At 39.1% G+C, this 72089-nt stretch overlaps 4 protein-coding genes across 4 annotated transcripts; all 4 read right to left on the bottom strand.

Moving 5' to 3' along the window:
* LOC109218960 (putative F-box protein At3g10240) lies at positions 1826–3013 on the bottom strand. The gene has a single exon (XM_019383361.1). The coding sequence runs from the start codon at positions 3011–3013 to the stop codon at positions 1826–1828; it is 1188 nt and encodes a 395-aa protein (XP_019238906.1).
* Positions 43295–46435, bottom strand: LOC109208400 (F-box/kelch-repeat protein At3g23880-like). Its single transcript, XM_019371515.1, has 2 exons — positions 45078–46435; positions 43295–43596 (listed from the first exon to the last, which is right to left on the bottom strand). Exons 1-2 carry the CDS (start codon positions 46424–46426, stop codon positions 43572–43574), a joined length of 1374 nt encoding a protein of 457 aa, XP_019227060.1. The 5' UTR covers positions 46427–46435; the 3' UTR covers positions 43295–43571.
* Positions 52207–55221, bottom strand: LOC109222956 (putative F-box protein At3g10240). Its single transcript, XM_019387236.1, has 2 exons — positions 53939–55221; positions 52207–52529 (listed from the first exon to the last, which is right to left on the bottom strand). The coding sequence occupies exons 1-2, from the start codon at positions 55147–55149 to the stop codon at positions 52493–52495; spliced, it is 1248 nt and encodes a 415-aa protein (XP_019242781.1). The 5' UTR covers positions 55150–55221; the 3' UTR covers positions 52207–52492.
* LOC109222955 (GDSL esterase/lipase At4g10955-like) lies at positions 56497–57880 on the bottom strand. Its single transcript, XM_019387235.1, has 2 exons — positions 57720–57880; positions 56497–57631 (listed from the first exon to the last, which is right to left on the bottom strand). Exons 1-2 carry the CDS (start codon positions 57854–57856, stop codon positions 56881–56883), a joined length of 888 nt encoding a protein of 295 aa, XP_019242780.1. The 5' UTR covers positions 57857–57880; the 3' UTR covers positions 56497–56880.

The following is a 72089-nucleotide window of genomic DNA, read 5'->3' as shown; positions in this document are numbered from 1 at the left end:
CACCTTTCATTTCGTTTTCGAATCATCAGATTCCGAGTCTCAAAGCTTGAGATACGCTGTTTCTTGAAACAGGCCCACAAACCACGTTTTCGTTTCAAGATTTTGATCCTGGTCGGTTGGTTCTTTGTTAACTCGAAAAATCACATCAATGTGAACTTATTGACAACTCGTATGAGTGTAAGGACTAAAACTGCACTTCACACTGTAAACTTGGCTATTTTAAAGACAACATGCATTTTGGTCATAGTCAGACCAGAGAATTCACATATGCAAAGAATCATTTACCAAAAAGAACTACCTATAGAAATGTAAGTTTCTCATAATCTCTTTTTATGAGTTAAATTTAATTGATTTAGTGGGAAAATCCAACATAGAAGATGTATGCAAAAGGTAGAAATCCTACAACAAAGCATGTTTCTTTACTGATAGCATCAACGTTAACTGGAATATTAGAAGCACTCCATGAATATCTGACGAACAAAAGTATTTACTAAAAATCCTACAAGAAAGCATGTTTCTTTACCAATATTAGAAGTACTCCAAGAATATCGAAAGAACAAAAATGTTCCACTAATCTATACAAACAAATTTTGTACTGCATCAAACATCTCTCTCTCTTTCCATATTGTCACATAGTACTGAACGAGCTACTTCCGTCCTCCCCTTCTCTTACTTCTGATTAGGAGTGGCAAACGGGCGGGTCGGGTATGGGTCGGATCGAAAACGGGTAATGAAAAAACGGATCAATTACGACCCATATTTAATACGGATAAAAAACGGGTTAACCGGCGGATAATATGGGTTACCCATATTATCCATGTCTTCTTGTATATGATCACTTTTAGAAGAATTCTTAGTCTCCCTAACTTGAGGAACCCCCAATTTGAGGCTTTACAAATGTAAAAGTTAGACCCATTGGTTACTCATGGGTTATCCATTTTCTAAATGGATAATATGGTTCTTATCCATATTTGACCCGTTTTTAAAAAGTTTATTATCCAACTCATTTTTTACTGGATAATATGGGTGGTTAACTGTTTTCTTTTAACCATTTTGCCACCCCTACTTTTAATCATTTTCATCCTAGAAGCACCTTTCGTACAGTCCCTGGCATCACTTAATATACTCCACACTATACATGACAAGTCAATTCATTGATCAAATATTGCTAGAGAAATTAACTAAGGAGGAAACCAAGAATTGTATAATTACAATGAAACTTCTAATAGTTTCATCAGTAAAGAGGGAGGGAAAAAAGGAGCATTCAAGGAGAGTAGCTATTCCAGATAGTCTTGATGTCTTCGAATGAATAACTGCAAGTATCTTGCTATTGTATAACTGGAAAAACAATTGTCTCGTCTTACTACTCACTCTGTCAAGGAACAAAAACTGGTGAACACTTCCAAAAACAAAAAGACTAAGCAAACACAGTTCAGGTATCAAAGATTAGAGATTTTCTAAGTTTCCCTAGCTAAAAATATAAAAGGTATCATAGCTCTACAGTTGCTGGAGATCGATATGATATCACCTAATTTTCTGTGACAACAAAACAAGAAGCTAGAAACAGCTGTGACGCACAAGCATATCAACCAATTGCAGAGAAGTAATCAATAGAGTTAGTTCACATAGTAAATTAACACATCAGAGTCAATGTATCAAGTGAATGTATACCACATACATGCACATAACATAAGAAAACTTCTGAAGCAATGACAACATCTAAAAGTGGGAGTTGATGATCAACACAAAGCAAGAATATAGTAACATAAATTATAGTATAATTATAACGCTATCACCGAACCTTATGAGGTTTTGGCGTGCCAATTTATTCTTTAGCTTGCTTATTAACTGGTAGCATCCATTCGATCAGAAGTAGGCTCTCCGAATAGTTGAAAATCTCATATGAACCCTTCTTAGCATTATCAACACTCAGTTTTACCATAACTGAACTAGTCACTGGATCAAAGAACAACAGTCCACTTTCATTCTCAACAACAATGTCACCATTCCTCAAACAGCCCACAATTCCGTCAAACCCGAGTAACGGTCCTGCCTTGCATTTCTTACTCCGACCATCTTCTTCATCCATTACCCAAACACTAATATAGCATTCGTCTCTTTCCTCCCGAGTTAACAAACCAATAGAATCCTCTATGGTGACAATACATTGATCAGCCACCTCTCCGATTCCTGGCATAGGTAACTTCTCTAATACTTTGTTGCCCACATCAAAGCGCACCAACACTGTACGCAACCCAAATTCATCAGTTACAAAAGCCAACCAATAAGGAACCCCTTTAACGATCGCAAGACAAGTATTGCAAAATATACTAAAAACCAGGTCACATTTCAGTTTCTTCCATCCGAAACTCTTGGTTGAATACATTTCCACATGGTTCGGGACTGTAGATCCTGGCACAACACAAAAGATTCTCAAGAGCAACAAATCATTCTCTTGGGGATCAAACGCCAACCCGATGGATGCCCAACAGTGCACTCCCTCATCGGGTTTGTTCCGCGAAAGCGGCACCATCCCATACTTCCTCATAGCTGGGTTCCAAAGGGTAAAAGTATCACCTGAAGCTTTCTGAAAAAGGCACACAATGCCATTGACAGGACCCGCAACGAACATATTGGGAAAGAAGCAAGGATAAGGGTTGTCCAGCTCGACAATTGATTCATCATGCGGGTTGTACAGTGAGAGTGCATGGTCGGAGGTCTCGTAATGGCGGGTGTGTATAACAATGGATGAACCACTGCGCTGCAAAGCAGAGGAGTGGCAGAAATGAGCGGCGATGAAGTTGGGTTTAAAAATGAGGTTTCGCCATTGCTTGCATACGCACCTGAACCGTAAAAGGATCTTAATAGGGAGACGGGAAAGAATGTTAGAGATGATTTCTCTTGGGAAATACAAGTCAGACGTCGTTGAGTCAGCTGGAGCTCTGCTCTTTGTAGTTTTGGAGCTCCCTTTCTCTTTCTGCTTCCCATTTCTTTTGCCATTAGATGGCACCATCTTAACTTGGAAGTGGCCGGAGTTTGAAGACGTTAAATGGTTTTGTGAAATCCACAGCTAACAGCTTAGTCTTGACAAAGAAGAAGAGTGGAAAAGGGCTTAGGATTTAAGGGTTTTAACTTTAAAAAGGTGAATAAAGTTTTTTTTGGATTAAATAGGACATTCCAATTAAAATTTAACCATGTAATAGTCAGTCCTTGTGTTTTTTCGACATTACATTTGTTATTACTAGTACAACATTATTCACTGCTTTCATCTCGTCTTGAAATGTTTGTTGCTTTTCATTTGTTGATGACTAGTTTAACAGATACTATAATAAGTTACCTTCTGCATTTTTCTTGGTGGTAGTCAGAGCACCATCAGTGACAAATGTCCCATAGCTCGTAGTCTTCTTCGATGATGTAATCTCTCATTCTGTTTTTCTACCAAGAGTAGTACTGGCCATTAAAGAGTGGTTGCCTAGCAGTGGATTGCCCTTCCCAGTTTCCAGGTGGTGCGCTCATCTTGATCAGTTCCTAAGGTGTTAGTCTTTTCAAGAATAACCTGGCTCTGATACCAATCAATGTTTTAACTTCAATTCCACACAAGAGGGTTTGTGTGGTGTCCAATTTTTTCGCTTAAACTGATTATGGAAGGAACCGGTTCTTCTAAGTGTTCCTTAACCTACTATTGCTGAAATAGTAAAGGCGAAAAGTAAAGAACACAAGTATTTTACGTGGAAAACACCTGGCTCAAAAGGTGAAAAAACCACGACCTACTTCTCAATACGATTTTCCCAAACTCTCCACTAAATCACTGAGCCAAAAACTGCATTTATAAAACACTTTTGTAAACCTAGGATTAACTCTAATCCCGTTGTGGCAAACAACCTCTAACTTTTGCGACAACTTCAAGTTAACTCTAACTTGAATACTCTGAGTACCTATTCAATTGCCTCTAGATAAAGCTGAAAGGTACAATGAAAATACCTACTACAATTGAACTAGAATAAAAGACAGACACTTAGAACTGGTTCTTCTATCTGGTTCATGTAGCTTCGGGTTTGCACACTTGAATCACACACGAACTGCTTGCAAAAAGTCTTGCTATTTGCTCTCAATTCAGGTTTAACTTTTGCGTTTGTGCATTACCTGTAAAGTGAGAACATCCTGCAATTTATAGAGTTAGTAGATGAAGAAATAACTAGAGTTCTAATGCTACTCTTCCTTGGTGGAAGAGTTCTAGTTGATCTCAACTTCTAACTCCTTCCCTATCTTGGATAATGTTCTTTTTGATTAAGGAGTCCTTCTCCTTATCAATTATGCAACCTTTTCGATCACGAGATATCAATTATACCAAGTTAAGCTTATCTTCTTCACGTGCATCCTATATGCTCAAATCTGCCCGTTTCTATGCACACAGGGGATGGACCTGGTTCATGCCTGAACTTCCTTTGTCAATCTTCAAAACAAACCTTCCCTTAGGCCAACAAATTCCCCCTTTTTGATGATGACAAATTTTGTGCTTTTTCATAAGCTTAGGCCCTGTTTCAACTTAGCTCAACATCAACACAATGTTAGATTTTTTTTCCTTTTTATCACTTATCATCAAGGGGTTATAAACATCACTGTTCAAAGTGTAAAGCACAACCTTTTTTCCCCTTTTGGCATCATCGAAAAGTTGCATAAAAATGTGAGATAACCACATTTTAAAACTTACTCATGGCCACTAGGGCTACTTCAAATGCAATCATGGATTAATAATCATAGGTCAAGCTAAGAATATTAACCATCAAAGAAATATAAACAAACAGTTAGAATAAAAATAGTAAATTTCATTGATGATTGATAAGATCTACCATAAAGCATAAGAAGAAATAAAAATACTGGAAACATGATCAAAAGAAACAAAACGTCCCGAGCTGGGTCACTGGTTGATCTACACTAGGCTAGGAGGCTTAAGGCTGGGAAGGACCAGGTGCTTGGTTTTTGGCTTGGAGGAGTTTCATCATATCCTGAAGAATGCCATCATTATTCTCCTTTTCTCTTGACAACTCAGTTCTGAGAGCATCTCTCTCAGTCTACACCTCTGCCAACCTCTTCTTCAGCCTATCAATCTCAGCATCCTTAGCCCTACTTTCTTGCACCAAGGCTCTGACTTTGCTATTCACTAGTACTTTCTTGGATGAACCAGGTTTTTTAGGAGTGGCATGGACTTCATAGTCACAAGCAAGCAGTGTATTTGCCCCAAAATGATCCTTGCTTGTACTAACCTCCCACTTCCTCATAGGTACCTTGAAATGTGCAAGCACAGTTGTGAGAATGAAGCCATAGGGAATGGCATGAGTTTTGGTGCCATTGATAACCCTATCAAGAAGCTGGATTATTAATCCAGGCCAATTAATCTGCTTCCCACTATCCAAATACTCCATCAGGACCAAGTACAAGAAGTTTGCAATGTGCCTCCTTTCCTGCCTTGGCAGAACGCATTTGATGACAAATTCAAACAACACTTTGTGGGGTGACTTCATCTCACTCTTGTACACAGCCTTGGGCTCAAGTTCCTCCTCATTTTCACTGAATTTTCTAGTAATGGCAAGGGTAGTAAGAAGATTTTCTAGGCTTGGCCACTTGAGCTTTATAGTCATTGTACCCCTCAGCAGGTACACCCAGAATTTCTCCCAAATCCTTCGTATCGAAGGAGACTTGCACTTCTTTCATCATACTGGTAACCCTTCCATTTTTCACTGCAGCATTGCCATATCCTCAACAATTTCATTCCTGGCTAACCTACCATCCATCTGAAGGACCATGTCCTTCCAGCCTTGTAACTCCAATTTTTCCAAAAGCAGCACCATTCCTTCCTCCTCCAAATCCATGAGGAGTCAGCCCTTCAGAATTGTTCTCTTGCCAAACTTGGCCATCTTGTCCTTCTCAGTGTCTGAATCTTCTTCTTCCTCTCCACTCCATTCTTCTTCTTCAACAAGTTTCACTTGTTTTGATTTCACAACAGACCTGGTCCTTTTTGCCAGGGTGGATGGTTCAACAGACTTTGATTTTGTAATAGACTTCTTAGTGGAAGTCTTTGCTTTTTGGGTTTAGGAGTCAGAACCTCCACTTCTTCAGTCTCTTTTTCATCTCGAAGGACCAGGTCCATCTCATCAACTTCAACAATCTCAACAGGCTTATCCATCTTTTTCTTTCCATTAGCAACCGCTTTTCTTTTACTTTCCTCTAAGGCTTTCTGTAGTTCTTCTTTAGCTAGCTTGTTGTGGCTCTTCCTCTTGTAGGAGGAGTTTCAACAATAACAGAGGGGGAAACCTTCCTTTTCTTGTTTGACCTAGGTGTGCCAGGGGTTTTTGAACTCCCTCTCCTTTTTGGATTATAGCTTTCAGTCACTTTCTTCAGCAGGTCTGCGAGAGTTTCCTCTATTGATGAACCAGGTTCATCTTCATTTTTCCCAAGTTGAACAAGCCCTTTAGCAGCTTCACCAGATCCACTTTCCCCTGTTTTCTTGATACTCTCCTCTACTCTACCAGATTCCTCTCCCCAAACAACCATTGTGCCTGTGTCTTTGGTTAAACTCATAGGAGTGGGTGAAGAATCAACCACTCCTTTACCCTTTCCCCTCACAGCACTCCGAGCACCCTCACTCTCTTTTTCTTTTTCTTTTTCATTTTTACCACCAACTTCTCTAGATTTTGTAGTCTCAACACCTACTATAGACCCTACCAGTACAAATCTATTCTCCAAATTTGCAGCAACTTCAAAAATTATCTCAGGAGTAACTTTAGGATCAGAAGATACCTGTTCAGTTTTGGAAGAACCATTTTCTTCCTCCTCAGTAGCAGAATTTAATGAATCTTCAGATTTCTGGATTCCTCCTCCCTACTTGCCTTCAGTTGTTTGTTAATTTTCTTAATCTGCTCTCCACCAACAACAATCTTGCGAGCCATCTGTTTTACTCTTTTCTTAGAGGTTGGGGTTTTGGAAGGAGTGATTGTGGGCGAGGAAGTGGTTTCTTGTGGTGGTGATGAAGGGTTTGCATAAGTGTTAGGCATTTCTGGGTTTGGTTCTGGAAGAGAAGAGAGTTGGATTGTGTTTGGAAGATGAGAAAAGAAGAAGAGTAATTGACGGCTTGAAAAAGATGGAGTGAAGAAACTAATAATGCTGATCAATTTAAAGGTGAGGTAATTAATAGGTAAAGGCAGGCTTTCAGACTTTTAGAAGTCTAATCAAACTGAATGTCACTTTTGAAAAGACATTGGAGTCTATCCCTAATATATAGGTAGTTTAATTCGGTTAGGAGTCTTTGAACGGAGCTGGTTCACATGTAATGGATAAGTTCAAAAGAACTTTGGAATTTGGTAGGGCTCTGCTCAATCCAAATATTGTTATTTCAAATTATGCAGAGTGTAGAAAATATACCTATTTATCTTGATGAACCAGGTTCTTCACTGAAAATTCTCTCGTGTAAGTCTAAATTTGTCAAAACAGAGAAAATATCATTAGAGATTAATGAATCATTTTAATACATGGCACAAGAGTATACTATTGAAAGTATGAGATTGAGCAAGATCTAATATACTTATGTACAAGATTTTACAGATTTTCTAACCAAATATTATTTTTATTTTTTTTAATTTTTTTTCGTCTAACCTTGAACTGGTCCTTTGAGGTGATCTTAATCATCCCTAATTCCAACCTGTTCCTCTCTACTTAAGGCTTTTGTGAAGATGTCAGCAATTTGCTTGTCAGTAGCACAAAACTCCACAGTAATCAAGCCTTTCTCATAGTTGTCCCTCAAAAAATGGTGCCTAACCTCTATGTGCTTAGTTCTCTTATGATGAACCGGGTTCTTTGTCATACTAATGGCACCAGTGTTATCACAAAATATAGGTATACAACCAACATCAATTCCAAAGTCCAATAATTGTTGTTTGATCCACAGCAATTGAGCACAACATGAAGCAACAACAACATACTCAGCTTCAACAGTAGATAGGGTCACTGGATTTTGCTTTTTTGTAGCCCATGACACAAGACATAAACCAAAAAAGTGTGCCATACCTGAGGTGATCTTCCTATCCACAAGGAAACCTGCATAATCAGTGTCAACATATCCCACTAGGTTAAAATTACTACCTTTGGGATACCAAAGACAAAGGTCAGTGGTGCCTTTCAAGTATCTCAATATTCTTTTTCCAGCAGTCAAGTGGGACTCCTTTGGATTTTCTTGAAATCGAGCACAAAGACCTACACTAAACACAATGTCAGGTCTGCAGTGAGATATAAAAGAGAACCAATCATTCTGCTATACAACTTCTGATCAACAGATGAACCAGGTTCATCTATATCCAATTTTATGGTTGTAGCTATAGGAGTATCGATTTCTTTTGATTCTTCCATTTTAAACCTTTTAAGCAACACTTTCACATATTTTTGTTGATAGATCATAGTTCCATTTGAATTTTGCTTATTTTGTAAGACTAAAAAGAAATTAAGCTCACCCATCGTACTCATTTCAAATTCACTCCCCATTAGTTTAGCAAATTCTTTACTTAGCTTATCAGTAGTTGCTCCATAGATTATATCATCAACGTATATCTGCACTACTAAGGGGTCTTTACCTTTTTCCTTCAAGAATAAAGTGCTATCGATTTTACCTCTCTTGTAGCCATGCTCAAGCAGGAATTTTCATAATCTTTCATACCATTCTCTGGGAGCCTGCTTGAGCCCATAGAGTGCATTGTCAAGTTTGTACACATGATCAAGACACTCCTTGCTTTCAAACCCCGGAGGTTGCTTGACAAACACTTGTTCCTTGAGATAGCCATTGAGGAAGGCACTCTTAACATCCATCTGATGGAGAGTGAATTCCATGTAAGCAGCAAAAGCTATAAGGAGACTAACGGCTTCCAATCTTGCAACTGGAGCAAAAGTCTCATCAGAGTCTATGCCCTCCTTTTGACTATACCCTCGAACCACCAATCTTGCCTTGTTCCTTGTGATTGTTCCATCTTCATCAAGTTTGTCTTTGAAGACACATTTAGTGCCAATCACTGATCTGTCCCTAGGTCTTAGTACCAGATGCCAAACTTGACTTCTCTCAAATTGGTTGAGTTCATCCTGCATAGTATTCACCCAGTCTGTATCCTGCAAAGCCTCAACAATATTTTTAGGTTCAATAAGAGATAGAAAAGCATCAAAAGCATAAAGATTCTTCAAGGAAGATCTGGTTTTGATTCCAGAGGTGGGATCAGTAATTATGTTCTCAATGGGATGAGAACTTTGGTACTTGTAAGGTTTCACAACCATCTGGTTTCCACTAGATGTTCCTCCAATGTTTTGTTGCTAAGGAATAGGTTTATGGACAGGTTCCATCGAGGTTTGAGATTCAGTTCTCCCTATCAAGTTGCCCTGAGTAGAAGAACCTGTTCCTTCTTCTAGTGCAGCTTCAGCCTGAGTTGTGATTTCATTTAAATTTCTTACCAGCCCAATTGCTTCATCTTCATGTTCCTGTCTCTCAGAAAGAATGTTAGTTTCATCAAAACCACATGTACACTTTCTTCTACACACATAGTTCTTTTGTTGTAGATTTTATAAGCTATACTATGTTAAGAATATACTAAGAATACTCCCTCATCACTTCTGGGATAAAACTTACGTAGGGAGTTTTTACCATTGTTGTGCACAAAGCACCTGCATCCAAATGCCTAAGATGAGATATATTTGGTTTTGTCCCTTTAAGTAACCCATAGGGAGTCTTCTCTACAAGAGGTCTAGTCATGTACTTATTTATGATATAGCATGCAGTATTTACAGCTTCTGCCCAGAAGCTATAGGGTAGTTTACTAGAAAGAAGCATAGTCCTAGCCATATCTTCAAGTGTCCTATTCTTTCTTTCAACTACTCCATTTTGTTATGGAGTCCTAGGAGAACAAAAATTATGATCTATGCCATGCTCATCACAAAGTTCAGCAAATTAGCATTTTTAAATCCAATTCCATGATCAGACCTAATTGATGCAAGTTGATTACCTAGTTGTTTATGAGTTTTTCTAACAAAAGAAGCAAACATGTCAAATGCTTCATCTTTAGATGTTAAAAACAATGTCCAAGTAAACCTAGAGTAATCATCAACAAGCACCATCACATATCTTTTACCACCTCTGTTTAATGTTCTCATTGGACCACAAAGATCCATATGGACCAGTTCCATCGTTCTGGTGGTGCTTACCACTTTCTTGTATTTAAAAGAGGATCTTACATGTTTCCCCTTTGCACAAGCCTCACAAACTTTGTCTTCCTTGAACTTGATGTTAGGCAGACCTATCACCAGGTCCTTGGAGACTAATTTGTTGAGTTGACTTAGACTTTCATGTCCAAGTCTCTTGTGCCAAAGGAAGGGATCATTGTCCAACACACTTAAGCAAGTGATTTTATTTTCTGAAAGATATATATATATATATATATATATATATATTGTTTACTCTTTTTCCCTGCAAAACAATCTTGTCAGTGGTAGGATTAATCACAAAACATTTGGTAGAGGTGAATGCTACCAAGTTACCTCTATCACACAATTGTGATACACTGATTAGATTGTATTTTAGGCCATCTATCAAGCAAACATTCTCAATAGAGTGAGAATCAGTCTTACCTACCTTTCCAAACCCAATGATCTCACTTTTGTTCCCATTTCCAAAGGAGACATTACCTCCTTTGAGGTCCTCAAGTGAAAGGAACTGGTTCTTGCTTCCTGTCATATGCTTTGAGCAGCCACTATCCATGTACCATATTTGGCTGCTCCCTTTCACTTGGACCTGCAAAAAGAAATCAGGGGTTAGTCTTAGGAACCCAAACTAGTTTGGGTCCCTTTCTATAAAAAAAAAGGGTGAATCAGATTCTTTTTAGCCCAACTTGGCAGCCTATTTTTCCCTCGAACAAATTTCTTATTCTTTTGACTAGCCTTTTCTTTTGTAGTGCATTCACTTTTATAGTGACCAGTTTTACCACAGTGTGTGCAAATTTAATTCTCAGGAAGTGTGAGGTACTTGCTTTTGGGATCCCACTTAGGTGCAGGAGTCCCGTAGTCAAGTCCTCTCTTGTTGCTACTATGGTGTTCATGTAGCCATGAAAGTGCATAGGAGAACCTGTTCCATTTACAGGTTCTGTCTAGATCGTGCTTGACCTTGCTTAGATCCTCCTTTAGGACTCTTATCTGCTCATCTCTTTTGTACAACTCATCTTTTATTTTTCCTAAGTTTTCTTCTAAAGTGAGTTGTGTGTGATCAGCTTTCTTTTTACCTGTTCCTAATTTCAATTTTTAGATTTTTAGATCTAAGCTCTAGGACAGTGGTGTTAAGTTCATGAACCGGGTTCTTTGACACATCATAATTACTTTTACTTTCACTAGCCCTAAGTTCTAGATTTTTGCACTTAGCTTTCAAAATCACACACTCCGCAGACATCTATTCCTTTTCATTGTTTAGATTCTCAGATTCATCAATGAAATCTAGAAGTAACTCAGATAGCCTTTCTTTAGACAAAAATTTAATCTTATCATTAAGATGAATTACACTTACCTCAGATTCTCCAATGTCCATAAGTGCTTGTTCATCTCTATCTTTATCATCCGAGCTTTCATCTGAGCTTTCTGCCCATGCAGCAACCATAGCCTTTGTTGATCCTTTGTTCTTCTTGGGTCGAACCTATTCCTTCTTCCTGTTTCTTCATTCATCTCTTTCCTTCTTCCATTCAATTTCCCATTGAGGGCAGTTTTTGATGTGGTGATCAGTCTTCACCCCTCATTGGTTTGCTTTTCAGGAACCCTTGGTTTGTTGTGGCTTCCACTTCTTGAAAGACCCTTTCCTCTCATTAGGTACTTCTTGAAGTCCTTTGTGATCATGGCCATTTCATCATCTTCTAAATCAGAACCTTCAGTGATTCTAAGTGCCAGGCTCCTTTCCTTCTTCGGTACATCCATCTTCATGGTTTGCCTTCTAAGTTCATAAGTAGTGAGATTTCCAATTAGCTTATCCAACTTAAGAGTTGCAATGTTCTTTGATTCCTGAATGGCAGTGATTTTGCTCTCCCAAGTGACTGGCAGAACCCTTGTCAAAATCTTCTCAACTCTGTCTTCTTAAAGAATAATCTTTCCAAGAGACTTAAGTTCATTTGTTAGTGTGGTGAACCTTGTATGCATCTCCTAGATGGTTTCCCCTTCCTTCATGGTGAAATTCTCATATTGAGAATACACTAGTGTTCCTCTGGACCTTTTCACTTGAGGTGTTCCTTCATGAGCCACTTGCAAAGTGTCCCAAATTTCCTTACCAGTGGTACAACTTTGAATTCTTCTGTAGTCGTTTGGACCAAGTCCACACACAAGCCATTTCTTGGCCTTAGCATTCTTCTCCCATTTTCTGAAGTCCTCCACAGTGCAGTCAGCTCTTATTTTTGGCACATCTTATCCTTCATCATTCTTCTTCATGGTAGCTAGGGGACCATCGGTGACAATGTCCCATAGCTATAGTCTTCTTCGATGATGTGATCTCTCATCCTGTTTTTCCACCAAGAGTAGTACTGGCCATTAAAGAGTGGTGGCCTAGCAGTGGATTGCCCTTCCCAGTTTCCAGGTGGTGCGCTCATCTTGATCTGTTCCTAAGGTGTTAGTCTCTTCAAGGATAACCTGGCTCTAATACCAATTGATGTTTTAACTTCAATTCCACACAAGGGGGTTTGTGTGGTGTCCAATTTTTTGCTTAAACTGATTATGGAAGGAACCGGTTCTTCTAAGTGTTCCTTAACCTACTATTGCTGAAATAGTAAATGCGGAAACTAAAGAACACAAGTATTTTACGTGGAAAACACCTGGCTCAAAAGGTGAATAAACCACGACCTACTTCTCAATACGATTTTCCCAAACTCTCCACTAAATCACTGAGCCAAAAACTGCATTTATAAAATACTTTTGTAAACCTAGGATTAACTCTAATCCCGTTGTGGCAAACAACCTCTAACTGTTGCGACAACTTCAAGTTAACTCTAACTTGAATACTCTGAGTACCTATTCAATTGCCTCTAGATAAAGCTGAAAGGTACAATATGAAAACACCTACTACAATTGAACTAGAATAAAAGACAGACACTTGGAACTGGTTCTTCTATCTGGTTCATGTATCTTCAGGTTTGCACACTTGAATCACACACGAACTGCTTGCAAAAAGTCTTGCTATTTTGCTCTCAATTCATGCTTAACTTCTGCATTTGTGCATTACTTTTAAAGTGAGAACATCCTGCAATTAATAGAGTTAGTAGATGAAGAAATAACTAGAGTTCTAATGCTACTCTTCCTTGGTGAAAGAGCTCTAGTTGATCTCAGCTTCTAACTCCTTCCCTATCTTGGATAGTGTTCTCTTTGATTAAGGAGTCCTTCTCCTTATCAATTATGCAACCTTTTCGATCGGGAGATATACCAAGTTAATCTTATCTCCTTCACGTGCATCCCATATGCTCGAATCTACCCGTTTCTATGCACACAGGGGATGGACCTGGTTCATGCCCGAGCTTTTTTTGTCAATCTTCAAAACAAACCTTCACTTGGGCCAACAGTGAATGATCAATATCATTTATAACAACCATTGCTGGTGCAGTTTCAGACCTATGAAGATTACTCTTTGTCCAAGAAAAGAGTAATTTGGGTCAGGCAACCAAGAATTTAATTATCAGTTACAAGATTGAGTATTTGGGTTGAGATCAATTGAACTCCTTGGACCACTGTTTTCATAATATATGTGGTATTCGTCCAAGCTTGTGTGCATCTTGACTAGTTCAAGGAGTAGTTTTCATACAACCCACAAGTAGATGTGCGGGGGCTTACCAATGCTATTGAAAGAAGCTAAAATCAATAGCATTGCACAAGCGTCTCAACCAATTGCACAAAATTAACTAAAGTAATCAATAGAGTTGTTTATATAGTAAATTAAGACATCATAATCAGAGTGCTTAGTCCACCAACTGCCTGTACAACACATACATGTGCACATAGGATATGAAAACTTCTGAAGCAACGACAATGCGACAACATCTAAAAATGGGGAGTTGACAATCAACACAAAGCAAGAACACAGTAACTTAAACTATAGTAGAATGATGCCTTAACTACCATCCTTAAGAGGTTTTTGCGTGCCAATTTATCTTTAGGATCCCTCCTATCAGAACTAGCTCTCCGAATAGTCAAAAATCACATACGAACCTGTCTTAGCATTATCAATACTGAATTTTTCTTTAACTAAACTAGTCATTGGATCAAACAACAGCACCCCATATTCATTCTCAGCAACTATGTCACCATTCCTCAAACAACCCACAATTCTGTCAAACCCGAACAACGGTCCTACTTTGGACTTCTTACTCCAACCATCTTCTTCATCAAGTACCCAAACATCAATATAGGATTTTCCTTTTTCCTCCCAGGTTAACATACCAATAGAATTTTCCACAACCACAACATCTAGCTTAGTCCTTTTTCTAGTTTCTAGATATGGTTTAATTAGGAAAACTTTTCTACCCACATCAAAGCGCACCAACACTGTCCGTATCCCAAATTCATCAGTTATAAAAGCCAACCAATAAGGAACCCCTTTAACGATTGCAAGGGAAGTATAGCTAACAATACCAAAATCAACTCATTTTTAAGCTTCTTCCATCAGAAACTCTTGGTTGAACATATTTTGACATGGTTTGGCCTAGTAAATCCGACCCTCTCACAAAAGATTCTCAAGATCAAGAAATCATATTCCTATAATAGATACCCAGCAGTGCACTCTCTTATCGGGTTGGTTCCCCGAAAGAGGCACCATCCTAGACTGTCTCATTGTTGGGTTCCAAAGAGTAATGACATCACCCCAAGGTGGCTGAGAAAGGCACACAATGCCATTGACAGGACCCGCAATGAACATATTAAGAAAGAAGAAAGGATAAGGGTTGTCCAGCTCGACAACTATTTCATCACGCTGGTTGTACAGTGCGAGTCATGATCAGAGGTCTCGGAATGGCAGGTGTGTATAAGAATGGATGAACCGCTGCGCTGCAAAGTAGAAGAGTGGCGTAAATGGGTGGCGATGAAGCTGTGCTTAGAAATGAGGTTTCGCCATTGCTTGCATACGCACCTGAACTGTAAGAGGATCTTAATAGGGAGACGAGAAAGGATGTTAGAGATGATTTCTCTTGGGAAATAGAAGTTAGACTTCATTGGGTCAACTGGAGCTCTGTTCTTTGTAGTTTTGGAGCTCCCTTTCCCTTGCTTCTTCCCTTTGCCTTTAGCTGGCGGCATCTTAGGTCGGAAGTGGCTGTAGGTAGAAGACGATATCTTGTGAACTCTAGTTAGTTATAGTTGGTTATAGTTAGTTAGAGCATTTAGTCGGTTAATGACAGCTAGTTATAGTTAGTTAGAGCAGTTAGTCGGTTAATGACAGCTCATATCCAGCTCATAAGTTAATGGTTAGTGTTAGTTAGGCTTGTTTAAATACTCCCATGTATCTTCAGAAAAAGAATAGAGAATTATTTTCCAATGCCTGCTTCTTCTTCATTTCTGTGCTCTAGAAGCTTCTGCCATTAGAGTAGTGTAGAGCTATTGTGGATATGCTCGGTGTGAGAGTAGATTTTAGCATGGTATCAGAGCGGGTACAAGCTAATTAGATTATCAATCATTGATCGATCTTTAGGCATCAATTTCAATTCCTCTGGAGATTGCTAAAGTGTGAGAATCAGTTATGGCGGAACTAGCAATTTCATACACACATCCATTGTATCTAGGTCCAACAGATACTCCAGGCGTAGTTCTAATTCCTGTGAAGCTTTCAGGATCTGAAAATTACGGGCTATGGAGTAGGACGATGAAGATCGCACTACCTGGGAAGAGAAAACTAGGGTTCGTGAATGAAACTTGTACAAAGGAATCATGTAATGCTGGGCTACAAGAGCAATGGGGGACTTGTAATGCCATTGTCCTCTCATGGCTCATGAACACAGTATCCACAGAGTTCTTTTGTGGAATCACATCTGTTTCAAATGCTCATCTCGTGTGGGAAGACTTGAGGGAGAGATTCGATAAGGTGAATCACATGAGAATTTTTCAGCTACATCAAGCCATTGCCACTCTCTCACAAGGTACAGATTCTGTTTCATGTTACTTCACAAAATTGAAGGATTTATAGATTGAGTGTGATGCTATGGTACCTAAGGCCAATTCAAGGGATTATGTTGATCATTTAGAGCAGCAGAGATTGCTGCAATTCCTTAGTGGATTAAACTATTCTTATGATCAAGCTAGAAGACAGATCCTTATGAAATCGAATGTGCCTTCCATCAATCAAGCTTATGCAATGGTGATTGAAGATAAATCTAGACAGTGTTCAGGTATGGGTGCAGTAATTGATAAGAATGAACCAGTAGCTATGCAGGTAGGTCGTATCCAAAGCTATAAGGGAAAGAAAACCTTTGTGCAATGTGAACACTGCGGATACAAAGGTCATAGCAAGGAAAACTACTATAAGCTCATTGGATATCCTGAAGACTTTAAAGGAAAAAAGAGGTTCAATCAGCCCAATACTAGACAGAATCAGCTCAATACTGGACAGTTTGGTTGTGGAAATAGTGGTGCAAATGGACAATTTGGTCGAGGAACTCCACAATTTAATGTTGTTAACAATGTTTCTAGAAATGCAGGTGTTCAATGCTCTTCTAGCTGTGACTTGTAAGATGTTTTTGCTGGAAAAGGACCATTCTTCATAGAGGAACAGTACAAGCAGATTCTAGCATTGTTGAACAATGAACCAGCTGACACTCAAAACAACATGGAAAGTCAAAGCAATATGGCAGGTATTACAGCTTGTTTCATGTCCAAAGACATTAATAATGAATGGATTGTGGACTCAGGTGCCACACATCATATAGCTGCATCTATAGATTTATTAACAAATGGTAATACTAAGAAAGAATCTAAGGACACAATACACTTGCCTACCGGAGATAAGATCCTTAGTTCACATACATGCCATGCATATATATTTGGTATTGAGGTTATAAAAGGTGTTTTATTCGTACTAGACTTCAAATTTAATCTCTTATCAGTCTCCAAACTCACAAGAGAACTGAGGTGTTCGGTGAATTTTTTCCCTGACTTTGTCCTCTTACATGATCTTTACAGCGGCAAGTTGAAGAGGATTGGTAAGGAGACAGGTGGTTTGTACATTGTCAAAGGTAGCAGTAATAATAATAGTAGAAGCTGTAATGTAGCAACATCAATTAATGTAAGTGAGGACTGCAGGTTGTGGCATCAAAGGCTTGGCCATCCTTCAGCTTCTGCTATGAAGAGTATGAACTGGTTAGGAAGCATTGTAAATAATGATCTCATGAATAATTATCCTGTATGTCCCTTAGCTAAACAAACTAGATTTTTGTTTCCTACTAGTACTTCTAGGGCAATATCACCTTTTGATCTTGTTCACATGGATTTATGGGGCCCTTATAAAACACCTACCTATGACAAGAAGTATTATTTCTTTACTGCTATGGATGACTTTAGTAGGTTTACTTGGATCCATTTACTACAACTCAAATATGAAACAATTGTTGCAATCAAAAACTTCTTGCTAATGGTAAAAAACCAGTTTGGAGTAATGGTGAAAGTGTTAAGATCGGATAATGGCACGGAGTTCTTTAACTCACAGTACAATGATCTATTACAAGATTTTGGAATATTGCATCAAAGCAGCTGTGTTCACACTCCACAACAAAATGGAGTTGTGGAGAGAAAACACAGGCACATCTTAGATGTAGCAAGGGCACTGAGATTTCAAATATAAATGCCAATTAGATATTGGGGAATCTGTGTAACTACTGTAGTATACCTGATGAACAGGTTACCCTCATAAGCTATTAGAGGAAAAAGTCCTTATGAGATGCTATACACAATGCCTCCATCCTTAACTCACCTGAGAGCGATAGGGTGCTTGTGCTTAGCTTCAGTTGTTCCCAAAGGAGATAAATTTGCTGCAAGAGCTAAGGCATCAGTCTTGGTGGGATATTCAGAAAGACAGAAGGGTTACATCTTGTTAGAACTTGCTACCAATCGAATATTTGTAAGTAGAGATGTGGTATTCAAGGAATCCGTGTTTCCTTTCGCAAAATAGCAAGAATCTCCCATCTGTCACAATCCTCATGTTGATCACCTAGATTCTGACATACTGGAAGCTGGAATGCCATCTGCAGAAGTTACAATAATTCATAAAGCTTAGGCCAAGATCCAGATATGGATCAAGGCTCAGTTGAGCACAAAACTAAAAATGCAGAGGAAGACAGTGAGTTGCAAGATAACTCATCATCTGAAGGCATCACTCCAGTCATACAGGAAGATGAACCTCATGCTCCTCACCAAAACATGGCATTTGATGCTGCACTAAGGAAATCCTCTAAGACCTCTATACAACCTATTTGGTTGAGAGATTATGTCACAACACAAAAAGGAACCGGTAAATATCCCATCACTAACTACATATCCTGTGACAAAGTCACACCAAAATACCAAAGCTATTTGACAAAGTTTTCTACATTGGTTGAGCCCAGATCTTTCAAGCAAGCTGCAAAAGATGCTAGGTGGATTGAAGCAATGAAGCAAGAAATCAAGGCTTTAGAGGATAATAAAACTTGGAAAGTTGTAGATTTACCATCAGGAAAACATACTATGGGATCGAAATGGGTCTACAAGATCAAATACCGAGCAAATGGAGACATTGAAAGGTTCAAGGCTAGACTAGTTGCAAAAGGATATAACCAACAAGAGAGTCTGGATTACCATGATACTTTTTCTTCTGTAGTAAAGATGGTAACAGTGAGGTCAGTCATAGCCTTGGCTATTTCAAAAGGATGGAATTTATACCGAATGGATGTCTACAATGCCTTTTTGCAAGGTAATCTTTATGAAGAAGTTTACATGGATATGCCTTAAGTCTTCAGGAGGCAGGGGGAGCAGAAGGTTTGCAAATTGCTTAAGTCTTTGTATGGACTTAAGCGGGCATCAAGACAGTGGAACATCAAGTTGTCTGATGCACTGGCAGCAGTAGGTTTCATACAAAGCAACCATGATTATTCCTTATTCATATTCAGGAAACCAAAAGGCATGGTGATCATCTTAGTGTACGTGGATGATTTACTCATCACAGTCAGCAATGATCAACTGATTACTAAGGCAAAGGAGATACTTCACCAACAATTCAAGCTAAAAGACTTAGGTGAGCTTAAGTACTTCTTGAGTATTGAGATTTTAAGGTCAGCATCTAGGGTAGTTTTGAATCAAAGGAAGTATGTTCTAGAACTCATTTCAGAGATGGGGCTCAGTAGAGCTAAACCAGCAATCGCCCCTTTAGAAACCAATGTCAAGTTAACTACAACTGCATATGATCAAGCAACAGGTTCTACAGGTGATTCACTTTTAGAAGATGCCAGTGCTTATCAAAGATTGATAGGTCGTTTGATGTATGTGACTACAACAAGACATAATATCAACTATGTTATTCACACCTTGAGCCAGTTCATGCAACACCCCAAGAAGTCTCATTGGGAGGCTGCTCTTAGAGTGGTTAGATATCTGAAGAATGCTCTAGGCCAAGGAATTTGGTTGAGATCTAATCCTACATCAGAGTTGCAATGTTGGTGTGATTCTGATTGGGATTCTTGCCCCAATACTAGGAGATCAGTAACAGGTTATGTGATAAAATTTGGTGAATCCCTCATCTCATAGAAGTCAAAGAAGCAGCAAACAGTGTCCAGAAGTTCAGCTGAAGTTGAATATCGAAGCATGGCTCTGCTGTAGCCGAAGTCACGTGGTTACTAGGCCTATTTCAATAGTTGGGAGTTCCCATTAAGCTTCCTGTCTGGTGCAATGTGACAGAAAATCTGCTATACAATTGGTTGCTAATCCCATTTTTCACGAGCGAACAAAACACATTGAGATCGATTGTCATTTCAATCGTAAGGTGGTCAAGTCTGTCTATGTCCACTCCAAGGATCAGCCAGCTGATTTACTCACCAAGAGCCTCACTCAAGCTTCACATGTTCATCTTCTTAGCAAGCTTGGTGTGCTGAATATATTGCACCCTCCAGCTTGAGGGGGAGTCTTGTGAACTCCAGTTAGTTATAGTTAGTTAGAGCAGTTAGTCAGTTAATGACAACTAGTAATAGTTAGTTAGGACAGTTAGTCGGTTAATGACAACTCATGTCCAGCTCATAAGTTAATGGTTAGTGTTAGTTAGGCTTGTATAAATACTCCCCTGTATCTTCAGAGAAAGAATAGAGAATCATTTTGCAATGCCTTCTTCTTCTTCATTTCTGTGCTCTAGAAGCTTCTGCCATTAGAGCAGTGCAGAGCTATTGTGAATATGCTTAGCATGAGAGCAGATTTTAGCACGATAAAATGAAATCGACATAGGACAGCCTAATATTGGCAAGGTTTTGAGGGTTTAACAAGGTGGTGAAAGGATTTCTGGATTAAAAAGGACTGTCCTAATAAAAATCCTTTTTAATCATGTAACACTCCTGTCTTTTTTCTACTCCTACATTTATTATGTTACTTTTTCATATGTTGACGACTTGCTTAATAGATTTAAAATTAAAAATTAGATCAGAGTCTGGGAGTAGCTCCGTATGGTGATTCTAGTGTTGGGAGCGCGATCGAAAGTGAATTCGGAGGCTCGTAGGTCATTTTGGAGTCATTTAGCTATAGATAGAAATTTGAAGGTTTTCGAGAAGTTTGACCGGAAGTGGACTTTTTAATATCGGGGTTGGATTCCGATTCTGAAAGTTGGAGTGGGTCCGTAATGTCGAATATGACTTGTGTGCAAAATTTGAAGTCAATCGGACGCGATTTGATAGGTTTAAACATCGAAAGTATAAGTTTGCAATTCTAAAGTTCATAAAGCTTGGATTGGGGGTCGATTCATAGTTTTATCGTTGTTTGATACGATTTGAGGCCTAGAGCAAGTCCGTAATGTGTTTTGGGACCGGTTGGTTTGGGTCCCGGGGGGCCTCGGGCGAATTCTGGGTGGTTAACAGATCGAAAATGGAATTTGGTAAAGGCTGAAGTTGCTGGTTGCTGGTATAACCGCACCTGCGAGACTAGGGCTGCAGGTGCGGAGCCGTAGAAGCGGTCGACATGAAGCAGAAGCAAAAAATGGACGACCAGGCAGGGACCGCACATGCGGTCATTTTATCGCAGATGCGGAGGAGAGGGCGCAGAAGTGGAATGGGCTGGGAGCCCCGGACCGCAGAAGCGGCATTTGGTCCGCACCTGCGGGACCGCAGAAGCGGCCAAGGGACCGCAGGTGCGAAAGGACTGGAGGTAGAGAGCTATCTTTAAAAATCGGGTTTAGGCTCATTTCCTCCCATTTTCACTTCGGGTTGGGCGATTTTGGAGCTTTTGGAAGAGAGATTTTCTCCATCTATGTCATGGTAAGTTGTTCCCACTCATTAGACGCTAAATACATGGTTTTATTTCGGATTTGAGCATGAAAATTGGTAGAAACTTGGGGTTTGAGGGAAAACCTAGAAAATTGATATTTTTTGATTTTGGCCACGATTTTGGATATGAAATTGAGAGTAAATTATATATTTGAGTTCGTGAGGTTACGGGTAAACTTTATCTTCAAAAAATTTCGGAATCCGGGCACGTGGGCCTGAGGCAATTTTGTCAACTTGTCGATCGGGGTTAGGAAATTGTTATAAATTAGATCGTAATGGGTAATTGAACTTATATTAGTAGATTGGCATGATTTTTGGAGCATTTTTGCATCGATTCGTGTCTTCGGAAGGGTGTGGAATGCCGGTTATGAATCTTCGGAGCAAGGTGAGTCTCCTTTCTATCCTTGTAAGAGGGAATCGTCCCCATAGGTGAGTTAATTGGTCATATGCTCCGATTTGCAGGGAGGCTACGTACGCACGAGGTGACGAGAGTCCGTGCGTAGCTACTATTATGCTTAAGTCCGGGTAGTCTAGGACCCAGAAGCATGTTTACTTGTAATAAATGCGACCTTGTTGGCAAATTTAAAAATGCTTGAACATATTGAACGTGTAAATGAATTTCTAATAGACTAGATATCGTTTCTTGACTTTTAAAAGAGAAAATTGCCTTTTTCTGAAAATTGCTCCTTGGTGAATTATTGACTTGACTATTTGAATGTGTTTATCTATTGTGGAACGGGCCGAACGCCTCGGTAGATTAAATAGATGCATCTATGGTTCGCGCTATTCGACCCTCTAGCAATGCACAATTTAAATATTGTTGGATCGAGCCGTACAACCTCGACATGAGTTGCGCATGCTTGTATTGCTTGCCTTGATATTTTTTGATACTGATATCTGCTCTCCCCGACTTGAGAAAATTATTAATTATTGGATTATGAATTCGGAGACTTTTAATAAAGAGGAACTTTTACCCGTTTGGTAACTTATTCTATTGTTGTCCTTAATAAATTCGTGAGTCATCGCATTAATAATAGTATTATTGGACCATTAGTAAGTGTCGAAGTTGCCATCTCGTCTCTACTTCTTCGAGATTAGGCGGGATACTTACTGAGTACACGTTGTTTTCATACTCATGCTACACTTGCTGTGCATTTTGTTGCACAGGTACAGGTACTTCTACTGGCCTATTGGGTGTAGCAGCACGGGCGACCCGGAGACTAAGCGAGCTGTATTTCTTCGAGGCGACCCGCAGCTGTTATAGTCTCTCTCATAATTGTATTTATTTTCTGTCCCCTTTGTGTTCCGGACAGCTGTTGTACTTTATTCAAATTCCTAGAAATTGCTCATGCACTTGTGACACCGGGTTCTGGGATGGTTATACAGTATTTTGTATTAATCGCTTATCATTTAATTTGATTTGAAACGATTATCTTTTATTGGTAATTTTGAAGGAAAATCATAGATTTCAAGAGTATTAAAATGAGAATTTAATTAAGTATTTTGGTTGGCTTGCCTGACAGTGGTGTCCGACGCCATCACGACTCTTAGTGGATTTTGGGTCGTGACAACATGGTATCAGAGCACTAGGTTCCCGTAGGTCTCACGAGTCATGAGCAAGTCTAGTAGAGTCTCACAGATCGGTACGGAGACGTCTGTACTTATCCTCGGGAGGGTGCAGGACTGTGAGTACTTCCCTTCTTGATTCTTCATCGTGCGATTTGATCCCTGGAGGCTATGCCTTTAATTCCTTCCTATTCAATCTTATGTGACGCGAACCACTTGTTATAAATCGAGGATTGAAGAATTGTAATGGTACTACCGATTCAGTGCGGGATGTTTCTCCCTGCATAGTTGTCTGAGCTAATTTCGTCGCTTTGTGGAAGGATGTTCTGTCGTCTCAGCTCAGTAGCGGCACTTCTGAAAGCTTTGAGGCTAGGCACTAGTTGCCATGATGCTATGAACGATTGTTCCACAGTATTGATATGATGGTGGGACGTTTGCCTACGTGTCGGGGCAGTGAATGACTTGAAGGGAGGTTTACTCAGTGCATGATCTTGAGATTCGGTATTTTATTCCTGGCAGGGGAATGGTAAATGGACTAAGAATGGTCAGATGTGAGCTGGTGGAGTAACGAGACTTGGTATTTGCGAGCGTGGTGGAGTTTTCTTCTATGATGAGGTGTCGTTGCCTAATTGAAAGTATTTAGTTCGCCGGTGTTATGATCTTCTACGATTCGCCTTTTGGGGTAAGATATTGTGTAATAGTATTGAAGATGCGGCTGTCAGATGTCGCGGGGTGCGGTAGTTCAGGATTGAATCAGTATTTCTAATGTCGACGGCTTGAGAAGGATGATCTCCGGAAAGGTTTAAAGTTAGTAGCGATTTGTGGGTTCAAGTGCTTCGAAGATAGATTTTATTAAGGCAACAACTGAGCAGCAAAGGATGAGGAAGGACATGTGGGGAGTGTCAGGCGGTGGTTAAAATTTCTAGAAGGCCAGGTATAAGAAGCAAAGGTCGAGTGGTCGATTAGAGGGGTGAGTTCCACCAAAGTGGGAGAGTGGCAGAGTTGCACATGGGCTTTGTGTTAGGATGACTACACACCTTAAGGAGAGTTTGGAACGACTAGGTAATTTTAGTGATTGATGATTGGGGCCTACAGATTAATTTGAAGTATGGACTATTATACGGCAGGAGATTTGATATAACGGAAAGGAGCTGCTTGAAATGAAGAAGGATGCAACCTAACTTTGAATTTGAAGGATGTTGCCGCACATTTAATTGATGTCCACGGGGGGTGAATGGACTTGTGCAGCTGGTGAATGAGCACGGGCTTAGGTGGGTTATTTCCAGTGAGCAGATCGGTGATCGCATGGTTGGTGAAGCTTCTGGAAAGAATTCTACTGGCTATACAACAAAGAGATTGGTCGTGTGAACGTGGTTGATGATTCAAAGTATAAAAAGAGGTTTTACAGAAAGATTCCGAGAATTTTGGCGGTTGATTGCTCAAGGTTATGTCAATAAGAGATAAAGGATCCTGGTGAAGTCCAGAGTTGTGTAATAATGACTTCAAGCTAAGTGGGAGAGTCTCACCGCCTATGATTAGGGTTGCATGGTTAACTACTTGCGAGGTTTCTGGTTATTAGCATATTGATGGGTCATTTCAGCTACAGAAAGAACATAAGTGGTAATTTGAGAAAAGGAATTATTAAAGGTGCGCTATGGTTGGCCTTATTGGCTCGTGTTCAGGCTTGGGGAAGGATTTAGGATTTATGCCTTGTATAGATGCGGGTTTCAAGGGAAGTGATTCTGCCGGGTGCTTCGTCGAGAGGGTACTCATGTGCTAGGAGATTTATGGAATTGATTATATTCGAGGCCAAGTCGGAGCAGATGGATCTCAACAACAGTCCTAGTGGATTCAAAGGGGCAAAGCGTGGTGCCTAATGGTTGCGAGCCTATAGGTACGGCTAAGAATCAAGCTTTGTAGCAGCTTATGAGAAGAGGCACAGAATGTTCTATGATGTTGACTTGCAGTGTTGCATTTGGGAGGTACGAAATGGTTCGTGGGATTTGAGACAGCATGGTCTCGTGATTCAAGGTCACTCGGGGTGAGTGCAGATGAAGTGTGTTATGTGTTGAATGGAGTTATTATTATTTCTAAGGCAATCGAGAATTAATTTGGAAGAAGATAGATCGGTTATCCATTGTTGAATTGGCATATTGGTAGTAGTGATCAGTTTATTCAACGTGATCAAGTTATGCAAGTGATTTGTGATGGCACGTGTGAGGCTTGTCGACCGCCGTAATTGATGTTATCCAGAGGTATTCCACTGCCATGGCCTGTTATGTGTAGGCGGATCCGGAAGGGTTATGGTGGGTTAGACCACTACTTACAGATTTGCATATTCTAAGGTTATGAGAATTTACCTGTGTGTTGCTATGGTTCTCCTGAAGTGAGTTAAGTGAAAAGTTTTTATATGATGAAGTGCTAAACTATTAGTGGTTCCGGAGTTATGATGAAAATCGTGTTCTATCGTATATTGGCGTGTTGGGTGCAGTGAGTGGCATGGAACTTGAAGTGAGGATCAAGATTGCAGTTCGATGTTGACAAGGATGTCACGAGCTCAGATGAGCAGGAAAGTAGTTTCGATGTTTAAAGTAAGTTGGTATTGTCTTCAGCATCACCTGAGATCGGTGTTTTGTGAAAAAGGCTTTGCATCCTGGTTAAGGATTCTTGGTCGCTCTTTAGCGTTAGTGCGGTCTGTGGTCTTGATGTACAGACCTGTTATCTATCACGGGAAGGTTGTATAAGTGTGGCATGTAGTCACTTGATTGGTTGAATAGTTAAACCAAGTAGAAAGATTGTGGTGATATCGCTAATTTGAGAATGGATGCCTGGAGGGCACTCGATTTATTGGGTTGTGGACTGTGGAGGATTACTCCGGTTATGATGGTTGTTCTTGTGTGTTATGAGGAAAACGGGGAGTATTTATGGACCTTTGAAAGGTCATTAGCCTAGTTCAGTGCGATCAGAACCATCTTGAGGTCCGCGGAGGGGTTTAAATGTGAATATGGGCTCTATATCAGGCCATATGTGTTCATTTCAGTAAGGCGCTCCTTGTGGAAGAGTAGTCAGGGTGTTATTTCATCGTCAGTTATTTCAAGTAATGATATATTGCGCCGTGTGAGTTGTGAGACGGCTTGGTGAACTGCTTATGTGTTGAGGTTCCGCGTAGAGATAATGTTATATGAGCAAAATGGCTCTTGAGATTCAGATCGTATATCGCACCCCAGTTGTGCTTGAGTTTTGTAGCCTATGGCACTATATGTCTCCCCAGGGATGGTATTACGCACAGCGTGCTGGTGACCGATATTCGGCATTTTGTTGTAATGAGCAATTTAGCTCGATGTATATTTCCTTATGTGAAATCTATGTGTGGATCAGGTGGCACGTCGCCATGGGTATGTTATTTCAATCGAGTTGCACACCGCAACAGCAAGACGTTGAGCACAGTTCCCCATATCTGTTTTTATGTGTTTTGTTTCCTCTTTTCCTGAGAGGAACTTATATTAGTTGTGTGCCCGCGTCGCATGCATGATTCGCGAGCGGGGTGTCTGTTCAAATATGTTGACCGCGTCGCATGTATGATTCGCGAGCGGGGTGTCTGTTCAAATAAGTAGACCGCGTCGCATGTATGATTCGCGAGCGGGGCAATTGGAATTCCTTTTCAGAGTTCGTTTTCCTTTTGTATCGCGTTCGAATTGGTAGCCTATTGGCACATTACGGCATCATATGAGACTTTTGACCATGTCCGGGGTGGCTTATTGCCTGAGCAGTTCGTACTGGGTGAGACAAGATCATTGGACTTAGGATCAGTGCAATCTGAATATATGAAGTATATTAAGGAGCAAAGACCATTATTTGGTTCAGAAAGAGGTGATGGTTCATGACAGGAGTATAGACCCTATGAATCGTTGATTCGGCAGTTGGTTATGAATTCCTACACATCTCTTCCGTTGTGGCGGTATTGTAAGAGTTAGAGCAAGACCTATGTAGGTCATGAGGTGCAATGGGAGCATCAGATTCGTGGAATTTCGATTTGTTCGATCAGAGAATGCTATTGTGGTCCTGTGAGTAAAAGGGTGCAAGTTGTGAATTCAGCTAAGATATGCAGTCATGTTTTGGTGCTGCATGTAGTTATTGGTACGGTGAGCGTATGCTTGAACAGGCCTGGCAGAGAATTTTGGATGATGGAATTGGGCTCTAAGGCTTATTTGCTTAAGAAAAAGGATATCTTTAGATTGACTGAGCTAGGGCGCCCAGCTGAGTTGTGGTAGCACGGGTAGGTGCTCGAGGTGTTAAATAGTGATTTCGGACAACCCCAGCACAGTTCCTAGCACGTTCAAGGACGAACGTATGTTTAAGTAGGAGAGGATGTAACGACCCGACCGGTCGTTTTGAGCTCTAGCGCTCCGTTCAGCAGTTTGAGGCCATGAGCAGCTTCATTTCAGGTATTATGACTTGTGCGCGTGGTTGAAATTAAATTTCGGGAAGTTTGGAGTTGACCTGGAGAGGGAATTCTCATTTTGGAAGCTTTAAGTTGAAAGAATTAACTAGGATTGGATTTTTGAGTAAACGACATTGGAATCGGGATTCGAAGGTTCCAGCAGGTTCGTTGATGATTTCGGACTTGGACGTATGGTCGGATAGGGTTTTGGATAACCCGGGAGTGTTTTGGCGCCTATGGTGGAAGTTAGCATTTTGGAAGAAATTTCATAAGTTTGGGTTGAAGGGCATGTTAGTGTTATCGATGTCCGTTCGGGATTTCGAGTCTGGGAGTAGCTCCGTATGGTGATTCTGGTGTTGGGAGCGCGATCGGAAGTGAATTCAGAGGTCCGTGGGTCATTTTGGAGTCATTTGGCTAAAGATAGAAATTTGAAGGTTTTTGAGAAGTTTGACCAGAAGTGGACTTTTTGATATCGGGGTCGGAATCCGATTTCGAAAGTTGGAGTGGGTCCGTAATGTCGAATATGACTTGTGTGCAAAATTTAAAGTCAATCGGACGTGATTTGATAGGTTTAAACATCGAAAGTATAAGTTTGAAATTCTAAAGTTCATAAAGCTTGGATTGGGGGTCGATTCGTAGTTTTATCATTGTTTGATACGATTTGAGGCCTTGAGCAAGTCCGTAATATGTTTTGGGACTGGTTGGGGTCCCGGGGGGCCTCGGGCAGATTTTGGGTGGTTAACGGATCAAAAATGGAATTTGGAAAAGGCTGAAGTTGTTGGTTGCTGGTATAACCGCACCTGCGAGACTAGGGCCGCAGGTGCGGAGCCGCAGAAGCGGTCGACGTGCCGCAGAAGCAAAAAATGGACGACCAGGCAGGGACCGTAGATGCCGTTGTTTTATCGCAGATGCGGGACCGCATCTGCGGAGGAGAGGGCGCAGAAGCGGAATGGGCTGGGAGCCCCGGACCGCAGAAGCGGCATTTGGTCCGCACCTGCGGGACCACAGAAGCGGCCAAGGGACCGCAGGTGCGAAAGGACTGGAGGCAGAGAGCCATCTTTAAAAATCGGGTTTAGGCTCATTTCCTCCCACTTTCACTTCAGGTTGGGCGATTTTGGAGCTTTTGGAAGAGAGATTTTCTCTATCTATGTCAAGGTAAGTTGTTCCCACTCATTAGACGCTAAATACATGGTTTTATTTCGGATTTGGGCATGAAAATTGGTAGAAACTTGGGGTTCGAGGGAAAACCTAGAAAATTGATATTTTTGGATTTTGGCCACGATTTTGGATATGAAATTGAGAGTAAATTATATATTTGAGTTCATGAGGTTATGGGTAAACTTTATCTTCGAAAAATTTCGGAATCCGGGCACGCGGGCCCGATGGCAATTTTGTCAACTTGTCGATCGGGGTTAGGAAATTGTTATAAATTGGATCGTAATGGGTAATTGAACTTATATTAATAGATTGGCATGATTTTTGGCTAGTTTTGGAGCATTTTTGCATCGATTCGAGTCTTCGGAAGGGCGTGGAATGCCGGTTATGAATCTTCGGAGCGATGTGAGTCTCCTTTCTAACCTTGTAAGAGGAAATCGTCCCCATATGTGAGTTTAGTTATGTGCTCCTATTTGCAGGGGGGGGGGGAGGGGGGGGCTACGTATGCACGAGGTGACGAGAGTCCGTGCGCAGCTACTATTATGCTTAAGTCCGGGTAGTCTAGGACCAGAAGCATGCTTACTTGTAATAAATGCGACCTTGTTGACAAATTTAAAAATGCTTGAACATATTGAATGTGTAAATGAATTTTTAATAGACTAGATATCGTTTCTTGACTTTTACAAGAGAAACTTGCCTTTTTCTGAATAATTGCTCCTTGATGAATTATTGACTTGACTATTTGAATGTGTTTGTCTATTGTGGAACGGGCCGAACGCTTGGTAGATTAAATAGATGCATCTATGGTTCGCGCCATTCGACCCTCTGGCAGTGCACAGTTTAAATATTGTTGGATCGGGCCGTACGACCTCGGCATGAGTTGCGCATGCTTGTATTGCTTGCCTTGATATTTGTTGATACTGATATCTGCTCTCCTCGACTTGAGAAAATTGTTAATTAATGGATTATGAATTCGGAGACCTTTAATAAAAAGGAACTTTTACCCGTTTGGTAACTTATTTGAATCTATTGTTGTCCTTAATAAATCCGTGAGTCATCGCATTAATAATAGTATTATTGGACCATTAGTAAGTGTCGTAGTTTCCATCTCGTCTCTACTTCTTCGAGATTAGGCGGGATACATACTGAGTACACGTTATTTTCGTACTCATGCTACACTTGCTGTGCATTTTGTTGCACAGGTACAGGTACTTCTACTGGCCTATTGGGCGTAGCAGCACGGGCGACCCGGAGACTAAGCGAGCTGTATTTCCTCGAAGCAACCCGCAGCTAGTATAGTCTCTCTCATAATTGTATTTATTTTCTGTCCCCTTTGTGTTCCGGACAGCTGTTGTACTTTATTCAAATTCCTAGAAATTGCTCATGCACTTGTGACACCGGGTTCTGGGATGGTTATGCAGTATTTGTATTAATCTCTTATCATTTAATTTGATTTGAAACGGTTATCTTGTATTGGTAATTTTGAAGGAAAATCATAGATTTCAAGAGCATTAAAACGAGGATTTAATTAAGTATTTTGGTTGACTTGCCTGACAGTGATGTCCAGCGCCATCACGACCCTTAGTGGATTTTGTGTCGTGACAAAAACTTATTATAAATAGGTAATAGGTATTTATATGATAGCCAAAGAAGAGATTAGGATAAGAAAGTAGTTACATTAATGTAACACCTGCAATATTTGCCTTAAATTTGCGGACAAGTTGTATATTCTCTTCCAGCTATTTGTGTTTTGTGCCCATAATTGGTGACACGGCAGTCACCTGTCTGTTTGGCATCATCTCGGATGAAAGTTGAATTTCTTTTTTTAAAGGTTATTAAATCGTTTTGGGACTTTATTTTCATAAGACGTATAGTTGGATAAGTATTTGATTTGTTCTTTCCTTTCTAAAACTTTTCTCACGAGTATTTTGGCCAATAAACTTTTGTAAACATGTACATTTATATGAAATTTCAGTTTATGTTGAAATATTATTTTATTGTAAAATTTTAAATTATATTGAAATATTATTCTATAGGGATAATTTCATTAACTGTTACTCAATTTTAGCTTTATTGCATCAACGTACTTAACTCTATCTAAATATCACGATCATTCGGTAATGCTGGTGTAGTAAAATGAAGGTTGAGTGTTCATTTTATTAAATTAATCCAATAAAATGGTTGTAGCGAGTGTTGTGATATTGAGTCTTAAGTGGATTTGCTTCAAGAGGCTAATATCCTCGAGTACCAATCACACCCCATAGCTTGGGCCATGACATTGTGATGAACCCTTTTGCTAAATTAATGTAGGAATTTTTACCTCCTATAGCAAAGGTTAACACCTTATTTATTTTAAATAAATATCATTTAAAAAAATTATATTCTATAGATACCTTTTAATGTTTATAGCAAAATATCTAATTTTGGTTACCTCCTACCCCTAAGCCACTAAATACGCTATTCAGTTACACTATTTTTTTTCTCTCTCTATTTTGATACATGCCATTCTCTTCCCCATTCCCTGAAATCACACGCTTCTGCTATCGGAAAGAAGATAACAGAATTAACGCAATGTGGGGATACAGAGTGATTTCAACTATCGGAAAGAAGATAACATAATTAACGCCAACACGAGGATTTGCAGCTGAATTTGCAGCTGCATCGGTAGTATTATTCGCATCCAAGTTGGGGCTACCTATCTCAGCCACCCATACCCTAGTTGGTGCAGTAATGGGGGTCGGTTTTGCTAGAGGACTTAACAGCATAAGAGCAGAAACAATGAAGGAGATTGTGACTTCCTGGATTGTGACAATCTCCATTGACAATCAATCAGCTTCTGCTACTAATATGTCCAATTTTGCTATGCCTGCTATCTTTGGCATAGGGTCTCCAATGGCTACATATACATACATGTTGGGAACAGTGAGATTGAGGGTTTTTGCTTGACGGCGGATCCGCCAGAAATTAGGGTTTGTTCTTGAACAAAGACGACGGAGTTTGGGGCTGAGCAACCTGATTTCTGTTAATATATTTTAATGTATTTTTAATATATCACGTTGTATTTTCATGTATTTCATTGTATTCATTGTCTTTTTTTTCATTGTAATTTAATGTATCTCGCTGTATTTCATGCATTTCATTGTATTCACTATCTTTTTTTCATTGTATTTCAATGTATCCCGCTGTATTCTATGTATTTCATTGTATTCATTGTCTCGCTATATGCCATGAATGTATTCATATGTTTTTTAATTAATATAATTTATGTATTCAGATGTATTATATAATTTTTCTTAAGATTGCTATATTTTTGGGGTATTTTTCGGTTGAGAATCTTTTTTATAACTGGAAATACAAAATTTGTGTGGTATAATGAGTTTGTTGAGTTATATTAGGAGTCTATTATGTTAATTGATTAACTTTCCGTTTAAAAATAGTGTAATCCCCTGTTTCATGCCGTGAATACAGTCGAATACAATAATCTGCCCAGCTGTAATCGCATGTTTCACGCCATGAATACAGTCGAATACACTCGAATACAACAACTGATTAGCTGGACTTCCGTGATTCACGCCTATTTTTGTTACTGTATTCATGACTACAGTAGCTTAAATACATCAAATACATCTTATAACAACAGAAAAGTGTCACGACCCAAAATCACGTGACCGGCACCCGGCATACTACCCGGCCCGAGCGAACCAAACCATGTGATGCACCCAAATCATATGCATGAAACCAATTTAACTGCGGAAGCTCCTTGAAAATCTTATACATTTTCAAGTTAAATGATAAAATATTTTCCAATTCAAAATCACACATGACGCCCTTTCATAATATTAACAATGAGACTAAGTAAAATAAATATACTTTCATGAATGTCGTGTACAACCCCGTTACTACAACCTTTCACAACTATCTATGGAGCCTCTATACCAAAGAATAGAACCAACGGTTGGAGTAATTCCAACAAAATAAAATAAGGAAGAACATGATAGCTACCACGAAATAAAAGTGGTGCTTCATAATACCTCGGAAAAAGAGTCATCCTGGCCTGACCGCATGCCACGTATCGTACATCATCCTGAAACATGTAAAGTAAGCAGGGCCCTGGAGGGGGCCCCTAAGGGCTGAGTACACCACAGAGGTACTCAATAAGTGTCATAGACTCTCTCTAACTTAAGTTCTTGGGACAAACTTTATAAAAAAATAATGCACTAATATTTGATATAAAACGATAAGAAATTTTATCAATTCATGACCCTTGTTATTTTAAATAACAAGCAAGTGAAATATAACCCACAATATAAACTTTTAAAATACTTACATCAATCCAAGATTTTGGGTAAATCATACAAAATCATTACATATGCTTTAAGTCATTGAAATCGCTTTCGGCTCCTTAGGCCTAAACATAAGAAAATCATCCTTACCTTTCACTGGGAGTACTATACCATCACCGACATAAGAAAGTCAACTAGGTTATGTACCTAGCGGCAAGTATCAATACCCTACTTGCTCAGGTCGTCTCATCGTAGTGCCGTACGAATCGACTCAGCCATGCTAGTAATAGCACAAAATAGTACTCTCTCAAGGGAGAACACTCTGCCATAGTCTATACCACAAAGTGGCCATCTATGCCTACACTGGCACGTGTAGTTTCATGACAACGAACAGAATATATCCGAAGTCAATCTCGGTGAATACAAGTAACTCCCAAAACATTTGATACTTCAAAAATAGATTCATAGCATAGTAGTTTCAAAGGATCTATTTTTTTAATCAAATCATAGCAAAGAACATTTGAACAAAAATTAACTAAACAACATTTTTTATGATAAAGCCTTTAGCAATTTAACATCAAACTCCAAAAGAAATGGTTTCCATGAAAACTTATCTCCAGCACTCAAATATGTATACTCTTGTCAATACATAAGTTTTGATAAAAACTTATAAGATTTACCTCGAGTGTCATTTTGCCAACAAGATTTAAAATAAAATTTTTACAAAACGGCATGACACTACATATGCAACATAATATTTAGTACATGGAGACATCCGTACTTGTTTGTCCCCACAAGCACGAACGCACATTTGCAAACAACTTAAGTATTAACTTGAAACATGCTTTTAGAGAAAGTCCCTCAAGAAGAGTAAGTTTTAATCAACTTACCTCGCTTTCGCTTTATTAACATTCACAAGCTTTCAATCCTCTTCCATCATTCCAATGTTGACTAAAAATCTCAACATCACCAACAAGTCGATATCTACAATTAGATATCCTAATTACATCAAAATATGACTTAAGATATTAATCAATATCCATATATGGCTCATAAATTGGCTACAAGCCTTCAACAACTCAAATCGCCAAATAGATTTACAAGCTAGACCATTCAACTCCATCCTTATATTTTAATACCCATTCGAAGTCATTAATGATACTACATCAATTGTCCAATGCCACCAAGTTACTATTCATCATCTTCCATAATCAAAACTTGCATAATATACAATTCAGATGATTACTTAATTGATCACTTCCATCTTTTGCTAACAAATAATTCCATGGGTTCATTGTATTCAATCAATTTCATTGCCAAGATTCACCATTCAACTTCTCTCTTATTTTCTCAGAAGTACTATTCATGCCATGAACTAGAGTTTTATAATCAAATCTTTCAACCAATAAAACTTGTAACAAGTACTTCAAATACTTCTAACTACTCATAATAAACGAGTTTGAAGCATTGAAATTACCTCTAGTAGATCAATCTTGAAAAATCACAACTTTGGTGATTTTTGTGTTCTTGAGGATTTGATGATGAAATCTAGAATTTGGATGTTAGAATGATGTTAGAACTCATGTATATTGAGCAAGAATCAACCCAAAACAGCATTAACAACTTACCTTGGTCGGTTGGACTTGATTTGAGCTTAAAATCGCCTCTTCACCTCAAGAACCCTAACCCCCAATACTCAAAATACTCTCTCCCCCGACTTGGTATTTATAGGCCCAGATTTCTGGGCTTCGGACGCGGCCTTGGACTCTATGGCAGCACTTCACTGCCAGTCATTCCTTCGGACGCGGCTCCGGATGCTTCGCATCCGCAGGCTCCTCCGCCAACCTTTGTAATTTGATCATAACTTCTTGTAGGAATGTCCAAATGACAAACGGTTTGAAGCATTAGAAACTAGACTCAAAGACCTTTTATTTTATAGGTTGAAATCCACATAACTCCTTATATATATCTAGATATGTTCATCCAAAGTTAGATCTTATGCGTACTCATTTGGAACTTTAGTCTATCATGTAATTTCCATCTTGCTTTGCCCCAAAGGCTCTCTTATAACCTATATCACTTCAAATACACCTCTTACACTTTATTATTATATCCAATTAATATCTATCATATTAATAGTCCTCGTCTGCACACAAAATAATGTAATTAGCACATGTCAACTTTCTTAATAGCGCTTAAGTACTTCGAAATTTTCTGGGGTGCTACAAAAAGGTATCTACAATCCGTAATATAGAAAATGGTATCTATAGATAGCTAATTACCACTAAAAGATAGTGCTTTATGAAAATTTCTCATTAATGTAACTGAATATCTTTTGCTTAATTGTTCTTGGACATTTTCATTACTTATTCAAATCATGTGCTTCATTGGTTTTAATTGGGTGAGTACCAATTAGAATTGTGTTTAACCAAAAAATAGAATTTCGATTAAAGCTTATAATTTAGAAGAACGCGGGTTACTGATAATCGAAAGAATGTATAAAAGAAAGCAATTTGGATAGCAAGAATATAATCAATAGAGAAACAAGTAAACCAAAGTATATTCAGATAGTGTTTCGTGTCCCTACAATTGATCAGTTATCTCCCTTTTATAGGTACCTTGGAGATATGCGTTTTGCCTATGTCATAATAAGGCTATTATGGGCAATTAAAGACATAAAGACATTAAATGCTACGTTACATAATCATTATATTTAATACACATTCTCTAATGTTTTTGGTATTTAAGGCTCATTAAATACTGTATCTGGACTCTCGTGTGCTGTCAGATTCATTCTCTTTGACTCTTCGGCTTAAATGACTTGAACAGGTACGAGCGTTGCTTCTTTTTTTTTTTGCTTTCTACTCGTATCTATTGCAACTCGTGCCTCCTTGCCAGTTGTAATTTTTTGACCAGTCTATGTGTCACGACACATCATTTTAATATGTAAACTCAATTTTTTCAATACAGATAGTCCCCCAACTTGCCATTTATTCATCAATTGAATATTTGGGAAGTGGATTTCATTAAAACGAGAATTTTTGTCACCATTAATGCTATGACAGAATCGACGTTTCAATTGTCACTTCCATTTAATGCATTTCACACGTGTCACCTTCTTATTAGTTCTGCAGTTTTGCAACACTTTTTTAGGCTTTGCTTACGACTTCCCTGCTTACGAAGCGTCAGTTATCATTATTATGGTCCTTCCATCATTGCACTTTTTCCCTTGACGGTTGCTTATCAATATAAATGTAACTTCCTTCTTTGTCTTTACCACATAAAGTTTATCGAATATTCAATTTCCCAAATATTTGTTTGCTCCTTCTTTACTATGTCTTCATCAAACCCTAACCCTAGGAGAGTTCCCATAGTTGATACCTTCCCTAATGCCCCCGTGAGGAGCAGAAGGGGAGGTAGACTTCGTAATTTAGGGTCTGTTCGTGGTGGTTCTTCTGTCCCTTCATCTAGTTCCGGCCCTTCTTCTAGNACCGTAGGCCGGGAAGTTTAATGTTTTCCACGTGCCTTGCAGGTCGTGACTCATCATTTAGTACGGGCTAGCTTTTTGCCTATCATCTAAAATCGATAGTAAAATTTTAACAATTCAAAAATAGAATTTTGAAACAAAGAAACCTGACCGTGGGTATTTGTTAGAAGTAGTATCTCTTCAAATGAACAACATTCCAATGTGAAGGTAATATTTTGCCATCCATTGTTTCCAATTCATATGCTCCTTTACCTGCAATATCATGAATTCTATAGGGTCCTTCCCATGTTGGACTTAATTTTCCTGCGTTAGCTGCCTTCGTAGATTGAAAAACCTTTTTAAGCACGAAGTCCCCAATTTTGAAGAATCTGAGGCGTGCCTTCCGATTGTAGTACCATTCTATGACCTGCTTCTGTGCTGCCATTCTTATCAATGCAGCTTCCCTTCTTCCTTCAAGTAAATCAAGATTTACACGCATTTCCTCGTCATTAGACTCTTCTGTTGCCTGTATAAACCTTGTGCTTGGCTCTCCTATCTCAACAGGAATTAAAGCTTCTGCTCCATAAACCAATGAAAATGGTGTTTCTCCTGTACTTGTTTTTGTTGTTGTGCGATATGCCCATAAAACACCAGGTAGCACTTCTGGCCAATTTCCTTTTGATTCTTCTAAACGCTTCTTTAAATTATTGATAATGACTTTATTTGTTGATTCTGCTTGCCCATTACCCACCGGATGATAAGGTGTAGACGTAATCCTTTTAATCTGCCAACTTTGAAAAAATTCCGTGATTTGAGCTCCTATAAACTGAGGGCCATTATCACACACGATCTCCTTTGGTACACCAAATCGGCATATGATATTCCGCCAAATGAAATCTTTAACTTCCTTTTCTCGCACCTGTTTGAATGCTTCTGCCTCTACCCATTTAGTAAAATAATCAGTGAGTACGAGCAAAAATTTTACCTGTCCTTTTGTTTGTGGTAATGGACCCACAATATCCATTCCCCTTTCATAAATGGCCATGGTGCGATGACTGGATGTAATAATTCCGCAGGTCTATGCATATTGTTACCGTACCTTTGACATTTATCGCATTTAGCCACGAAACTTTCTGCTTCTTCTTCCATTTTAGGCCAATAATACCCTGCCCTAATTAGGGTTCTTACCAATGATCTTCCACCAACGTGATTCCCACAGTGCCCCTCGTGCATTTCTCTCATTACGTACTCCGTTTGAGAAGGTCCGAGGCATCTGGCTAAGGGACCACCGAACATTTTACGATATAGATTGCCTTGCTTTAAGCAGTACCGAGCAGCCTTTTTTCGAAGCGCATGAGCTTTTTTCTTATCATCAGGGACGGTAACATACTGCAAAAAAGCAACAATTTCGTTTTTCCAATCCCAAGTTAAGTTATTAAAATTTAACTCATTCTTATCAGGGTCAAGAACTGAATGAAATAAATGAATAACTGAAGCATTTGCATCGCTCGCCACATCTGCCGCAGACGCGAGATTAGCTAGGGCATCCGCTTCAACATTTTCATCCCTTGGTATTTGCGTAACTTTCCAAGTCTGGAATTGCTTTACCAGCTCCCGTACCTTCTCTAAATATTGTTGCATTCGTGCTTCCCTGGCTGTGTAACTCCCCAGCATCTAGTTAACCACGAGCTGCGAATCGCTTTTGATTATAATTTGATTAATACCGAGTTCTCGTGCCATTTCTAAACCTGCAACCATAGCTTCATACTCTGCTTCATTGTTAGTTATAGAATGGCATTTAATGGCTTGTCTAATGATTTCACCCGTAGGTGGTACCAAAACGATTCCTAAGCCCGCACCCTTTACATTAGATGAACCATCAGTAAATAAGGTCCAAGTTCCTGGATTAGCCCCGTTGAACACCTGCAATTCTTTTTCTGCTTCTAATTGCATCCCTTGGCTAAAATCAGCCATGAAATCAGCTAATACTTGAGATTTTATAACAGTTCTAGGTTGATATGTGATATCATATTCGCTTAATTCTATAGCCCACTTGGCTAACCTTCCCGATAATTCATGCTTATGTAATATATTGCGTAATGGATAAGCAGTTACGACAACGATAGGGTGACATTGAAAATAAGGCCTTAGTTTCCTAGATGCCATGATTAATGCAAGTGCAAGCTTTTCTAGTTGTGGGTATCGTGTTTCCGCATCCAATAAAGATTTACTAACATAATAAACCAGAGATTGTTTACCTTGATCTTCGCGGACTAAAACAACACTTACCGCTACTTCTGAGATAGCAAGGTAGATGAGTAATCTCTCACCATCCTTTGGTTTTGCGAGCAACGGCGGATTTGATAAATATGTCTTCAAATTTTTGAGTGCCTGTTGACATTCCTCATTCCATTCAAAATGATCGTGCTTTTTAAGAGCTAAAAAGAATTTAAAACACTTTTTCGATGATTTAGAAATGAATCTCCCCAAGGCTGCAATTCTTCCCATTAGCCTCTGCACTTCTTTTTTACTTGTAAGTATGTCAGGAATTTCTTCTATGGCCTTAATCTGCGCCAGATTTACTTCAATACCACGATTAGAAACAAGAAAACCCAAAAACTTACCTGATGCAACACCGAATGCACATTTTTCAGGATTCAATTTCATATTAAATTTTCGCAAAATTTTAGACGTTTCAGACAGATGCGATATATGATCTCCTGAATGTTGGGTTTTAACGAGCATATCATCTATATAGACCTCCATAGTTTTTCCCAAATGTTCTTGGAACATTTTGGTTACCAGTCTTTGATATGTTGCTCCTGCATTTTTAAGACCAAAAGGCATTACTTTGTAACAGTAAGTCCCCTTGTCTGTTATAAACGAAGTTTTTTCTTCATCTGAGGGATCCATCTTGATTTGGTTGTATCCTGAGTATGCATCTAAAAAACTTAACAACTCATGCCCTGCAGTAGCATCAACTAGTTGATCTATATGAGGTAATGGGAAACAGTCTTTAGGACAGGCTTTGTTAAGATCTGTATAGTCTACACAAACTCGCCATTTACCGTTCTTTTTAGGTACCACAACAGTGTTGGCTTTTAACCAATTAGGATACTTTACCTCACGAATAGATCCATTCTTTAATAATTTTTGCACCTCATCTTGGATCACCTGATTTTTGAAAGTTCCTTGCTTTCTTTTCTTTTGTTTGATAGGTGGATGAGATGGGTCTTCATTTAACTTGTGAATCATTACCTCCGGTGGTATACCTGTCATATCAAAATGGGACCAAGCAAAACAATCTGCGTTAGCTTTTAAAAATTCAATCAACTTAGGCTTCATATCCGGGCTGAGGTTGGCTCCTATGTAAACTTTTCTGTCTGGCCAGTGTATAAACAATACTACAGTCTCCAGCTCTTCTATCATTGTTTTGATGTTTTCATTTTCTTCTGGTTCTTGAATGGAATCGGGCCTTGAATCCACATCTGTTCTCCCTTGTTCAGTTGAGGTTGATGTTATGATTTCCTCAACTGGATTCTGTAATTGCTATTTTTCTTCATTTCTAGCACTTGAACCTGCCACGGAGTTGATGCTCCTGGATGTCTGTTGATCTCCACGGATTTGACATATTCCCCATGGCGCTGAAAATTTAATGACTTGATGCAAGGTTGATAGAACAGCATCCATATCGTGGATCCATGGCCTCCCGAGAATTATGTTGTAAGCCATTTCCATCTCCACTACTTGAAACTTTGTATCTTTGACAACGCCTTCTGCGAATGTAGTAAGCATCACTTCTCCTTTCGTCACAACACTGGAATTGTCAAATCCTGACAAAGTATGCGCTTTTGGTAGCAATTTATCCTCTGCTTCCATCTCGTGTAGTACTCGTAACAAAATAATGTTCACGGAACTCCCTGGATCAATCAAAACTCGTTTCACATTAGTGTCATGTATAAGTAAAGATATTACCAGTGCGTCGTTATGTGGAGTTAATAAGCCATCCGCATCTGTATCATCGAATGTAATATTTTCTTCTTCTAAAACATGCCGCAACCGCTTCCCGTGGGTAATCGTTACTTTGGAAATCTTATTAGCTGCGATATACATCACACCATTGATTTCTTCTCCTCCGCTGATAACATTGACGGTTCTTTTGGGTGAAGGTGGTTTGGGGGGCTCCTGCCTATTCTTCATGTATGCTTGTTTACCTTTCTCACTGAACAACTTAGTGAGATACCCCTGCTTTAATAAATGATCAACTTCACTTTGCAAGAACCTACAGTCTGCCGTTTTATGCCCATGATCATTATAAAATTCGCACCACTGATCAGGGTTTCGCCTGTTTGGATTCGATCTCATCTCCTTTGGCCATCGCACCTTGTCTCCCATGCTTCTCAAGACAGCCACGAGTTCGGAAGTGCTCACATTGAAATTATAACCACCAAACCTCGCCTTTAAGTTTCTATCATCATCTCGTGACTCACGTGTGCTTCGATCATTCCCAAATCTTGAAGACGAGCCCGACTCTCTATTCCTCGATCTGTGATCGTACCTCTGATTATCCTACTTTGACCGTTAAGTCTTTTCCCGCAGGTCCCATGTATGGCTCGTACCTATTTTTACCGGACCTTTTTTCGATTTCTGCCCGTCTCGAACTTACCTTTTCTTCTTTTTGATGTCGTGAAATAGTATCTTCTTCAATCCTCAGCTTTGTGCTATACCTATTATAAACGTCATTCCATGTCGTTGCTGGGAATTCACGAAGACTCTCCTTGAGTCGCCTCGTAGCTTCTGAGCTTTTTTCATTCAAGTTACTTGTGAATGCTATAGCTGCCCAATTGTCAGGTACGCGTGGTAACGTTATTCTTTCCTGTTGGAATCTGTCTACAAACTTTCTGAGCAATTCTGAATCCCCTTGCTTGATTTTGAAAATATCCTCCATTCTTTTTTCAACTTTCTGAGCTCCGGAGTGTGCTTTGACAAAAGAATCTGCAAGCTCAGCAAAAGAATTTATAGAATTTTCGGGTAAAAGAGAATACCATGTTAGCGCACCCTTAGTGAGTGTTTCACCGAATTTCTTGACCAATACAGATTCAATCTCTTGTTTGGTCAAGTCATTGCCTTTGACGCCTGTTGTGAATGCAGTCACGTGGTCTCGTGGATCAGTTGTTCCATCATATTTTGGAATATCAGGCATTTTAAATTTCTTTGGAATTGGGAGGGGAGCAGCACTTGGCTTCCAGGGTTGTTGCGAATATTTATCCACATCTATTCCTTTGATCATGCCAGGTATTTGCTCTATGCGGTCACTTTGCTCCTTAAGCTGTTTCTGCAATGTTAGAACTAAACTTTGTAAATCGAAATTAACTATGTTACCTGGTTCTCCCTCTCGTGATTCACTGGGGATTCCACCACTGCCAGAATTAACAAGCGCAGAACGAGGGTTTTCCAAAGTGTTGGTATTTAGAACTGGTGTTGATGGTGCAGCAGGTAATTAGCTGCCAAAAGCTTCAAGAGCTTTATTGACCTGTTGAGCGATCAACTTCTGCAAGGCTTCATTGATAGCTTCATTGTTGTTAAATTGAGTATTTGCATTTGAATGAGATCCATCGGGAGTTCCTTCTCGAGACCGCCGAGGCGAGCTTTGTGGAGAAGGGATCGGAGTGTGAACATCTTGTGGGTCCCCTTGGAGTTGATAGTTTCCTTGGTTTCCCTGGGTGTTATCGTTAACATTTGACATGATCGTTGATGGAACGAAATAGACAAGGTTAAGAAAAAATAGATTATCAGATTCCCGGCAACGGAACCAATTTGTTTAACCAAAAAATGAAATTTCGATTAAAGCTTATAATTTAGAAGAACGCGGGTTACTGATAATCGAAAGAATGTATAAAAGAAAGCAATTTGGATAGCAAGAATATAATCAATAGAGAAATAAGTAAACCAAAGTATATTCAGATAGTGTTTCGTGTCCCTACAATTGATCAGTTATCTCCCTTTTATAGGTACCTTGGAGATATGCGTTTTGCCTATGTCATAATAAGGCTATTATGGGCAATTAAAGACATAAAGACATTAAATGCTACGTTACATAATCATTATATTTAACACACATTCTCTAACGTTTTTGGTATTTAAGGCTCATTAAATACTGTATCTGGACTCTCGTGTGCTGTCAGATTCATTCTCTTTGACTCTTCGGCTTAAATGACTTGAACAGGTACGAGCGTTGCTTCTTTTTTTTTTTTGCTTTCTACTCGTATCTATTGCAACTCGTGCCTCCTTGCCAGTTGTAATTTTTTGACCAGTCTATGTGTCACGACACGTCATCTTCATACCTCTTTAATACGTAAACTTAATTTTTCCAATACAAATTGCCCATATAACCTTGAATTGAACTTGCAAAAAAGGAATTTACGAATGTGCTTAGATTGATTATATATCGCGAGACTGGAAATTTTAGTAGTACTTACCTCAAAATATATAATTACCAAAAAGTATATCGGTCTTAATCCAGTGAAACATTTCAGATTTTTGTTTCCAGTGTTCAATTCATGCGTTGGCGTCACAATCACAAAATTGAATGATAGGTTCCATTCTTATCAGACCTTTCCTCTACCCTTTTTACATTCTTCTTAGTGAGAAGCTTCTCTACCAGGGTTAGAAATACTGGTAGAATTAACTTAAGAAATGTTATGATAAGCGCAAGCTAACATTTCCTGACACGATTAAAACAAGCAAATATCTTTGATCATAGTCAGACGAGTTCACATATATGGAAATAACTACGAACCAAAAAGAACTACTTAAAGGGAACACAAAGAGATGTTATGGAGGGAAAGAAAAGCTCAAAAAGTATTACACCACAAACATGAATACACCATAGATTAATAAAGTAACAGTTGATAAGTGCAATGAGAGACAGAATTTGTTAACAATCTGATCAACTAATTAGATTATCAGAATTAGACCCTTCTAATACAAACATCACAGGGTTGTAAACAGACCGGAAACTGGATACATGCCATCTCCCAACTAAAAAGACGTCGAAAGGTTTTTCATGCGATCTCTGAGGTTAGCAAAAAAGGGGCAAACAGGGTGTCTTCCGTGCAAGCTGGATAGCCAAGTTCACATGCTGAGGGTTGTCACAGCATGAAGTCAACGCAAGCCCTATATCATCCAAAAAAAAATCGTAAGTTTCTCAGAATATCTTTATACGAGTTAAATTTTACTGATGCAATAAGAAAATCAAACATACAAGATGTATGCAAAAGTTAGAAAATCCTACAAGAAAGCATGTTTCTTTACTAATAGCATAAATACTAACTGGAAAGTTAGAAGTACGCTAAGAATATCCAAAGAGCAAAAATGTTCACTAGAAATCCTACAAGCAAGTTTCTTTACCAATAGCATCAACTGTAAGTGGAATATAAGTACTCCAAGAATATCCGAAGGACAAAAATGTTCATTAGAAGTCCTACAAGAAAGCATGTTTCTTTACGAATAGCATCCAGTCATCAACGCTAACTAGAATATTAGAAGTATTCCAAGGATATCTGAAGAAAAAAAATTCTCCTTCATCAAACACTTTGTATCTCTCTTCCTTCTGAATTTTCATAGTAGAAGCACCTTTCTTACAGTCCCTGGCATTACTTATTCACTTCACACATGCTCCACACTATACAGTATATAATATATGTCTACAGATGCCAAAATCATGACAACTCAATGCATTGATAAGAAATTGCTAGACAAATTAACCGGGGAGGAAACAAGCACTTGTGCAAAGGCAACAAAAATTCTATTACTTTCATCAGAAAAGAGAGGTAAAAATGGGGGCATTCAAGGAGAGTAGCTCTTCCAAACATTCTTCAAATGGATATCTGCAAGTATCTTGCTATTAAATAAAGGGAAAAACAATTGTGTCCTCTTTCTACTCACACCGTAAAGTAACCAAAACTGCTGAACACTTCTAAAAACAAGAAGATAAGCAAACACAGTTCAGGTATCAAAGATTAGAGATCCTCTATGTTTCCCTTGCTAAAAATGTAAAAAGACAGTTGCTGGAGATTGATATGCTATCACTACTTTTCTGTGACAAAATACCTACTGTTGAATTCAAGGTTCCATTTATTCTTCTTTAATACTTCAGTTTGTCATTATAGATCCATCTCAAAAGCAAAAGCCTCCAAGACCAGGGAATGCACTTCTCAATGTATGTTTATCCTTTTATTAGACATCAAGACTCTTACGCATGATAAATAGAACAATTTGGATCAATGTTTTCTTAACTTGTGCATTCATCCAAACTTGTCCGCATCTCGACTCTTACAACCCACAAGTACGTGTGGTGGAACCTTTGGACCTACGCTATGGAAAGAAGCTATAAATAGCAGCAACGCACAAGCATCTCAACCAATTGCACAGAATTAACTAAAGTAAACAATAGAGTTAGTTCACATAGTATATCAACACCTCAAGGTAAATGTGCTTAGTTCACCAAGCTCCTGTATACCACATACATGCATGTGCACATAAGATGAGAAAACCTCTGAAGAAATGACAACATCTAAAAGTGGGAGTTGACAATCAGTACAAAGCAAGAATATAGTAACATAAACTATAGTATAATGATGACTTGATCTCCAAACCTTGTGAGTTTTTTGCGTGCCAATTTATCTCGAACATTTTGCTTCTTAACTGGTTGCATCCCTCCGATCAGCATTAGGCTCTCTGAATAGTCGAAAATCATATATGCACCATTCTTAGAACTATCAATGCTCAAGTTTGCCTTAACTGAACAAGTCACGGGATCAAACAAGAACACCGCTTCTTCTTTGTTCTTAGCTACAATGTCACCATTCCTCAAACAGCCCATAGTTCTATCTAACCCGAGTAACGGTCCAACTTTGTATTTTTTAGTCCAACCATCTTCATCATCCATTACCCAAACATCAAAAAATGATTCGCCTCTTTCATCAAAGGTTAACTTACCAAGAGAATCGTCCAAGACCATAAGTTGTTGATGCTTCTTATTCCTTTCTCCGGTTCCTAGCATTGGTAACTTCTCAAATACTTTTTTGCGCACATCAAAGCGCACCAACACCGGCCGCCACCCAAATTCATCAGTGACAGTAGCAAACCAATAAGGCACCCCTTTAACATTCACGTTGCTAGTATGCCCAGGAATATGAAAAACCACCTCACTTTTCAGTTTCTTCCATCCAAAACTCTTGGTTGACCACATTTCCACATGGTTCGGGACTGTAGATGTTGGCACGGCAGTAAAGATTCTCAAGACCAAAAAATCATTTTCTTGGGGATCAAAAGCCAAACCAATGGATGCCCAACAGTGCACTCCCATAACAGGTTCGCTTTCAGAAAGCTTCACCATCCTAGACTGCCTCATAGCTGGGTTCCAAAGGGAAATCAAATCACCCCAAGGTGGCTGAAAAAGGCACACAATTCCATTGCAAGGACCCACAATGTACATATGGGGAAAGAAGCAAGGAAAAGGGCTGTCCAGTTCCACAATTGATGATGATGACTCAGGCTCAGGCGGGGGAGTATATAGTGAGAGTACATGATGAGAGGACTCGTAATGGCGGGTTCCTATAAGAATGGAGGAACCGCTGCGCTGCAGAGCAGAGGAGTGGCTGAAATGGGCGGCGATAAAGTGGGGTTTCGAAATGAGATTTCGCCATTGCTTGCAAACGCACCTGAATCGTAAAAGGATCTTAACAGGGAGACGGGAAAGGATGTTAGAGATGATTTCTCTTGGGAAATACAAGTCGGAAGTTGATTCTGGAGCTCTGCTCTTTGTAATTTTGGAGCTCCCTTTTCCTTTCTTCTTCACATTTCCTTTGCCTTTAGCTGGCGCCATCTCTTTGCTGGGAACTCGCCGGAGGTTGAAGACGATGAAGTTTAGTGAAATCGACAAAGAAGAGCGAAAATCGGTGGGTTTTGATGGTTTAAGGTCAAAAAAACATTTTCGGATCATATAAGGACATTCCAGTTAATATACACTCATTGCATCTCGTCTTAAACTATTTTGTTGTTTTTCATTATGTTGAGGATTAGTTTAATAGATTTTAAAGTTTAATTTAGATGGATAATGGAGTAGTAGTAATATTTATGTGAAAAATCTATGAATACAAGAAATTTAAAAAAAAAAAAAACATGGAGTAAACGTTTTCAATCAAAATCACTTTATGTAATTATAGCCAAAGAAGAGATAAGGACAAGGAAGTACATAAATTAATTAATGTAATATCTGCAAACCTTGTCTCGATTTTGAGGACAAATAGTACATTCTCTTCCACCAATTTGACATTTGTGCCCAGAATTTGGGACGCGGCATCCATTTCGGCGTCAGCTCGGAAAAAGGGTTTTAAAAATAATTTTGGACTTTTTGTAATCTGGATATCTTCTTTTTCTTTCTAAGTGGGCGTTTGGACATAAGAATTGTAAAATTCCAAAAAAAAAAGTAAAAATAGTATTTAAAAATTAGAGTTGTATTTGGACATGAATATAATTTTGGATTGTTTTTAAAGTTTTGGAGTGATCTGAGTGAAAATTTTGAAAAACAGTTTTTTGTAATTTTTCAAATTTTCAATTTCAAAGTGCATCTTCAAGTGAAAATTGAAAATTTATAACCGAACGCTGATTACAAAAAAAATGAAAATTTTTCGAAGAAAAAGGGAATTTTTTTTATGTCTAAACATGCTCTTAAGTATTTTTAAAAACAACACAAAGCTTCTTTAAATAAACTAGTTTTAGTGTACGTGCGTTGCACGTGTGTTTCGCATCAATCAGTATAAAATATATACAAGAAAAATAAATTATTGTATACAATTAAACAATATCTTCTTAACATACAAAGATGATGAATTTAGTTGAATTAGTTATATAATATTTGAAATTATAATATCTTGCGAAATAAGATATAAATATGTCATGTTGAATTTGTCAAAATGGTTATTTCAGCAAAATATTATAAACCTTAACTACTGGATATATATTTCTTGAAATTCTAGTTTACTAAATAGTACAATTTTTCACAAAACTCCAGTCACTAATTAGGTCAGTCTTGAGGAAGCTGTTCTTTAAACAAATTTTCTTGCATCTTCGTATAATGATATTAATTAAGTAGTTATTATTTTTCTTAAGATTTTAAAAGCTTGAAAAATTAAATAATAACTTAAATTTTTGAAAAGGAGATCTAGTGCATTCCTAAGATCACCCTACAAGGAAATAAAATATTATTTATTAATTACCAAATAATGAATAAAAAAATAATGAAGCTTTCAAATTAATGGTAACTTTTTCACAATCAATGTATCATCAAGATTCTGACACAAATATTTTATGTAGAAAAATGAAGGTAAGCTAATTTTATAATAAAAGAGATTAAAAATTTAAAAACTTGTTCAACATAAAAGAAATGTGGTATATGGTAGAGAATTATATATTTAAAGATTGATTTTTTTTAATTTAGAGGAAGGTTTAGTAAACAATATTTATTATGACTATAGATTATAAGAAAGTATAATCAGTTTTTCATTTTTATGAAGAATAATAAATAGAATCTAATTTAATTTGTCAAGATTCTAAAATAAATATTTTAGGTGGGAAATAAATTAAAGTTATTTTTTTTATATAACAAAGAGACTAAAAGTTTTAAAACATGTTATGATTTTTCTTTTCTCGGGTTGAGTCCTTTTTCCCCTTGATGCTGAAGTGACCGAACGAAATGTTGGGATTGATTCAATACCGAATCCCAGATCTCCATAGACGACTAATGGTAGGGGCTGCATTTTTCGGAAAGAAAGATAGTGGCAAATCTATATGTCTATTTTTTTACATGGTGATAAATTTTTTTTTTTAACCAAGGTACATAATATTAGTTCATACAGACTCAGAACCTTTCCAACTTTGTATCAAAATTAAAAGACAACCGAAAAAATTATCTTTTCTTAAAAGACATGGCGTTGGTATATAAAATATGGTTATATGGCATTGATAAATAGAATATGGTACTTGGATGTATTTTCGTTGGATAATTAAATCAACGTATAATGGTTGATTTTAAATTCTTAAGATTTTTAGTTAATTTAAAGGTTTACATACAATAAACTCTTAATATTTTTAAAGTTTTTGGACTTTTTACATGATTTAAATAAGAAATAATTTAATAATTAAAATTTTAATTAATTTTAAACTCATAAACGTAGATTTGTATAAAGTAAACTCTTAACAGTTTTAAAGTTCTATATGGTAGGACTTTCTGCATAAGTCAAATAAGAAAGATTTTAATGCGTAAAATTTTAATTCATTTAAACTATTAAATATTAAAAAAATAATTAATTGATTATTCAATAAATCATTACTTGTAGTACTTGACACACAAAAAGCCGTTAGTTTAAGTTCCATCTTCTATTCTAGGTAAATATTAATTCATTGTAGAAATGTATCTGTTGTTAATGAAGGGATAGGGGAGAAAACGTGGTGAACGTATGTTAAGTTGGTTTTTTTTTTTGGAAGTGAATGATATAAGGTAAAAGTTTAATTGATTTTAAAGTTCTAAATATTAGGACTTTCTACCTAGTTTAAATAAGGAAGGATTTAATACACAAAATATAATAATTAATTTTCAAGTCCTAAATATTAGGAAAATGATTTAAATGACTATTTTGTCTAGTACAAAACTTATTTTTAAAGGGTAAAAAAGGCAAACGACATTTTGCTAAGGGCCTTCGTGCTTTTACTATAGTATAGATAAGTACCCTTTGAATAAGGTTTTCCTTTCCAAAAGTCTTCTCATAAGTGTTTGGTCATGCAAAGTTTTGTGGAAATGTACGTTTATATGAAATTAGAGTTTATACTGGAATTTTAGTTTGCATGATTGGGCAGAGTGATAGTGATATTGAGTGTTAAATGGGTTAGCTTAGAGAGGCTAATTAAGCTCTTGCAGTGCCTATCACACTCCAAAGCTTGGGCCACAACAAGGATTGTGATGAACCTCTTTAGCTTATTTAGTTAATGTAATTGTATTTTTCTTTGCTTACTTGTGCTTGGATTTTTAATTACTTTGTCAAACTTATGCTTCATTTATTTTCATTGGGCGGCTTCCATTTAGAATTGCCCGTATAATCTCGAATTGAGCTTGGAAAAGAGAAATTTAAGTATGTGATTAGACTGAATAATGAGGGATTAGACCAATTAGGACAGTAATTTGTGACCGGGGATTGGAATATACCATTTTAACCCGAGTTAATACCCTAAAACCCGCTTAAACTATACGATCTTTGTCAGTTACGTACCTAAACTATTACTTGTCCCCAAAAACCCCCTGAACTATATCCCACTTCATAACAAAAATTCCTCGTCGCATTCTTACTAGTGTTTGAATACACTCTCCAAATTATTTTTAAATTCTGCCAGATGGCAATCTATGTGAATATTTGTTTATCTTAATCTAAAAAACAGACTTAGTTATGATTTTAATACTCTTTATTATATCATTGCAAAAAATTATAGGGAAATTACCAGCTATGTCCATTCATAAGTAGCTCATTACAAAAATTGGCCAATTGATAAAATATTACTAATATTAGCCAAATTAGCCAATTAGCTATTTGAAGCAAAAAAATATCAAATTTTTGCTTTGTTTTGAGTGGGTGTTATTAGAATAGATTGGGCACAACTTAAGGAGCTTGAATCTCAATTTTGGGATGATTTGGTGAAGTTTTGAGGTGGTTTGAATTGAAAATTCGAAGTAAAAGCTGAACATGAAAAAAAATGAGATGTGTATCACATTGTGTATCATTTGTGTATCACATATGTATCATATTTGTATCAATTGTGTATCACATGTATATCCATGTATACCTGTGTGTGAGATACATGCGTGATACATGTTTGATACATGTGTCGCAGAAGACTTTTTTGAACTCGATTTAATTACGAATTTTGATACAAAACCAGTCCAAATCACCTTCAATCTTCCTCAAATTTTGTATATTGACTTATCTATATATTTTCAATGAATTTCAACTATACCCATTGAAAAAGTTCCTTTTTTGCTTAGATTTTTGGAATATTGTATATATTTTTGTATTTCATCACCTTATTTGCTACCCCGTCCATGAAATTTCCTTTCCGTCTTGTATCTAATGTTGCTAATCACGCTTAAAAATATGGAAGGTGATTTTTGCATGTGATTCTTTGAAAGAAAGAACCTTATTATTTGGTGTTTCAATTTTTGTTGGCTAGTTTTGGTAAGTCTATGACTAATGGCTATAGGTTGGTAAGTTGAGATTTATTTGGGACATTTTTGTAAGTTTCCCAAAATTATATGGTAAAAATAAAAAAGGGGTCTAGAGTTAAAACTAGTGGCTCAATTGTAAAACACTCATTTTTTCTTTGCTCTCATCCGAGAATGGCTACACGATTTTCTCCATTAATCTTGGTTCTAACCTCGATTGCATTGTCTATTCTTGCTTCCATTCAAAAATCAAGATAAAAAATAGGGTTTCAACTCCTAAATCGGTATAGAATATTAGGGTTTTGATAGACCTAAATTATGAAAATTGTTGAAAGGAGATACCTATTTTTTTTTCCCTAGTTTCTTGAAAGGCATTAAACCTCATGCTCTTCAAATACTTGAAAGGGTGTTCCTTCTTTCAAACAAATTTAGGTAAAAAATGGAGGATGGATAAAACGAGAAAGATAAGAAATAAAATCAAAAATAATAAGAGAGAGAATTTCAAATGGATTCAAATGAAGAAATGGAGAAGAAAGGTAAAAAAATGAGGAAGGAAGGTGAAATATAAAGAAAAAGAGGAAAAAATAAAAATTATATTTAAATTTTAAAAAAAGAAGGGCTAATTAGCTGTTAGACACGTCATTTTAATGGGTGTTTTTTAGCATTCACGCGCTCTTGGGCGATTTATTACACACATAATGCCACATAAGCGACAAGGGGGTTTTATTACGAAGGGGGATATAGTTCAGAGGATTTTCGGGAACATGAGATAGTTTAGGTAGGTACCTGACAAAAGTTGAATAGTTTAGGCGGGTTTCAGGGTATTAACTCTTTTAACCCCAAATATTTGAGCTTGAATTGTGATGCATCCTACTTGTAGGTGCAGTTAGCAAGGGTATTTCAAAGAAATCTGGTATGGGATTGGTGCCAACTTCTAGGTAAACTCAAGAGTTTGTAGTATGTATTTCATTAACATAATCTGTTCAGTAGAAATGCACATTGAACCTTTTGCACAAAGATGCAGGTCATATATCCTTTTGTAGTTCTTATTTATTTAATGTTTCTCTGAAGTTTATATGCAAGATTTCAGATTTAGTTTAGCAAGTCAAGATGTGTAGGAGGTTAATCAATTCATTCATAAGTCAATCCAGAATCTCAAGCCTCACAATCTTGTGTTTTAACATTTCAGTCTTTACCAGTCCAGATGTCAGTACACATGCCAATATCACTTGAACCTAATGATAGAAATACATTTGTTGTTTTCTGTCCACTTTAGAAAGATAATTTGAAGAATAATACTGTCCAAGGCTGAGAATTCCTTTTAAAACCTCTAGCCTTGAGTTTGTTTAGGAGCTTGAATTAATGGTGAACAAGGAGTTGAGCTGCCTACTTATCAGCATGCTATTATTGAGAGCCACTAAAACTTCTAACCAAAAAGAACTGCCTAAGGGAATGACAGAAATTGAGTGAAAAACTCAAAAGGGAACACAAAGAGAGATGTTATGAAGGGAAAGAAAACTCCAAAAGTATTACACCACAAACATGAATACACCATAGATTAATCAAGTACCAATTGATGAGTGCAATGAACAACAGACATTGGTTGAACAATCTGATAAGTAAGATAATCAGAATTAGAACCTTCCAGTATAAACATCAGATGGTTGTAAAACAGCCAGGGCAGAAACTACATACACCTACCTACCAACTGAAAAGATGTCAAAGAGTATATCATCTATCTCCGAGGTTCGCAAAAAGGGGGTAAACAGGGCGTCTTTCGTGCAAACTAGATAGCCGAGTTCACGAGAGGCTTGTCTCTACAAAGTTAAGACAATCCCTGCATAAAAAAATGTTTGTAAGTTTCTCATAATATCTTTTTATGAGTTACATTATCTTGATTTATTTCCCACATAGAAGATGTATGCAAAAGGTAGAAATCCTACAAGAAAGCATGTTTCTTTACTGATAGCATCAACACTAACTGGAACATTAGAAGCACTCCAAGAATATCTGAAGAACAAAAATATTTACCAAAAATCCTACAAGAAAGCATGTTTCTTTACGAATAGCATCCAGTCATCAACGCTAACCAGAATATTAAAAGTACTCCAAGAATATCGAAAGAACAAAAATGTTCCACTAATCTGTACAAACTAATTTTGTACTCCATCAAACATCTCTATCTCTCTTTCCATATTGTCCACATCGTACTAAAGGAGCTACTTCAATGCTCTCCTTCTCTTCCTTCTAATCATTTTCATCGTAAAAGCACCTTTCTTACAGTTCCTGGCATCACTTATTCACTTCAAGTATGCTCCACACTGTACAGTATACTATATACGTCTACAGATGCTAAAATCATGGCATGTCAATTCATTGATCAAATATTGCTAGAAAAATTAACCAAGGAGAAAACCAAGAGTTGTATAGTTACAATGAAACTTCTAATACTTTCATCAGTAAAGAGGGAGGGAAAAAGGGGGCATTCAAGGAGAGTAGCTATTCCAGATAGTCTTGATGCCTTCGAATGAATAACTGCAAATTACTTGCTATTAAATAACTGGAAAAATAATTGTCTCGTGTTACTACTCACTCTGTCAAGGAACAAAAATTGGTGAACACTTCCAAAAACAAGAAGACTAAGCAAACACAGTTCAGGTATCAAAGATCAGAGATTTTATAAGTTTCCCTCGCTAAAAATTTAAAAGGTACCATAGCTCTACAGTTGTTGGAAATCAATATGGTATCACTAATTTTCTGAGACAAAAAGACCTACTGTTGGCTTCCAGGTTCAACTTAATACCAGGGAATACAATTCTCAATATAAGTTTATCCTTTTATTTTTAAAATCAAGAATCTTCCACAAGATCAATAGAACTCTTTGGACCAATGTTTTCTTAATAAAGGTGATATCCGGTCAAGCTTGTGTGTATCTCAATTAGTCAACAGAGCAGTTTGTTACAACCCACATGTACATATGATAGACTAATTCTATGGAAAGAAGCTAGAAACAGCAGCAAAGCATAAGCATCTCAACCAATTGCATAGAAGTACAGAATTAAGTAAAGTAATCAATAGAGTAAGTTCAATTAATACATCAGAGTTAATGTGCTTAGTTCACCAAGTGCCTCTATAACACATACATGTGCACATAAGATAAGAAAACGTCACAATGACAACATCTAAAAGTGGGAGTTGACAATCAACACAAAGCAAGATATAGCAGTTATAACGCAATCACCGAACCTTATGAGGTTTTGGCGTGCCAATTTATCTTTAGCTTGCTTCTTAACTGGTAGCATCCCTCCGATCAGAAGTAGGCTCTCCGAATAGTTGGAAATCTCATATGAACCCTTCTTAGCATTATCAACACTCACTTTTGCTTTAACTGAACTAGTCACTGGATCAAAGAACAGCAGTCCATTTTCATTCTCAACAACAATGTCACCATTCCTCAAACAGCCCACAATTCTGTCAAACCCGAATATCGGTCCAACCTTGCATTTCTTACTCCAACCATCTTCTTCATCCATTACCCAAACACTAATATAACATTCGTCTCTTTCCTCCCGAGTTAACAAACCAATAGAATCATCTATGGCCACAAAACATTGATGAACCACCTCTCCGGTTCCTGGCATAGGTAACTTCTCTAATACTTTTTTACCCACATCAAAGCGCACCAACACTGTACGCACCCCAAATTCATCAGTTATAAGAGCCAACCAATAAGGAACCCCTTTAACGATCGCGAGGCAAGTATAGGAAATAATATTACAAACCAGGTCACATTTCAGTTTCTTCCATCCGAAACTCTTGGTTGAATACATTTCCACATGGTTCGGGACTGTAGATGACGGCGCGACACAAAAGATTCTCAATATCAAAATATCATTCTCTTCGGGATCAAAGGCCAATCCAATGGATACCCAACAGTACATTCTCTTATCGGGCTTTTTCCCCGAAAGGGGCACCATCTTGGACTGCCTCATAGCAGGGTTCCAAAGGGTAATAACATCACCCAAAGCTTTCTGAAAAAGGCAGACAATGCCATTGATAGGACCCAAAACGACCGTATGAGGAAAGAAGCAAGGATGCGGGCTTTCCAGTTCCACAACTGATTCTTCAAGCGGGTTGTATAATGAGACTACATGATCAGAGGTCTCGTAATGGCGGGTGTGTAGAAGAATGGATGAACCGCTGCGCTGTAAAGCAGAGGAGTGGCTGAAATGGGCGGCGATGAAGTTTGGTTTAGAAATGAGGTTCCGCCATGGCTTGCATACGCACCTGAACCGTAAAAGGGACTTCACAGGGAGACGAGAAAGGATATTAGAGATGATTTCTCTTGGGAAAATGCAGTTGCATGTTGGGTCTGAAGCTCTGCTCTTTGTTTTCTTAGAATTCCCTTTCCCTTTCCCTTTCTTCTTCCCATTTCCTTTGCCTTTAGCTGGCGGCATCTTAGCTGGGAAGTGGCCGGAGGTTGAAAACGATGAATGCTTTTGTGAAATGGACGTACGGCCAACAGCCTAGTAGGGTTTTGAGGGTTTAAAAAAAATCAAGAAAACTTGTTTGGATTATATTGGGATATTCCAGTTAATTTTTGTTTAAGAATGTAATGGTCCAGAGTACCTAAATTAATGTAATATCTGCAATCTTTGTCTCGATTTGAGGAAAAATAGAGTACTCTGCATTTTGTACGACCAAATTGTCTTTTGTGTCCAGAATTAAGGACACGGCAAGTCGTCCATATTGGGCACCAACTCTGAAATTTTTTAAAATTATGTACGACTTATTAGTTTGGATATCTATTTTTCCTTACTAAAAGTAATTTTAAGAACAACACAAAGCTTCTTTAAATAAATACTCCATTATTATTTGAATATGGTTTTCCTTTCTAAAATTTGTCTTAAACGTGTTTGGGCATTCCAAGTTCTGTGAATATACGTTTGTGTTGAAATTTTGATTTATCTGATTAGGCAGAGTGTTGCGATACTGAGTCTTAAATGGGTTCGTTTCGAGATGCAAGGATTTAAGTATTGTTGCATATTGAGTAATTATTGGTGCTTTTATCTAGGCTTTGATTAGTTGAGTTTATCGTACGTCAATTAGATTGAGAATAAGGGCAATATGATCAAGAAGACAGAGGGAAATCTTATACTAGTACATCTCTCCGAACACGTTTAAGAGGAAATGAGGATCAATTGAAGTTCAGAGTGAATTTACTTTTTTAAATTCTCTATTTTCTTTAGGTTCTGGAATAACTAATAATTATTTCCGAGAAAAATATCCAATGGTAGAGAAAGCCTGAAGTAGCTGAGGTCTGCTAGCTTGTTCTGCTGAAGTGAAAGATGAATTTACCTAAACTTTAATACAGAAACTCCCACATTATGTTAAAATAACTGCAACGAGTAGTGCTCTTATCTTGACAGGCCAAGCAGATTGCTGAATCAGATTGATCGTTCTGTCATCTGTGCATGTTTTAACCTGGTTTTGACTTGACACTGCATTTCTACATTATTTCTTTTTACAAATACTTGCTTAGTAGTTTAATGCGCAAAACATCTATTTTTAATGTCATTTGGTGCAAATATGCTTGGCCCCATCATGTACTTATCATAAAAAGACACCTGGTGTTTTTTGGGTGATGATAAACAGGAAGAAATTGCTATGCTGTTAAATTTTCTAAAGTTTTCATATATGGTTTAGCAAGTCAAAATGTTTAGGTGGTTAATCAATTCATTCATAAGTCAATGCAGAATCTCAAGCCTTACAGTGTTGTAATTTAACATTTCAGTCTTTACCAGTCCAAATGCAAGTACACAAGCCATATCAATATGAACCTAATGGTAGAAATACATTTGTTGTCCTGTATCCACTTTTGGAAGATAATTTGAAGAAAAACTGTCAAGGGCTGAGAATTCCAATTAAAGACTCTAGCCTTGAGTTTAAGTTTAGGAGCTTGAATTAATGGTGTACAAGGAGTTGAGCTGTCTACTTATCAACATGCTATTATTCAGAGCAATTTGGAGTTCCAAGTCATCAGACCACCATTGCTGCAGCCTATGTGCCTCAAGAAACTTCTGCTTTCCCTTTGACACCACAAAAAGCTTTACTCCAGTTTGCCTGTTTCCAGGTTTTGCTTCTTTATCTTTATTACCATTGAACATATTGTTCTGTCCTCCATCCGGCTAATTATAGTAGTAGCAGATGTAGTCACTTGTATTAACATAGAAATGAGGCATTGGCAGCATTTGTTTAAGTTCTGAACTGATTCTTGATTCTGTAGCTTCAGCTGCAGCCTCATCAGCACTCTTGCCTAGATTCTGTGAGTTAGAAGGAAGCATTAATTTGAACTTTTTCCATACAAATCCAGCTTTCCCACCCAAGATTCTCAAACTCATGGTTAATGAAACAGATGGTGGATTGAAAAGATGTGCCTCTATATAAGTTCCATCTACAGCTAACGCCTTATATACCTCGAGAGCAAAGCCAGCTCCGAACGAGTGCCCTGTGATGGACACATTCTTGCTTCCTTGAACGTTGATGATTGATTTTATACCCGTTAAAACCCTATCAAAACTGAAGGATCCTTTAAGACTTTCCCATGCTATGTAACGTAGATCATCCTCAATATCTCTCCTTATTGTGGGGTTTCTCAAAAGTGTTCCTCTGATGGCTAATACAACCTTTGGTGCACCAGTTGGTCTTATGGGTATAAAATCAGCCAACGCTGCTATTTGATCCCACTCCAAAACTGCAGCAAATATGGAGCCATCTCTTTCATCAACAAGGACTTCAACTAGTTTGTACTTAAAAGGTGTCAACCACTGTGGTGCAAGAGCAGTTTCTGTGCTCCTATTTTCTTGCCTGTCAAGTTCGAGCAAGTATACTGCTTGTACAAAGCAGGCCATCACTATTCTTTTGTAGCTTTCATCCTTCCTGCACATTAATTTAATAAAGACATCATTATAAGTAGTACAAGGAATTCAGAGCGGAACGAAGAAGTCAAGGAAAAATGGGAACTAACCAACTGGAGCTGATGAGTTCTCTCCAACCGGGAGAAGAAATATGGCGAGGTCCCAATACATGGAATGCCTTGGGATGGTGCTGAAAAGAATGGTTTCTTTCCATGGACTTTTTTCTGAAGGACCAATATGTGTTCATTTGTGCACTTCCTTTTCTTGTAAGATCTCTTAATTAGGTGTACATATAATATGAGAGGCAACACTTGAGAGACCAGCCTTCATAAAAGAGAATAAACACTCCTCCCCAGGCCTAGAAAAATGAGACTTGAGGGGGTTTGGGCGGTCACTTTTGCTTTTTATATTTGTGTATGCCATCGGATTCCACTGAATTTGTTTGGGGGAGGGGTTCTTCCACTATAAAGGGCAGCCCGGTGCACTAAGCTCCTGCTATGCACGGGACTATTGTACACAGACTTACCCTACATTTTTATAAGAAACAGTATCCGCGGCTCGAACTCGTAACCTCCTAGTCACATGATAAAAACTTTACTAATTAGGCCAATTAGGCCAAGATTCCCCTTCACACTATATGCACACATAACATAGGGAATTGGACATATATATACTTTTGCACTCATCATCTTTTAAGTAATGGAAGGTACAAATCTACTGTGAATGAAATGAGAGATAATTTCCTAATGTAAGGGTGGTGTGGTGGAGGGAGGGAGACTTCTCCTTCGGATCAGAACTGTCAATTTTTTAACTTGGTCTATCAATACAACTTTAGTAATTGATGTTGTTAAATGATTTTCTAGATAGGGGACATAAAACTTAAACGACAAATTGAAAAGGATAGAGGGAGTGTTCGTAATTTTTATAGTTTGCGCTAAAAGAGGCAAGTGTTATTTTGTGCTTTGTAAAGTACAGCTACCCTTGCTAAAAAATAGTCTAGCAACAAGGGACCTATGCTTTGAATAGTGGACGTCGTTGGTCTATTCTAATTCCTAAACATCTGCTTACAAAAGAATCTGATTCTATTTTGCGCTGAATGACCTAAAAGAAACTAGCATTATGCTCTTGGAATGTATCTCTTTCTCCCCCTTTTTATAGACACACACATATGTAGAATTGCAAGAGTTTATGCATGTATACGGTCGAGATCGTATGCCTTCGATCTATAGGCTCGAGAGGTTGTCCAAAGCCCGAGTTCAGGTAAGATCGGGTTCGAGCTCGACAGATTAGACCCGAGCCCGAGGGCGGTGCCCCAAGAAAGGAGTGCAAGGTATACCGAAGTTAAGTATGCTCGACCCCGAAATTATACCGTTATGGATTTGTAACAGAATGAGCTAGGTTCCTGCCACGTCCCCAAGATCATGGCACAAATTCCGGAATAGAATTGTACGATTCCGTACCAGGCGGTTAGACAGCTGTATCAAGAATACTCCTTACTGTAAATAGAAATATACCTTATTTAGGGTTCCCCTGTTATATAAAGGGGACCCCAATCATTTTGTAGCATGATCTAATCATTGAGAAAAGAATATACTCTCTACTTTTTGCCTACTGTTCATCAGAATTGTCCTTTACATTTATTGTTCTTACTTTATTGCTCTTAATCCATCTCGAGGTTACTAAGCTCGAAGTCACTACTGCTAAGTAACATTGGTTTGATTCACTTGTTTCTTTCATTTCTACTTTATATTTCTTGATTATTAATTGGTATTGAACTAAATCACATATCTTTAAAATCACAAATCAAATTAATTGTTACTCGTATTTTCGAGATAAACAGTTTGGCGACCACCGTTGGGCTAAAGATAATAGTGATTATTTCCTTACTGATTCTCATTACACACGTTGTTTTTACACTTATTCTTGTCAAGTTTTTTTGATTCTCAGGATGAAACATGTCTAGCTCACAAAATGCACCTATTCATGACAACGATGGTCTTGGAGAAAACAATAATGTAGGGGCGGTGTACCACCGATAAACCCAGGGGAAGTGCCAAATATGGAATCGGTTGATGTTAGTTCACACATTGCTCTAAACGCGGACTTAGGCACAGACCCCGGGGGGAATGTATGCAAGGAAGCTCGATCTAGTGGCCAAGGAGCGCAAGGAATGGGAGATGGCGGAATTAGCCTCCAGATGATATTCGAGATGCTACAAGCTCAGCAAATCGCCATCGCCCAACTTCAAAGTCAGAATAAGACTCTAAGTGTAGCTGAACATGAAAACGCTCGGCGTGCTGAACCAGCACTAGAGAGGTCGAACGAAAATGACTCAGGACCCACCATCATGAGGATGCTCGAAGAGCTCACTAAGAGGATCGAGTCCGGGGAAAAGAAGATTGAGGACAATAATAAAAATGTGGGGACTTATAACTCTCGTGTAGACCAAATACCGGGGGAACCTCCAGTTTTGAAAGTTTTAGATGCCAAAAAGTTCATACAAAATCCATTCCCCCAGAGCGCCTCCGATGCCCATTCCCAAAAAAATTCGCATGCCGGATATAGCCAAATATAACAGGACAACCGACCCCAACGAGCATATTACTTCATATGCTTGCGGGATCAAAGGAAAGGACTTGAATGACGATGAAATCGAATCAGTTTTATTGAAAAAGTTTGGAGAAACATTGTCGAAAGGAGCCATGATCTGGTACCATAACTTACCTCCTAACTCTATTGATTCATTTTCTATGTTAGCAGACGCCTTCGTGAAAGCACACGCCGGGGCCATAAAGGTGGCTACGAGGAAATCGGACGTCTTCAAGATAAAACAAAGGAACGACGAGATGTTAAGGGAGATCGTGTCTAGGTTTCAGATGGAAAGAATTGAATTACCGTCGGTCTCCAATGACTGGGCAGTACAGGCCTTTATGCAGGGATTGAACGAACGGAGTTCGATTGCATCTCGACAAATAAAGCGGAACTTGATTGAATATCCAGCTGTGACATGGTCAGATGTGCACAATCGTTACCAATAAAAAATCAGGGTTGAGGACGACCAGTTGGGAGCCCCCTCGGGTTCAGTTCATCCTAGCAGGTTGGAAGCCAAGCCCCCGAGGGACACATACTGGGAATCATGATTCAACAAAGAACGGTATCAGCCATATGTCGATCGGAGGAACAACGGCCCGATCCGTAACGCTCCTCGGAACGATCGGAGAAACGATCGAGGTCAAAGTTCTCGGGGACTCATGAGTAAGAGCGGGTTCGATAAACATACCAACCCCGCAGAGGCACCTCGACTATCAGAGTATAACTTCAGAATAGATGCATCTGGGATTGTGTCAGCTATTGGGAGAATCAAAGACACCGAGTGGTCGAGGCCCATACAAATCGATCCTTCTCAAAGGAATCCGAACTTGATGTGCAAGTATCATGGCACACATGGTCATAGAACCGAAGATTACAGGCAACTAAGGGAGGAAGTAGCTCGATTGTTCAACGAAGGTCATATTTGAGAATTTCTCAGTGATCGAGCTAAGAACCACTTCAGAGAGAGAGAGAGAGATATACAAGAAAAAATGAGCAGGAAGAGCCACAACATGTAATCCATATGATCGTTGGCGGCGTTGATATCCCACAAAGACCTGTGTTCAAACGTACCAAGGTGTCAGTCACAAGGGAAAACGGACTCAGAGCTATGTGCCCGAGGATGCCTTATTGTTCTATGACGAAGAAGCAGAAGGCGTACCTCAGCCACACAACGATGCCCTGGTAATTTCTATCCTTTTAAATAAAATTCAAGTTAAACGTGTTTTAGTGGATCCAGGTAGCTCAGCAAACATAATCAGATCGAGGGTCGTAGAACAGCTCAGCCTGCAAGATCAGATTGTACCTACATCCCAGGTCCTAAATGGCTTCAACATGGCAAACGAAACAAAAAAGGGAGAGATTATCCTACCAGTAAACGTAGCCGAGACCATACAAGATACAAAGTTTCATGTCATCGAAGGTGACATGAGGTATAATGCACTCCTCGGAAGACCATGGATACACAACATGAGGGCAGTACCTTCAAATCTTCATCAGATGATGAAGTTCCCAACAGAGGATGGAGTAAAAACTGTCTACGGAGAGCAACACGCCGCAAAGGAGATATTTGCAGTCGATGAAGTAACACCGATACCAGAGCCGTCGACCTCAGAAAAGTCGAACGCTAAAGGTAAGCAAGCGGCCAAATAGCAATCACCGCCACCAGCCTCGATGGAATTGGAGCAGCAGGTAATCGAAGACGAAGAAGAGGATTTTCTCACTCCTCGAACCTTCGTCGTTCCCGAGGAGTCCGATGCAACTAAGTCAACGATCGAGGAACTAGAGCAGGTATACTGATCGAATACATGCCCGAGAGAAAGGTATACCTGGGAACGGGATTAACCCCCGAACTTAGGAAAAAACTCATTCAATTTCTTATTGATAATATGGATTGATTTGCTTGGTCCCATTTAGATATAACAGGGATTCCACCGGAAATAACAACACACCGGCTAAGCCTCGACCCCAGGTTCAAACCGATAAAGCAAAAAAGGAGGCCCCAGATCGAGGTGAAGCACGCATTCATAAAGGACGAGGTAACCAAACTTCTTAAAATAGGGTATATTCGGGAGGTAAAGTACCCCGAATGGTTAGCCAACGTAGTTGTAGTTCCTAAGAGAAATAAACTTAGAATGTGTGTAGATTACAAAGATTTGAACAAAGCATGCCCAAAAGACTCTTTCCCACCGCCCAACATCGATCGTATGATCGCTGCCACTGCCGGCCACGAGATTCTAACTTTTCTCGACGCCTACTCCGGGTACAATCAGATTTAGATGAACCTGGAGGACCAGGAAAAGACTTCGTTTATCACTAAATTTGGAACTTATTGTTACAACGTAATGCCCTTCGGGCTAAAAAATGCAGGAGCTACATACCAACGCCTAGTTAACAAAATGTTTGAAGAACAAATAGGTAAAACAATGAAAGTTTACATTGATGATATGTTGGTTGTCCCTGCGCACAAAGTACCATTTAGCTCATTTGCAGGAAAAATTCAAAATTTTGAAGAAATACAACATGAAGCTTAACCCGGAAAAATATGCCTTCGGAGTCGGCTCGGGTAGGTTCCTCGGCTTCATGGTATCAAATCGAGGCATCGAAATTAACCCCGATAAGATCAAGGCCATCGAGGATATCACGATCGTGGATAGTGTGAAGGCCGTGCAAAGGCTAACAGGGTGAATAGCTGCTTTGGGTCGATTCATTTCGAGGTCATCAGATCGAAGTCACAGGTTCTTTTCCTTGCTCAAAAAGAAAAAGGATTTTGCATGGACCCCGGAACGCCAGCAAGCCTTAGAAGAACTAAAGCGATACTTGTCGAGCCTGCCTTTGCTTCACACCCCATATGTAGATGAAAAACGTTACCTGTATTTGGCAGCATCTGAGATAGCGGTAAGTGGGGTACTAGTTCGAGAAGAGCAAGGTACACAATTTTCTGTTTATTATGTAAGCCGAACTCTAGGAGATACTGAAACCACATACCCTCACTTAGAAAAATTAGCACTTGCATTGATAAGCGCATCTAGGAAACTAAAGCCATATTTTCAATGTCATCCCATATGTGTATTAGCCACATACCCCCTTTGAAATGTTTTGCATAAGCTCGAGCTATCGGTCCGGCTGGCCAAATGGGCCGTTGAACTTAGCGGGTACGATATCGAATATCAACCCCGAATGGCCATCAAGTCTCAAATTCTAACTGACTTCGTGGCCGATTTTACGCCGACCCTCGTACCCAAAGTGGAAAAAGAACTCCTGCTGAGTTCGGGTACATCATCGGGGGTATGGACTCTTTTCACGGATGGTGCTTCAAATGTGAAAGGGTCCGGGCTTGGCATTGTCTTAAAACCACCTACGAGTAGTACCATTGGAAAATCTATCAAAATTTTTAGGTTGACTAATAATGAGGCCGAGTATGAGGCCATGATTGCAGGTCTCGAACTAGTAAGAGATTGGGAGCAGAAGTCATTGAATCCAAGTGCGATTCAATATTGGTGGTAAACCAAGTAAACAAAAGTTTTGAAGTTCGTGAGGATAGGATGCAGCGATACTTAGACAAACTACACGTAACTTTGCATCGCTTCAAGGAATGGACCCTGGACCATGTGCCTCGAGAGCAAAACAGTGAGGCCGATGCACGTGCTAATTTGGGATCCTCAGTTGAAGAAGATGATATTGTCCCGGGGACTGTCGTCTAGTTATCGAGGTCTGTGGTTTAAGAGGTTCATGCCGAGATAAATTCAACAAGTTTGACTTGGGACTGGAGGAATAAGTACATCGATTATTTCAAGAATGGTAAACTCCCATCGGACCACAAAGAATCGAGAGCCATGCGAACCAAGGCTGCTAGGTTTACATTAGATGAAGATGGAACGTTGTACCGAAGAACGTTCGATGGGCCATTGGCAGTATGTTTAGGGCCGGAAGACACCGATTATGTTCTATGAGAGGTCCACGAAGGTACTTGTGGAAATCATTCCGGCGCCGAGTCTTTGGTTCGCAAAATTATCAGAGCAGGGTATTACTGGGATAACATGGAAAAAAATACTAAGGAATTTGTCAAAAAATGTGATAAGTGCCAACGATTTGCACCGATGATCCATCAACTAGGAGAACAACTCCACTCGGTCCTATCCGTGGTATTTCATGAAATGGGGAATGGATATAGTCAGCCCTCTACCAACGGCCCCAGGTAAAACTAAATTTATTTTGTTTATGACTGATTATTTTTCTAAGTGGGTGGAAGCAGAGGCCTTCGAGAAGGTCAGAGAAAAAGAAGTTATTGACTTCATCTGGGACCACATCATATGCCGGTTCGGGATACCTGCTGAGATTGTATGTGATAATGGAAAACAATTCATCGGCAGCAAGGTGATAGAGTTCCTCGAGGCACATAAAATAAAGAGGATATTATCAACACCATACCACCCAACCGAAAATGGACAGGCCGAGTCAACAAACAAAACGATCATTCAAAACTTGAAGAAAAGGTTAGACGATGCAAAAGGAAAATGGAGAGAAGTTTTACCCGAGGTCCTTTGGGCATATCAGACAACATCGAAGTCTAGCACGGGCGCCACCCCGTTTTCTTTAGTATATGGCTCTAAGGCCCTCATCCCCGTTGAGGTCGGAGAACCCAGCGTCAGGTTTCAACATGCATCGGAGGAGACAAATCACGAGGCCATGAATGCTAGCCTCGAATTATTAGATGAAAAGCGAGAAGCAGCGCTTGTTTGGATGGCCGCGCAGAAGCAAAGGATCGAAACATACTACAATAGAAGAACCAACCTTCGACATTTTGGAATCGGGGACTTAGTTCTACGAAAGGTCACCCTCAATACTCGAGACCCGAATGAAAGGAAACTAGGCCCGAATTGGGAAGGACCGTACCGAGTCCTCGGAGTTGTTGGTAAGGGATCAAACAAACTAAGCACAATGGAAAGCGAACAACTGCCGAACAATTGGAACATATCGTTACTCAAACGATACTATTGCTAAGGTATGAATGTATCTTTCTTGAATTTAAAACTAACTCATTGCAGGTGTTCGATCAAAACTATCGAAGGTACGTTTTTACACGAAGGCCTTAGGTTTTAAATCATGCGTTGCACTCTTTTTTCCTTAGATCGGATTTTGTCCCAAACGGGTTTTACCGGCAAGGTTTTTAATGAGGCAACAACTATGTGCTACCTAAGGAGAACTCAACAGTATCCAAGGCTTCTTTTCAATCAACCTCAAATACTAGGGGGCCATCACCCTCGGAGGTTATATTTTCAGGAAAATACTTTACTTCATGCCAAAGAGGGCCTCGATAGAAGAACTTTGTAATAGGCCAAACGGTCAGATGAACGGTCTCCATATAGAATAGCCGAGCCCCGACGGCAAAACATATATGCGTGTATCAATTATTTGAAGAAGCATTCTGTTTATATCAAAACCACTTTGTGTTTCAAAAAGAAGTCTACTATTATATGAAGCTCTACATTTATAATCCTACGGGAAACGGCTCAAGAGCCAAAACGCAAATACACACCTGAATACTCGGGGACTGTCATCGACAGTCAGCACGCCCGAGTCATCAAAAACTCGGACTCATAAGACCTCAAAAAGGCATCCCCTCGAAACAAAGGCCAAGGCCAATATACTCGGGTACTAACTTTTCGAACAAGTTCGAAAGGTTATCGGGAAACAAGTCCAAGTGACATACTTGAAGGCTACCGTCATATTAAAGTCTACGGTCATATAAAAAGGCTACGGTCAAAATAATGCGGCTAGGAAACGTCCGACTTCTGCCATTAATTAAAGGCCTTCAAATACTTTGAAAAAACCGGTTAAACTAGGCTACCCTCGGCAAAAGCAAAAAATAAAGGGCTTCGATAAAATCAGCCCTCGAATGATTTAAAGGCTTCGATAATATCAACCTTCGAAAAAGCCTCAAGAGGTATTCAATTATCATTACACAAACAAGTTACTAATAAGTTCCGATACGTCGAACCCTCGAAAAACCCAACGGGTGCAAAAAACACATGCTAAGGCATACAAAAATTTTTATTAAGTCTTTTAGCCGAAAAGAAGGAAAAATTATAGCCACTTTGGAGGCCGAATCGGCCCAACTTAAAGAGCCTAAGGGCCGATATATAAGAGCCTAAGGGCCGATATATAAGAGCCTAAGGGCCAACCTAAAGAGCCTAAGGGCAGGTATATAAGAGCCTAAGGGCCAATTTAAAAGAGCTTAAGGGCCAAAATATATAGAGTTCGAGACCTCGGACTCAAGAGTCCCATTATTCCGAGCTCGCACCGAATCGATTTAAGCTTAGCTCGAGGAGGTATTATGTTTATCGATAAAAAATCTAAGGGTTTACTATGTTCTGAGTCCAGTATTCGGACTGATCATTAGAGTTATAGAACAAAATTTTCCACAAATAAAGACGGAAAGAAATTCAACCCAAACTGAAGATAAAGCAAAGGGGTTTTTTATATTCACAAAAGATAATTTACAAAGTACATTTGCAACGCCCATGAAGGGCCCTTACACAAAAGAAAAAGAGAACCTAATCTATTTCGGGAATACATCCCCGGAAGCGACGTCCTCAAGAACTGCACTTCGGCAGCTTTATCTTCGGGAACCCCCTCGAAGGCACCTTATTCACCTTCCCCGTCCCCGGAGCCACTCACAACATCCTCGTCATCAGAAGAGACAAGAAACCTGGCATCGATTTCCCATGCCTTTGCTTCAGCTATCTCTTCAGCAAGGTCGAATCCTCGGGCGTGGATTTCTTCGAGAGTCTCCCTCTGGGCTTGGCACTTGGCCAAATCATTACTCCATTTTTCCCGGTCGGAGGCCTCTCTCACCTCCGCTTGAACATCCTCGGCATCTCTTAAATACACAGCGATGGTCTTGTCAGCCGTGGCCTTCGTCTTCTCAACTTGAGCCTTAGCCTGTGCAGCTTCGGCCCGGGCTCTAGCAAGCTATGCCTCTAACTCCTCAATTTTCTTGGCCTGGGCCAAACCCTTCAATTTAAGGCCTCGGAGTTGAGTTTCAGCCGAGGTCAGTTGGGCTATAACAGCTTCCTTATCGGCAGCGAGCTGATCCATGTTCTTTTTCCATCTATGACAGTCAGCCCTAACTTGATCAACCTCACCCCGAAGCTGCCCAATCATCTCCAACTTCTGCTGCAGCTGAGACATCGAAGTATTAGCCTCCGAAGTAAGGCCAAGAAGGCCATACACTGTTAAAATCACAATTACCTGCTCATCTAGCCCGGTCTCATTTTTTCGAGCTTTGGCCAATTCAGCCCGAATGTCCTTAAGCTCTTCCTCCTTTTGGCCACAGAGGAGCCTCAAGGCCTTCTCTTCACCCGAAACCCTCCTAAGCTCGGCCTCACATTGGCTCAGCTCAGCTCTAAACTTAATGATGGCCTATACATGAAATGAAGATATGTCAGTCAAAGGAAATGAAGGAAAGAAAATGTTACAGCAATGAAAGCTAGAATTTACCCAAGAGAGGAGACGTTGAGCCTCTTCGAAGAGGGCGGAAGCATCATTAAGGTCAACAGCATCGTCGACTCCGTGAAGCAGCCCTAGAAAGGGTCTTCCTCGAAGACATTGCTTGGGTCGGGTGTTCGCAAAGCCCGAGCGTCCTTTACGGTCTCCTCGGAGTAAGCTGATAGAGATGGAGAGTGACCCATTATCACGGCCCCCAGCTTCTCACTCGAGGCGCTCTAATTAATTGCAGCCTTCTTAGCATTTATCCCCTCAGGCGAACTTATTGAAGGAGAGGGAATGATCTCAATCTCCAGGGACTCAAGGGCTTTGCCCAAGTCCTTTTCTGAAGCTTCTCCACCATAAGATTAAGTCTCAGGTTCGGAAGGCTTGGCGCCTCGACTGGTTTCCTAGTTCGGGGTACCAATGTCGTTTCTTCACCCTCTTTCTCTTCATCTTCTAGGCAGTGAGTGGCGGAATCCAAATCCGCATGTACAAGTTTCCGCCTCGGCTTTCGAGTAGGAGTTCCCTCGTCCTGTGAATCTTCGGGCTTTGAAGCCCTCTTTATTTTGCTGTCCTTCCCCGATTTCGAGATCGAGGATGCAGTCTTCTCTCCAGGCGGGGCCGGCCTCATTTCAGAGACGTCTCTGATGCCTGCACAGTAAATATGAATAAGTTGATGCCACCGATAAATAAAAAATATCCGAAACCTAGAAAAAATATTTACCATGATGCTTGGCCTCCCATTTGCCCCTCGATAAATCACGCCATTTGTGCTCATCATACGAGGAGGTCGAGGGCAACTTTCGGACCCAGTCCTTGAGGTCGGGGACAGGGTGAGATGTCCAAGCAACAGGTGTAGAAAAGATAAAAATATTATGAGATGCGGAAGCTGAGTATATATAGATATTGGGAAGAAGGACTCCACTTATGATTAAAATTCCATCTCTCCGGGAACGGCATTTTGTCCCGGGGGATGACATCCGAAGTCCTTACTCTGATGAAACGGCTCATCCAGCCTCAATATTTGTCTTTATCGTTGCTAGCAAAGAAGGCTTTCTTTGTTCGACGTTGCAGCTTGATGAGCCCTCGGAACAGCTGGGGCCGATACATCCAAATAAGATGGTTGAGGGTGAATTCCAACCCCTCGGCCTTTCCGAAAAAGTAGAGCAGCATGATCACGATGCGCCAAAAGGAGGGATGGATCTGACCGAGAGTGACCTCGTATGTTTTACAGAAGTCGATCACTACCGGGTCGAGGGGACCCAGTGTGAAGGGATAAGTGTAAACACTTAAAAATCGCTCCACGTGGGCAGTGATGCTCTCCTCGGGGCCCGGGATCTGAACCATGACCTCGTCTCCCCAGCCACAGTCCCTCTTCATAGCTTTGAGGTACTTCTCCAATATCAAACTAAGATATCGAGATGCATGCTCACATCGGCCTGGGATATCAGGGGGATTCTCGATATTGAAGTCCTTTTAAATCACACAAGGGCCGGGAGTGATTTCTTGAAGAGTCGGCGGCACCACCATTTGGCCGGCCGGGAGGTAGAAGAAGACAATGCCTTTTCTTTTTTGGGAACCGTTTTGGAAGTTTTAGCCATAATTTTAAGCTAAAGAAGTACAGACGGTAGCGGAGAATAATGTTTTATGAGAACTTGATGTTTTCCGGCGCTTAAAGGGGCAGTGGAATCAGATGATCAGAGAAAGAGATGAAGAAGAGAAAGAATTAGAGTAAACGTGATGAAAGAGTAAATTCTTTATTCAAAGGAGTAGCCTTGTATTTATAGAAGGGCGACGACGGTTCGACGGCACTAGTGGCCGACCAGTACAGGCGTGTATTTAATGTTTTGGGGAAGCGGACCGACGGGACGTTTCAGTCACTTCGAACGCCTGCGTCACGGGGATAACATCATCATTATGGACTCCGGGGGATCGAGGTTCAAATCGTTTCTTATCATCTAACTCTAAGAAATGCGGGGACTATCTGTATACGGTCGAGATTGTATACCTTCGATCTATAGGCTCGAGAGGTTGTCCAAAGCCCGAGTTCAGGTAAGATCGGGTTTGAGCTCGACAGATTAGACTTGAGCGCGAGGACGGAATGCAATGCCCCAAGATAGGAGTGCAAGGTATACCGAAGTTACGTATGCTCGACCCCGAAATTGTATCATTATGGATTTGTAACAGAATGAGCTAGATTCCTACCATGTCCCCAAGATCATGGCACAAATCCCGGAATAAATTTGTACGATTCCGTACCAGGCAGTTAGATAGATGTATCAAGAATATTCCTCATTGTAAATAGAAATATACCTTATTTAGGGTTCCCCTATTATATAAAGGGGACCCCAATAATTTTGTAACATGATCTAATCATTGAAAAAAGAATATACTCTCTACTTTTTGCCTACATCAGAATTGTTCTTTACATTTATTGTTGTTACTTTATTGCTCTTAATCCATCTCGAGGTCACTAAGCTCGAGGTACTACTACTGAGTAACATTGGTTTGATTCACTTATTTTTTTCATTTCTATTTCATATTTCTTGATTATTAATTGGTATTGAACTAAATCACATATGTTTAAAGCCACAAATCAAACTTAATTATTACTCGTATTTTTGAGGTAAACAATGCCTTAATGGGTGATTTGGAATATGTAATAGGATTGAGTTAGAGAAATTTCGTTTGCCATTTCTGAATGTCCTTATCCTAAGAACTAGTTTTTTGACACGCGCATTGCACGTGGACCCATTACTATTGTTTCACGAAAAATATAGATTTTGATTAAACTGATTAAATATTTATGATGAGGGGTTAATCTTAGTTAATAATAATAACCTATGATCTATAACGATTAATGAGAATAACGTAGAGCAACGCTATCAGAAGATCAAATGCAAGGAGCATTTAATGTTTTTCGACCATTAATGAGGAGTAAATAAAAAGCAATAAATGACAATAAATGGCAGTGAAGTAAATAAAAGGAATGTTTATCCCAATATTGAACAAGGTGGATGATTCCTCCTTCTGACAATGATGAATGATAGATAAAGGTCAGAATGTTAGGACCATTCTCGGATCTGGTAGAAAAGGTGTAGAATAATAGAAGATCGAATCTCTTTAGAAAGGTAATATTTGTATTCTATGTAGAGAGAACATTTGCTTTTCATATAGTGTTCTTATCAGAGAATATTACATGCCTATCACCTGATCTCTCTTTCTATTTATAAGGGACATACCCCCCAATTAACCCTAAAAGTACAAACAGAGAGAATATTCAATGAAATATTCCCTCAAAAATCTTGTTACTAAACTAGCCGTTATTGCTCCTTCTGACACTTGACCTCGGCCATGATCGATACTCGACGGTGAGTTCCATTGGTTATTAGTCGACCTCGGCCAAATTACTTTTAGTAATACCACTTCATGTCGAATCCTTAGTCAGATTTTGACTCATACAGTTAGTCCCTCCACTTATCGAGGTCATCTCTCAGATGACCTCGATAAGCAGACTTCGCTAGTCGTAGTTGAGAAATTTGGTGGGCAGGTGATAAGTAGGGATTTTGACTACTTATTAGCGCCTTTTAGCTTTCTTTTTAGTCCAAAAGCGTTTAATTGTGTTCCTGAAAACTGATAAAATATGCTTAATTGCAGGAATATTGGATATTGAACCACTATGATGAAATCCAACTCAAGAAGGAGTGATCTGAACTCAAGGACAAAAACAGGCACAGAAGCTCAAAGTGCGCACCGCAGAATATCATCTGCGGCCGCAGATTGTGAAGACAAACTTATTAGAGGACTGTGAGAAGTGCGGTTCGCACATGAAATGTGTGGCCACAGAAGCTAAGCTAGAACAAAAGTTCAGAGAGTTTTCATATCAAGTTCAAAGGAAGTGCGGACCGCACAATTATTGTGCGGCTACAAAAGATCAGCTACACGGCTGCATTTGCATTTGTGTGGTCTGCAGAAGAGCCATGTGCGGCCGCACTCTAGAATGTAGGGACCGGTGAAAAAGTGAGATGCGGTCGCGGTTCAAAATTGTATGGCCGCAAGATTCAAACCCTGTTAAGTTGAAGCAAAGTGCGGACCACATATGGAATTGTGCGACCACAGAACCTCTAAAAGGGCATTTTTGTCTGAATATTTCAGCTTTGTATAAATAGAAGAGTTACACTTTTTAGGTCAAGTTGTGAATCAGCAGCCATAGTAGACGTTCTTCTTTACCCTCTTTAGTAGTTTTTGCCATTTTGAGCTTTTTGAACATAGATTTCATCATTTTAATTATCAATATGGATTTGATTATTATTTCTTCTTCTATATCTTCTATTTTAAGCATGAGTAGCATTCTCACTAGGGTTGTGACCCAACCCCAGAATGTAAACTTAATGGGTGTT

This window comes from Nicotiana attenuata, chromosome 2 (assembly GCF_001879085.1).
Source record: "Nicotiana attenuata strain UT chromosome 2, NIATTr2, whole genome shotgun sequence".
Taxonomy (NCBI): Eukaryota; Viridiplantae; Streptophyta; class Magnoliopsida; order Solanales; family Solanaceae; genus Nicotiana; species Nicotiana attenuata.
The sequence above is the reverse complement of the archived record's forward strand: the minus strand, read 5'-3'. Positions and strand labels throughout refer to the sequence as shown.

Coding starts and splice junctions, on each gene's coding strand:
- LOC109222955 (XM_019387235.1), bottom strand. CDS start 57,856: ATGAACACATATTGGTCCTTCAGAAAAAAGTCCATGGAAAGAAACCAT. Junction 57,632..57,719: donor GAACTCATCAGCTCCAGTTG/GTTAGTTCCCAT, acceptor ATTAATGTGCAG/GAAGGATGAAAGCTACAAAA.
- LOC109218960 (XM_019383361.1), bottom strand. CDS start 3,013: ATGGTGCCATCTAATGGCAAAAGAAATGGGAAGCAGAAAGAGAAAGGG.
- LOC109222956 (XM_019387236.1), bottom strand. CDS start 55,149: ATGCCGCCAGCTAAAGGCAAAGGAAATGGGAAGAAGAAAGGGAAAGGG. Junction 52,530..53,938: donor GCACGCCAAAACCTCATAAG/GTTCGGTGATTG, acceptor TTTTTTATGCAG/GGATTGTCTTAACTTTGTAG.
- LOC109208400 (XM_019371515.1), bottom strand. CDS start 46,426: ATGATCCGAAAATGTTTTTTTGACCTTAAACCATCAAAACCCACCGAT. Junction 43,597..45,077: donor GCACGCAAAAAACTCACAAG/GTTTGGAGATCA, acceptor TGGATGATATAG/GGCTTGCGTTGACTTCATGC.